Genomic DNA, 72089 nt, shown 5'->3' on the forward strand with positions numbered 1-72089 from the left:
CCCCGAAAAGCTCTGACCGTGGCGGGGACGCCAGGACCACTCTCAGGGTCCTCCCAGGCCCAGGAGCTGCACCGGCCATCCCACCTCCCCTTCTGTGGCAGCGATCGTACATAACGAGTCACGTCCTTCCCAAAACCAAGAAGGAAGGTAATGGAGACCTCTCAGAAGCCTCGGATTATCGCCTACCGTAAAGAACTCAATCAAAACTCACCTCTGACCACACAATCGACACCCTAGTTGACCCAATCAACATCCGCCTCAGGCCGAATAGGCGGGGCCTAGTTAGCCAATGGCATCTCTTTGCCTTTCCTGGCTCCTCATTGGAAGTGGTGCTGGTCGGGAGGCGGGACTTCCTGTGCAGCCCGGATTGACTTCCCTCGTGTTCTGTCTCCTCCCTCAGATCCACTCGGGGAAGTCGGTGTCCGCTTTACCTGTTGGCCGGCAGTGAGGCTAGTTAAGGTTTGAGGGCCTCGTGGGGTCAGGACGCTGATCACCAGAGTTTTGACTCTGTCGCCTCTTATTTCCTGCCTGAGGATGGCGACGTACACCTGCATCACCTGCCGGGTGGCGTTCGATGACCCGGAGATGCAGCGGGCCCACTACAAGACGGACTGGCACCGCTACAACTTGAAGCGAAAAGTGGCCGACATGGCCCCGGTCACTGCCGAGGGCTTCCAGGAGCGCGTGCGGGCCCAGCGGGCCGTGGCAGAGCAGGAGAGCAAGGGCACGGCCACCTACTGCACTGTCTGCAGTAAGAAGTTCGCCTGTTTGAACGCCTACGAAAACCACCTCAAGTCCCGGCGGCATGTGGAGCTGGAGAGGAAGGCGGTGAATCGGAAGGTGGAGATGATGAATGAAAAGAACTTGGAGAAAGGGTTGGGCTTGGACAGTGTGGACAAGGATGCCATGAACGCGGCCATCCAGCAGGCCATCAAGGCTCAGCCGTCTCCCAAGAAGGGCCTCTCAGCCCCTCATAAGGAGTCCGGGAGTCCCTTGACGGCGACCGATGGAGGACGTGTGACTAATGACCGAGACCCGGCTGAGAAACCTCCCCGGTGGCAGTGGTTTGAACGGCAGGCGAAGAAGCTGGCGAAGCAGCAGGGGGAAGAGGAGAGTGAGGAGGAAGACCTGGATGGAGACGGTAAGGACCCTGGCGGAGAGGGGAGGGATGTGGGAAATTGGCCCCCCTTTGGTGTCCAGATTGATACTGGGGGTTGAAGGAGGGAAGGATCCGTTTTTAAGTGGCAGTAGTAAGGGCGGTGTCGCTGCGTTCTGAGGTCGCCTGTCTGTCCAGCATCCCCGCGGGGCATTTGTCTGTTTCGTTCACTGTTGTAGATTCAGGGCCTGAAAACTTTCCTAGAGGAAAATACGTCCTTAATAAACACTTGTAGAGTGACTTGATGCCGTCTCTGGTTTGAATGAGGCTTTCTTAACATATGCCTAGAAGGGCGTGCATTCTCTGTTCTCTTGGGTTTCTAGTTATGATGGGTTTGCACCTAATTTAGTTGACTGAAACAATAAAAGGAGGGGTTCAGAGTCAGCCAGCTAACCTGCAATGAGCCGGAGCAAACAGCCTGGCCTCCTTGACTTTTGAGTTATTTATTCCTTCTTTCCCACATCACACGTCCTTGTTAACACTGATGGTATGTGTAGATATTGACACAGGAAGGAGGCAAAGACTCCTTCAAGGAGCTTACTCTGGGCTGGGAAAGAAAGATTAAGGTATCTCTTAGCCAAACAAATTCGTTTGTGGTAAAGGAATAGTTAAAATTGAGATCTTGAAAGAGAGGGGTTGCCCTGGGAGGTGAATCAGCGCTCTCTCCAAGTGCTGGACACCACCACCTTGTGTTTGCGTGTCTGTGTGGGTTCTTGATTGCGATGACCGCTTTTCTTAGACTAACCTTGTTTTTTAAATCCCTGGCTTGAAGATTGGGAAGATATTGATTCTGATGAAGAACTGGAAGGTGAAGATGCTGAATCCATGGACGAGTTGGAGGAGCAGGATGCGGAGGAGAAAGAGGCTGGGGGAAGTGCCCAGCCCGGTGCCATCTCTATAAAGGACTGCTTATTTTGTCCCCATCATTCAAGCTCCCTCATGAAGAATGTGGCTCACATGACTAAAGTCCATAGCTTCTTTATTCCTGACATAGAATATCTTTCCGATCTTAAGGGACTGATTCAGTATTTGGGTAAGTACAGTAGCATTTCTTTTAATGAGGAAATAGCACATTATCGGGGGGCAGGTCTTAAGGAAACAGTTTTATGCTTCCCATCAATCTTTGACTTAATTACATATTTATTTTGTGCAGGTAGAAACTTGATGTAGCTTTTTTGAATTGTGCAGATATACGGTGAGATTTAATCTGGCCACAACGACTTTTTTCATATTTTTTTCCACAAATTATTTTTCCAGGCGAGAAAGTTGGTGTTGGGAAGATTTGCTTGTGGTGCAATGAGAAAGGGAAGTCCTTCTACTCCACAGAAGCTGTCCAAGCGCACATGAATGACAAAAGCCACTGTAAGCTCTTCACAGATGGTGATGCTGCTTTGGAATTTGCAGACTTCTATGACTTTAGGTAAGTCTGTGGTCGATAATGGGAAGCGAAGTGAAGTCATCATCTTTGCGCTGAAGTGATATTAGATGTGCCAGTGCCTGATATGTGCCTGGCGATGTACAGTATATTCTTTATAACTCTTACAGCACTTCTGCATGGGTGGTTATTCCCTCTCGTTTTGTAGGTAAGAAACTGAGTGTAAGGGAGTTAGACACAGACATGATAAAGAGATCTGATAAGGAGAAGATCTCTCAGGACCCACACTGAAAGTTGTCTGACTTGAAAACTTGGGGGCTTTTTGAAGTTACAATGGCCAGGAATCCAGTTTTGCCAGGTAGCCTTATGAAAAACACAGGCACAGGGATTAGGTTTTGGTTTCTGTGAGAGCCCTTGAAGCACAAGCTGTCTGCTAAGGGAGTTGAGGTGGTTGCTGAACCAGGCTGGTCCCAGTCATTTGATGGTGAGATTATCCCACAGGCGGGTCGCTTTTGTCCTAGAAACTTGCATAATTGATATATTGTGCACTGAATCTACGTTTGGCTCTCTTAAACAGCTGATTGCTAGTGTCAGGATGCCGCTGTCCTAGCACAGGTGTGCTACACAAGGTGCATATAATTACCATGCCAGGTGTGCATAATTCATATGATACGCGTGTTCAGAAAAGTCCTCGTCTTTTCGGTTGTCCTTTTGCATCTTCGTCCTTATTTCTCTTGTAGTGAGGGAGAGTTTTTCATTTTTGTTACTTTGGTGGCTGTGCAGTGGCATCCCATTGTGCTCTTAATTTGCATTTCCCTGATGGCCACTGTAGTTGAGAACCTTTTGTATATTAGCCATTTAGATGTCTCTTGTGATGTGTTTGATCAAGTCTTTTGTCTGTTTTTCATTTGGGTTATCTGTCTATAGTTAACATTTTATGTGCATCTCTCCAATTATTTTCTATGTATTTGTGAACATTTCAAGAACATAGAGATTCTTCTAGAACTGCACTGTCCAATATGGTAATTACTAGCTGTGCCCATGTGGCTATTTAATCAGAAATTAAATTATAAATTTAAAAATTTAGTTCTTCAGTTGCACAACTACATGTTAAAGCTCAGTGCTTAAAAGCACATAGATTAGTAGCTACCATTTCAGACACACATAGATGATTTCTATAACAGAGTTCTATTGGGTAGCACCATTCTAGAACCTTAAACATTTTTTTTTAATTTTTTCAGTTACTGTTGATGTACAGTATTAAGTTAGTTTCAGCTGTACAACATAGTGATTAGACATATATATATATAACTTACAAAGTGGTCACCCTAGTAAGCCTAGTAACCGTCTGACACCATACATAGTTACCATATCATTGACTGTATTCCCCATGCTGTACTGTACATTTCCTTGACTTTTTTCCTCCATTTCCGCCTTCTCCCCAGCCCTGCTCCCATCCGGCAACCATCAGTTTACAGAGCTTATTATTATAATGGGTAAATTGACAAAAGCTGCATCTCCAGCTTTGCATTTTCTTCCTTTCTGGCCACTTTCCTAGGGAGAAACAAATAGGTAAAAAAAATTCAATTTTAGGTTACTTGCTTATTCTTTTTGAGTACAATTTTAGGTTCATAGCAAAATTGAGCAACAGCCACAGAGATTTTTCATGTACCGCCTGCCCCCACCCACGCATGTTTGACCTCCCCTGTTATCAGCATCTTCCACTAGTTGTGTATTTGTTACAGTTGATGAACCTGCACTGACTCATCATCATCTAAGTCCATAGTTTGCATTAGAGTTCACTCTCGGTGTTTTTCATTGGACAGATGTGCAGTGATGTGTGTCCACCATTATAGTGTCATGCAGAGTAGTTTCACTGCCCTACAAATCCTGTATGTTCCATAACTTCATGTAGTTTGAATCAAACAGTATGTGGCCTCCTCAGACTGGCTTCTTTCACTTAGTAATATGCATATAAATTTCCTCCATGGCTTAATGGCTTGACAACTCATTTCTTTTTGGTCAGAATAGTATTCCATTGTCTGGATGTACCACCATTTATCCATTCACCTAGTGAAGAACATTTTGGTTTCTTCCAAGTTTTAGCAATTATGAATAAAGCTGCTATAAATATCTGTGTGCAGGTCTTTGTGTTGATAGTAGTTCATAGCTCCTTCAGGGATATATGAAGCAGCAAGATTTCTAGACCATATGGTAAAAGAATGACCATATGTCATTAGTTTTGTAAAAAACTGCTAAACTGTCATCCTAAGTGGATATACCATACCATTTTTCATTCCTACCAGCAACAAATGAGACTTGCTTTCGCTCTACATTCTCACCAGCATCATTATTAGTCTTCTGGATTTTGGCCTAATTTAAACATTTCATTATTTTATTTGCATTTCTCTGATGATATGATATGCAGCATCTTTTTACATGCTTATTTGCTAGCTGTCTTCTTAGGTCTTTGGCCCATTTTTTACTTGGGTGTTTGTTTTCTCATTGTTGAGTTTTTAAGATTTTTAAAATATTTTTCATAACTGTATTAGATGTGTCTTCTGAAAATATTTTGTCTGTGGCTAATATTTTAATAGTCTTGACACTGCTTTCCAGGAGTAGACGTTTTTAATTTTAACATAGTCCAGTTTATCAGTTGTTTTCTTTTTCATGGATCATGCGTTTGTTGTGGTACCTACTAAGTCATTACCAAACCACAAATCATCTAGATTTTTCCTATGTTATCTTCCAGGAGTTTTTATAGTTTTGTGTTTTTCATTTAGTTCTGTTGATCTATTTTGACTTAATAAGTCATTTACACACTTTTGCTTCAGAGAAAATGCAAAAAAGTTGTTTGCTCTCAAACCTTTCAGCTTGCAGACCCTGCAACTCTGTATTACGCCTTTAGGGTAGCTAGTGGGTTTGCCACATTTGCAAATACAATTTCAGTTAAATTTGAGATGTCAGCCTATTTATTAATGCCTTTTACTGTGTTCCAGGAGTAGCTACCCAGGTCACAAGGAAGGGGAAGCTCCTGATGAGGCTGAGGAGTTGCCCTCAGAAAAGACCGTGGATTATGATGATGAGACCATGGAGCTGATTCTACCTTCTGGTATGTGCATCTGTCAAAAATAAATACATTAATGCCAGTGAGACTACGGGAGAGACATGTTTCCATCCGGTCTTTTCCATACTGAGGGAAAAAGAACAGAAAACTTAAAAAATATGTTTATGTTCTCAGGTATGTGATACCCTCTCAAGGTTGCCCTTTAGCTGTGTGTTGGCTGTTTTGTTTAAATTGGATGACTAGTTTTGCTTTCAAATATGTAGACCTGTTCTATTCCATATGTCAATTATTTGTACCTCATTTATGCTTTTCTTGTTAATCTTGACATTACTTTTATTCTTGGAACTGGTTCCTGTTTCCTTGTATTGCTCAGACTTCCAAATTGGTAGTGGGACATGGGGTGACCTGGTAGACAGTATCCAGGTTGCCTGTTTCTGATTCTAGGGGGGAGGGTTAGGGTTTGAGTTCTGTCTTGTTCTGTGGGGAACAGTATCCCTAATGCTGGGAATTTAGCCGAGGTATGTAAAGATGATGGAAAGCAATCAATACAAGAAGCACCTACTACTGTTTCAGTGTTATGATTAGATGATGAGACTAGAAGAGACTACTGGAGACACATGTGAGAAGGAAAAAGGATGGAATGATAGAACAAGAGGCTAAAAATACTGGTATTTCCTGAGCAGTTAGCATGTTCAGGCAGATATATTATTTTATTTTTACAACAAGCCTGAGGGACTTGGACCATAGTTACCTGCAGTTCCAGGAACAGATTGTTTTGCCTCCTTATCATTAGGTAGTGAAAGAAAGGGGCAGGGGGTGAGCTGAAAGTCCAATATCCCTGGTTTTTAAAGCCTGGGTTTCCTTGCTCACAGCGGCAGGTCACCTTCTGGGTCATGTTATTTTAAAGCATTGGCTATTAAGCCTCAGGACAGCTCCGTGATGTAGACTTAGAAGGGGTGATGTTAACTGGCTTGGTGTTAAGAGTGCTGCAAAATATTATACTTTTAGACAGACATAGGAAAGACCTAACTAATAGCCATGTACTACCTTATCCCAAAGGTTCTTAACTAGGCCATACGTGTATTTTTTATATTCTCCCCTCGTGGCATGGATTTAGCATGAAGTTTATTTGAGAAGGATTCTAATGTGAAGAGCTTAGTGCTGTTTTATCCATCACACTTCATAGATGTGGCTTTAATCTGGCTTCAAAAACATTAGTTGTGATACCGTAAATCTCAGCTTTCAAATTGAGTAGCTGATCCCAGAACCAGTGACAAATAGCATCCAGTAGAGGGCACTGCGGGCATTATTTTGAAAACTGATCTGGCTCAGTTACTTGAATTCTTTGCTCTTCAGTTCCTGTGGAGTAAGTTGGTATGAAAAACACATCTTGTTAGCTGCTGACTGGCCAGAAGAAACTGTTGGATCCACAAGAGATATATAGGTAATCTTAGGAAAATTACAGTTGGAGATAGTTTTCTTTTCCACTATCTAATGTCATGGATCGTTAGGCTATTTGTTAAGTAGGAGTGGACAGTTCTGTAAGTGGTTATTGCTGTGGTGACAGATAGGTGGACAGGTTGTGACTTCATCATAACTCAGACAGTGACTATAACCCATCTGTTACACACTGGGCAGGTACAGTGTATTCTAAAAATAATTTTCCTTGATGAGGCCTTCAAGTTGAGCTGTTCTCAGCACATTACACTTGGTGCTTAATGTCAGGTGCTCGCTGTCATTGACACAGGGCTGGGTGGCTCTAAATAACTGCGTGTTTTCATTTCTCATGCTGGTTGTTGGACACCTTGGCCTTGAATAATGAAACCTTTTCAAGGGTGTTTTAAAAAGTCACACTTCAATAAGTATGTATTTCCAAATGCTGCTTAAGAATAAAAATATATTGATGTATGATGTACTAATGACCAGCATTATCATTTAATGATTTTGAGGTAGTCAGCATTACAAACCGCCAAGCATTCTGACCTAACATTATAGATAGAACAGCGCTGGGGTTTCCTGCCAGAGTCTTCACTGAAGTTGGGTCTTTATCTGTCAGGTGTGTCTCACTTGTTTCTTGTGGTCGAGGAGTTTTGTTAACTCTTAAGCTGCCAGAAGAGTCAGGATCAGGGAAACATGTTTTCATCCATATTGGTGTCCAAAGGCCATATCATCTTCCATTTGGGTGTTTCTTTTAGTCATCCCGTGAGTCTGATGACAAAACAATCAAGTGGAAGTAACTACTTTTCCACACCTGTATAACAAATAAGCTGTTTTCAGATAGCTTGCCAGGTAGAAGCACTTAAAACAAAATAACCTGCCCAAGAGAATGTTTTTTCATGTAAATTAAAGGTGTAGATCATAAAAGCAAATATAGCCGTCTGCCATATTTATAGTATCCTGCTCATGGTCTTTCTACATAGAAGATTCTGAAAGAAATAGTTTTATATGTGCAAATATCAAACTTTTATATATGTAAATATCATACTTTCCTAGAAGCTGTCCACCTATGGCTAGGCTAGCCATATTTTCTTTATTCATTTTCAGTGGAAATAGCTATTTTATGCCTTGTGTGTATGCTGTTGTTAAATTTCTACATGTTTATGTCTGTCTGGAAAGTCGTTTGATCGCTTATTTCCTGATTAATATTCTTGTGAAAACACAGCTTGTGTTGAGCAAGCTCTCAGGTGATGCTGACACCGTTGGCCCGGGATCACGATTTGAGAGCCACCACTCTGGTGGAGCCTGGAGTTAGTCCTCACAGACGCCGGCCCTCGCCCTTTCACCTGTTGTGAAGCTAAAAGAAGGGTCGGCACACTGTTCCTCTAAAGAATCAGATAGTCAATAGAAATTCACTTCTGAAAGCATGGTTGACTTGCATAGTTTTACCAGATCCTTCTAAATAAGCAAAACTTGTAGAGAGAATTCAACTTAATCATCTTTTAAAATCTTAGTTCACCTGGTAATTTCTATAATTTAGAAAGCAGTAGGGCAGTGTTCCTCAACCCAGACATTTTGGACCAGATAACTCTTTGATATAGAAGGCTATTCAGTGTATTGCAGGATATTTAGCTATATCCGTGACCTCTGTCCATTAGATGCCTTGTCTGCCCTCCAGCTATAACAACTAGAAATTTCTCCAATCATTGCCAAGTGCCCTCAGGGTAAAATCACCCCTGTTTGAGAACCACTGCTATAGAGGATTTAAGAAAGGAAAGATGGATCGATTTCTGTTCTATACCCAGGCTGTGGCTTATAAGCCTAAACATCAAGACTGTCCCTGTACTTAACCTTCTTTCTATTAAAAAGACAAACATTAACATCCCTTACCTCCTAGGTCCTATTATCTGTGTCAGTGGGTGTTGCTGTGTGAGTTTATAGGGAAATGTAGATAAGTATGAGATGCTGAGTTTTTCACTTAAAAGTGACTTGCCATTCTCTTTTTTAAAAACCTAGGGTTTTTTGTTTGTTTCTTTTGTTTTTTAATAAGCTGCTTCATCTTTTTTTCAGCAGACAGGGCAAGTTTTACTCTGGCATCTCCATTTTTCAGCTTCATACCCTGTAAAGTCTGATTTGGAAAGCCCTTGCCTTATAGCTGTGTCGTGGAAAACTATCTAATTCAGTGGTTAAACATTGTTTGTTTGAAAAACAGGCGCAAGAGTGGGTCATCGCTCCTTGATGAGATACTACAAACAGCGATTTGGCTTGTCCAGAGCTGTGACAGTTGCCAAGAATCAGAAGGCCGTGGGCCGGGTCCTCCAGCAGTACAGAGCCCTGGGATGGACTGGCAGCGCAGGTATGTCGGCGTGGGCAGCCACAGAGCAGCCCACGAACTCCTTTGACAGCAAGGGGCTGGAGTGAAGGTGCCTCCATTTATGTTGCCTTTGGGGAGCTTAACCTCTTGGCCCTTTGGCTTCCTTTACCACTTGATATGTTTATGGCGGTAAGCCCAAAGTTCGGTGACTTAAAAAGTTTATAGTCCTGTTACAGTAACTTCCTAAAACTGTATATACACCATTAACTTTTTCAGAAGATAACGATTCCCAGAAAAAGTATTTAGTAATCATCAAAGGTTGAAACTGTCCTGGAGAGTACACAGAAGAATTAAATAGTATCCTTGTGGCAAATAGCTTGAGCTGTGAAGTGAAACACAACCTATCTTATGTACTTGGAAGTTCTTAAATGATGAGCATGAATAATTTAATTCACTCACACCTCTTTTTCCTCATTTATAAAATGGTATAATAATAATAAGATCTACCTCATAGAGTTGGGCAGGTTGAATATTACAATGTATGTGTGATACAGTGTGTGCATGTACAGCTAGCTATCACTCCCTTCTTGTAACTTTCCTATAGAAGACTTAGTAAGAGCCAGAGGAATAAAGCAGGCCACTGAAATTGTTAGTCTTTGACATGCCGTCTTCATGAAATTATTTAAAGTTATTCTCACGTGTCTGGTGTGATGTGTCTCTGTCCTTAGCTCTTCTGGGAAAGCATCAGTCCATTAGAGGACTGTGGAGACAATAAGAAGAGAGCTCTTTTTTAATAGCCTGGAAAGCCATGTCCAGCTAAAATCCATTTTCACTGCCACTGTGTTTAAACACACTTGATTTCCTTCACTGTGGCTACCTGTGAGCTTTTACTATTAGGTCAGAACAAGTGAAGCACAGGGAGAAGTAGCAGCAAAAAGCCTCTGTCATGTAATGTGGCTTCCTCTGGTCCTCAGGCAAGGAGGGCGCCTGTGCAGGAGACGATGAACAATCTGCAGCAGAGCCTTAAACGTCATTTGGGCCCTAAAGTGCATCTGCTTAGTGGCCTTTTGACGTGGGGCCACTTAAATGTAGGAAGCACTGACTTTAATCTTATACTTCTTGATTGTGTAAGTCAATTTATAGTCTCTGCTTTTCTCTGTCTCCTTAGATCAATAGGACTTTACCTTTGGGCTTATAGACTCTTCCCAGATGATGAAAAATAAAGAGGGTCATTCCACAGGAAAGTATATGTAGAGAGTTCTGGTCTGCAGTTCCGGGGTACACATAAGCCCCTGCCCATTGCATGAAGATCCTAAGTCAGCAACTTTCCTTTAAATACTAGAACCCTCAACTCAGTTTGAGATTCTCAGCAAAGACTGAGTTTTCTTTGATCACAAATAACAGACATTTGCCTCATTCCTTATCTCCTTTCCTACCACAGGAGCAGCTCTTACGAACAGGCGGGACATGCAGTATGTCCAAAGGATGAAGTCAAAATGGTTGCTGAAGACGGCAATGAAGAACAATGCCACCAAGCAGATGCACTTCAGGCCCCAAGTGATGTACTAATAAGGGGCTGCCGCTGATCGGGTCACCTCCTGCACAGGCGCCCTCCTTGCCTGAAGACCAGTGGGAGCTTTGCTGCTGCACTTCTCCCTGTACTTCCTCTCTTCTGACCTAATAATAAAAGGCAGAATCATACTGGCTTTCAGATGTCATTTCTATACAGGGTTTAAAGGTTGTCTTTTCACAGAGTGAACGGTGTGTCTACCTGACTCAGCGTGCACTACTGCTACGTAGTGCCTTTATTGTCTCAGCTTACCTGATTTATGGCTGTCAGCTAATACGGGGACTCAAGAGTGACTTGTTCATTCCAAAGTTTAACTTTCAGAAGAGTAACATACCAGATCATGACACTGGCACCTATGAAAGGGGACTCATTTGAGTGTCATTCATTTGAATGTATAGTGGCTTGAGGTGGTGAAAGGCTATGGGCATGTTCATTAAATCCCAGCAGTTAAAGAGCATGTCAGTGGCTTGCTGTAAGGCTTGTTATTTCTCCATGTAACAGGGATGCGCTCACTCAGCTTCCTGTGCTGCCTTTACTTGAGCAGTTAGTTCAGGAAGGAAACAAATGTGAAATGTTTAGACCTCATTGTAAAAAGAAATTGCCTCAGGGTGAAATCTCTGAAGAGATTCTCGGTTTAGGTGGTTGAGAGGAAACAGTGACATACTGGAAATGAAGTTAAACATGAAGTTCAAATCCATTGAACTGCCTTTGTGACGGGGGAAAACTGACTTGGTTTCTTCAGCGTGTAAAATGAGGTGTTTACTACCTCACAGGTTGTGGGACTAAATAAATCTGCTAGGGGAGCCGCCACTCTCAGTCCCTCACCTGTGGTAAGTGCTCAAGTTCTCCCCGACTGACCACACCGGTGCCGCACTGGACGGTCGGCAGTGTTGTGCCTGAGGCGGGGCGTAAGGATGCCAGGGGACTGTGGTTGTCCTTAGCACGCGTTCACCATGCCTCATTTGCTAATACGTGCCTTTTCTTTCAACTTGGGATGCAGAGTTGAGTTAATTCTATTTCCTCCGTACACTGGTCCATTATCATCCACAGTGGAGGGTTCCCTGGCTTTAATTTTGCTCCTTCATCTTGTTTTCAAACATCCTCCTTGTACAAGTGCCTAGTCTTGTGTTTGACACATTTTAAACCTGTATCCTGGGAAAATGAGGTAGTGCTTTCCACGAGATATGTTTTCAATTTATAGTTAACTGAACATACACCACACTGTGCTGGGGACATTCGTCAGTTCGCTTTCTATTCACTCAATGTGATAAGTCTGGTTCGTTTCTTCTGACTGCTGCAATGTGTCCAGAGGATGTGTCCCCAACGTGGTACTTGCCTCTCCCTGGATCTGATGGCCTACTTGTCTCTCCCGAGCGTTAACCACACCAGCCCCGCAGTAGAATGTACCTTGTTTGTATCCATACCCTTTTAATCTTAAGCATTTTTACCTGTAGGGGCAATGAGGGTGTTTGCTGACCTGTAAAGTACTCCTGCCATTTTTTAAATTTCTACTACAGGCTTCAGGAGACACCTCCTTAATTCTGATTCTGGGTTTGCGAAACCCACTATCTCACCTCTATCTACATCACAGTTTTAGAAAATTTAGAAAATTCTACTGGACTGCAAAGAAAAGAGATTTAAGTATCATCCCCTTGTAGTTGAAACCAGACAAGAAACATGACAAAGGTAATTATATTGGGGGGACTTCTTTGTGGACTAGGAAAGTATGGGATTGTCTGACTGTTGCCTGGTCCTCCTCCCCTCGGATGTTTGTCTGTTTTTCTTTCCCCAGGTACACTGTTTCCCATTCTGTCTTTCATACTTAGGATCCCTTGGGCTTCCTGGCCCATTCCCACAGTGATTTGCTACCAGTTCACCCTGTTTTGTTCCTCTCACAGCCACATGTTCTTTTCCTGATACCTCTTGCCTATCACATTGGAGAAGCAGCTGGAACCTGCCAAACAAAGTTATAAGCTTAAGTCCCAGGGAATGCTGGTATCCTTAACTTCACGCTTGATCATTTTAAATTTCCCCACTGACAATGTATTGTTTCTCCTAATTTTTATTATTCATAATTCTTTTTGATTGTATCTTAAATTAATCCAAATTAAACCAAAAGTAATTGTTTTCACTAGATAAAAATTTGTAATCCGATCCCTATGGATATTTCTATCCGTTGCCTGTGGACTTTAAGACAGCTAGGTGTCTACCTTTGCAGTGGGTACCAGGGTAATGGTACAAGAGGTTCTTCATCAGCACTAAGTTGGCAGCTGGCTGCTCAGCTGGCTGGCCGTGGTTTTTGTGGACTCTTTTCCTGAGGGTAACATCAGGACCACATGGCCCTTGCATGTTCATGTGTCTAGCTTCAGACACCAAGACTGGGATTAAATTGATTGCAGTGATGGTAGCATAACTCTGAATATTCTAAGAGCCAATGAATTGTGCATTCTAAATGAAGTGTATGGTATGTGAACTACATTGCAATAAAGTCTTCTTTGTTACTGTTTTTCAAAGATGGGTTAAAGGTGAGAGAACATAACCTATTCCCTCTCCATGCATGTGACCGAAGCCTCCTGCGGCTGTGCTGGCTGTTGGGACGGCAAGTCTACAGACTGGGTGGAGGCTTAATCTACTCTTCCTGTAGCACTAGGCGGGAATTTGTGTTAAGTGAGTATAAAGGGCTTTCAGCACCTTTTTTCCTTCGCTGTGTGGTGTAGAAAACATTCTGATTTTATAGATGAGGAAATACTAAGGAACGTCAGTAACTTTTGTAAAGTCTTGAAGCCAGAGGTGGTGATTTCTGGTCCAACGTTCAAAATATTGGAATGCACTTGTTTGAATCCTGGGCATCAGCTCCTCCTAAGGCTCACTCAGTGGCTGGAAACATTTACTCTAGTCCATGAAATTTGCAGCAGCTCTGAAAGAATTTTGTTCTAATTCTAGAAATACACTTTAATGTTTACATTAATGTTAACATTCATTATACACACATGAGTAACATGTTACACACATGAAAGAGAATATCACCTTTTCTTGCCTAGAATGTGAATGAATTTTGCCCCCTACCAATCTGGGTTATTTGTGGATTCACAAGTATTAAGCTGCCTTCCTCCACCTTACTGATATTTATCAACTCTTAGAAGATCTCATTGGGCATTATTAATTTGGAATTCATAATAATTCACATGCAGGAGTTCAGCTGTGTTGCCAACTCAATGTGCAGACTTTTTTGCAAGATAATTTCTGTAAGTCTAGAGAAATTCATAAGTGCTTTGAAGAATACGCATTTCATTTAGCCTTATTTGTAATCAGAACGTTATGATGTTAAAATTGATGGAGGTTAAGATTTGGTTAGCTTGTTAATAGTGCTGCAAACATTTGAATGTTCACATAATAATTTATTGATCATTTGTGGGCTGGACCTGGGTGCTCAGGATTGTATGATGTGACTCTGTGGCATATACATCGGTAACTAACGGGCTAGGAAAAACCTATTTCTCCTCCTAGCAGTACATGTTAGTCACAACTCCTCTGCAAAGTCAAACTTTCAACTTCATAAAACCTTTTAGAATAAATTATTTGCTGAGTAAATATGATGCATTCCTTTTGAGGAAGGAATCCCGTTCTATTTAGCATATACCTTAAACTATAGGAACAGCATTAAAACTATACTAAAAACATCAAATCTGTTTCCTAAATCTTTAATGTTGATTTCATTGAATATGATCTTTAAATCCTGAATTCAAGGCATTTGTTATATAACTCCTTTATCTTTTATTATTAATGACCACATTTGGTTTTCTATCCTTGAGTACCATTTTCATCTGGGGTAATGGGTCTCAGACATGTTGCCCTACCCAAGCTTACCTGTTTTCTAAAGCAGCCACTGCAAACGTGAAAAATGAGACTCTACTTAAAAAGGTGAGGGATTTGGGTCTTTTTTTATTTTAATCCTCACCTGAGGATATATTCATTGATTTGAGAGAGAGAGGGAGAGGAGAAAGAAACATTGAAGTGAGAGAAACAGTGATTGGTTGCCTCCCACATGCGCCCCACCTGGGGATCCCACCTGCAACCCAGGAATGTGCCCTGCCGGGGGATGGAACCCACACCCTTCTGGTGTGCAGGACAGTAATGCTCCAAACAATCCGGCCACAGGGCCAGGGCTTGAGTTTTTTCTGAAGAAGTTTTTATAATGTTTAGTGCCAGATAATAAGAATGTTAAATTGGCAGTAAATGAAAACCGTATTGAGAAGAATGGATTGATTTTACAGTTTCGCAGTTATCTTTCACATCCAGCTTCACAAAAGACAACTGGGTTGTCATTCTCTGCTTCCTCAGACATGACGCATGCCATACAGATACTGGAAATACCACTGTAACTTAATGGGAGGGAAAACAAGGCTGAAAAGTGCAGACACCATCTTAATATTATTACAAAAATAGCTTTGACTTGTCCCCCATTCCCCCCCCCAACACCCCCCGCCTCAGAAATGGCTTCTGGATACCCAGGGGTTCCCAGATCACACTCTGAGAACTACTGCATTACACTTAACTGCCCTTCAGTACACAGGGTATAAGTGTCTTGGCTGAGTACTTAAAAAATAGTGTTTCCTCAAGTAAATCCCAGCCTGGCATGTAGAAGGAGCAGCGGCTGTGTGACTGAAGACTGGGGTACCATCTTCCTTCCACCCTAATAGTCCTTTTCCTTTGCTAAGTTTGTTTCCCTCTGTCTCAGATTCTTCCTCTATGACGGGGCTAGTTACAAATCCCTTGCAGAGACATCGTAGGAATTCCACAAAATATGAGACAAGGTGCCCAACAGGCACCGACCCCCAGAGGACAGGGTGTCTGACCAAGGGTAGCTATTGGTCTAGATTGGCCAATGATGGCCAGGGAAGGAAGGAGAGGGGTCATATTTGGCAAAAAGTGAAGGAAAAGAGAGCCACCAAGGTCAACCCACAAACTCTGACCTGAGGACTAGATAGATGTTGAAAGTTAGATGTGTTCAGAGGTACATAAATTTGGGGTTTTAAAAAGTTAATGCTGTGCCTATGCTGTATATAACATTAGACCTCCACGAGTCTTAGAGAGCCAGCTGATAATCAAACATGTTACTCTTTCTGGGCAGGAACATATTCCACTCACACCAAGGCCTAGAAGTTGCCTTGGGTCTGTTTGGGCCAGGTTTGGATACCAAATGATTTACAAACCATCTTTCAGTGTTCAAGGCTTGGGGGGTTTTTGAATTGTGGGTAAGGGATTGTAGGTCTTATCAAATGCTGCTGTGACACCAAGAGAGAAATGTGCCCATGCAATTTCATTTACTTCTCTCAACTCCATGGGCAAGAAACAGGCATCTCAGGATCCAGTAACATCTTGGCTAGCTTTCGTCTTTCAACCAGCTTTATAGGATCCCAGGGTTAGAACGGTGGCCTCTGACTTCCTTTCTCTGGCTGTTGCCTACAAATTAAAGTCCAAACATTTATTATATATGGGTGGGGAGAGGGAGTTAGACATGTGGAGTGTGTGTATGTGTTTCAAAATGAACGCAATAACAAATGTCTTTTTTCCCTTTCTTTTTAAACAAACATCTTAATGAATGCGTAAAAAAATTGTCTTCAGTTTTTTGAAAGGCCATCTAGACAGGGGCCTACTTTTCTGAAGAATTTAAGATAGGTGAGATGATATATTTTAGATACCAATAAAATCCATTTCCTGCCACATTCACAGGGATGGAAATTGAATACATTTAAAAATCTGTAAATAAGGGCCCACACTCAACGTTTCATGCTCATAATCTCCATTTTACAGAATTTCAAGGGAAAATATACCCTGAATTTGTTTGAAGACAAAAGTCTTGCTATGAATTAATGTTGAATAACGTGAAAGGATTACAGGTCCCTGTAAGTAAACTTTTGAAGAATTCATCAGAATTTGAAGTGACACAAGATTATGACAAGACTTGTGAATCTTAAGAAACCACTTCAGCTACTGGTTTTTGTGGATTTAAAATAATTTGCAGCTACAAAGATAAAATAATTTTAAATGATTTTTTTCTGCCTCTACCTAACACTATTATTCTGGGTTTACGGGGAATGTAAGTTACATTTATTTGGACACCTGTACATGCCTCACTCATTACTAAGCACTTTATTTGTTGATTCCAACTTAAATACATATGTATTTTTAATTATAGTTTGCCCCTTTAATTCAGCATCATGGTATTAAAATGTTCCTCCTCTGCCATGACAAAAAGCAACAAACATTTGTTAAAAGGCAATGAAATAGAAAGAGGAACTTTCTATAATATGGATCTTTAGTCAAATAGAAATGGCTGCTGCAGTAAGTTGGGGAGACTTGGCTTTTATCCTTTGATATTCTTGTTTCCTTTCTTCTTTCCTCCCTACCTCTTCCTACTTCCCTCTCTTGCATGTTTTCTTTCTCTTTCCCTCCCTCCCTTGCCCCCCATCTCTCCCTCCTTTTTTTCTCTACATTTTCCTTCCTCCCTCCCTCCTTTTCTTCCTTCCTTTCCTTTTTTTCTTTCTTTTTATTTTACTTGTCAAAAGAGAATTTTAATGTCTCTATATAATAAACCACTATTACTTCACTGCCTTATTATCTGGAATTCCTTTAGGAATAACAATTATTGTACAATCACAATTAGCTGAACCCAGGTCTTTACTGAGATCCTAATAACTAGGGGAGGACATTAAAAATCAGGCTCACAGATACCTATCTGATCTCCTTACCATGGATACATGAACTCAGTGTCTCAACATGTACCTGTATCTCCTCCAGGACAAAGGCCCTCATTCCCCCAGCTGGCAAGGGTGCTGGCCTTTGATGTCTCACATATGAGTCCCTCCCTAGGAATGGCCCAAGAAGAAGGAAGCCCCTGCCCAAGGCCATGCCCCCCTCTGCAGGGACAGCCTGTGTTCAGTGGCTGCCCCCTCACCTTGATTAGGCCAACTCTGAAGACTTTCTCTGAGCCAGAACTCTCCATGGGATTGCCTAAGGCCTTTAGGGCAACTGGATCATTGTGCAACTCTCAATGTGGAATTATTTTTCTCTTCATTATAGGCTTTAACCCTGAAGGTACTCCACAGTAAAAGTCCAGCTTATAGATCTCTGCCTCCGTTTTTCTGTGGAGCAGAACAAAACCATTGGTGCCAGGAATGGTACAAGGAAGGAGGCTCGTACATGAGGTCTGGACCTGGGTCACCACCTGGCCCGTGGTCAATGAGGACACTGTCATGCAGCGTGGGTAGAATACCGGTGGCCTTGGGAAGGCTGTAGCCCTGCACTTGTTATAACTTTCACCTTGGTGAGACAGCTGGGAGGGAGTGCTTTGGTGGGTGCAGGCTCTGGCTATTTGAGAGGTTCAAGAAAAGTGGTAAGTTTAAGTACAATAAGTCCTCAATGTCATCAACAGTTTCTTGGAAACTGCAACTTTAAGCAAAACAACATATAATGAAACTGATTTTACCATAGGCTAATTGACATAAACTAGAGTCTTATGGTCACACAAACCACCAAAATTCCAAATAAAGACCCAGAACCTTTCTAATACTAAACAACAAAATAAATGTGTGCTAGATGTACATTTAAAAAAGATTAATAGAAACAAGACAATGATTTGTCAGCCTGCCGACTCCAGTTCGGGCCTGCCACCCTTAACACCCACGGAACCGCGAGGGTGGTGGTCCTCATCCTGTCCCCATTCAGTTCACCGTTCTGCCCCCTTCAAACAGGGATTCCGACCACTGAGAGCAGACCGCCATAAAGTCCACACATTACCTAGAGTATGTATTGCTGCTACTGACTATCCAAGCTGCCAGCCACAGAAACTGACACCGAGGCTCCAGTACAGCCTCCTTCCCTGAAGAGACCAACCAGTCACGTGTTAGCAACTTGATTACATTACATCTCTTTCAATCTGGAAGTGGCAATGATGTATCTTAACTGGAATTGGCACATATTCAAGCAGTGTCTTTACTTTTCCTGCCTACAGGGGCTTAGCCACCACCATCATCTATGAACTTCTGTGTAATTTATAAAGTGACATGGGATTCCATGTGATGTGCCCCTGGACCGACAGTCCCATTATAATAGCAAAGGAAGAGCAACAATGGGCATTTATGACCATGAGACCCACTGGGTTCCACCCATGCCATACCACACATCCCGAATCTGCCTGCCCAATAGAGCCTTTTGGAAAACAGCTCAGGGGATGATGCCCTGTGACAATGAGGTGGCGTTAAATCAATGTCCATCATGCAATGCTGTGCTTCCAGTAGGTGAAGTTGATGGGTCCATACAACAAGAATTGGAAGTTGGCCTGGCCCCATTTACCATCACTCTCAATGACGTGCTCCCTCTTTACTGCACATTGAGTCTCTTGGGTCCTGGTCCCCAGAGAGAGAATGTTCTATGAGGGTATACAGTAAGGATTCCATTAAACTTTAAGGTACAACTGCTGCCTAGTCACAGCCGCATCTACCCAGGAGGTTCACTGGGTTGTTCCTGGTACTCCCCTGCCAATGTTTAATGGTGAACAAGCAGGTACAGTAGCAATGGCTTGAATTTGGCCATTTACCACCACAGCCATGTCTTCATGGGGACCTAGGGCTTGGAGCATGCAGGATGAGAATCTGGGTCACCCCAAAACACAAGCAACCCAGACTAGTAGTAGAGCTCTCTGAGGGTGTTGGGCACCTGGAAAGGCTGGTAGAAGAGGGAGATAATGATATCAGCTATAGTGCAAAGACTGTAATTTATTTCTTTCTCTTACAAGCTTTCCCAGAAAAGGAGATCAGAATCGCAGGGAGTTAGTTTCAGATGAGATGAAAGTAGATGAAGGTATTAGATTGAGAGCCTCAAGGGGCGGACTGTCATGGTGTGGAGTTTGGTCCCTCATTTCCGACGCAGTCAGAAGGGCTGGCTCTGACTCCTACACAGGGACTTGTCAGTGAGTCCCGCTCAGGAGTGGCCCAAGATTAGAGTCCATTACAGTGGCAACCAGAGATGGGCTTATGTCAATGTGGGAAGACTTGGCACCCTTGCCTCCGTGAGGAAAATTCTGAAAGCGCCATTTCCATTTCCCTGTGGTACTGGCCAAGAACTCTGCGACCGCATCACATCTCAGCATCTGCATCACATCTCAGCATCTGCCTGTGTGCGTCCTGCTTCGCTCTCCTGCACAGGTGCGTTTCTAAGAGCACTTCCCAACAAAGACCCTGCGTGTGACTTTCCATCTCACAAGTCTGGTTCCCAGGAACCCAACCTAAGAGTGTACTCTGGGTTAGGCATCTTATAAATGCCTTTATTGTTCCAGTTGTTGTGATTCTGGGGTTAGAAACAGACTAGTGATTAAGAGCAAATAAGTTTTCCCTAACCAATTAAAAATTAAAATATTCAGTAGTTTTATTCCGCAGAAAACATTTTGCTGAACACAAAGGGCTTTGTTTCTATGGGAAGGTGTCTCCACATAGCATCTTTTCTTCTTCAGTGAGCTTTTGATGTTTCAATTATTTATTTTTCAATCAAGTTCTAATCCATTGTTTAGATAGATGTTTCAGAAGTATTTTGAAAATGTAGCGTGTTTTTAAAATTAGATCCCCAGCTGTCACTGTACGGAATGCGCGTGGGCACATGGTGAATGAGCTTCTTTTTAACCCCTGAGTGCTGCTGGCTTCCTTCCCTTTTTCCCTGGAAAAGCAGAGACGTTACGTGCTCTGTTTCTCTCCCCACTCACGGCTGTGTTTCACTTTGTTGCCCACAGCACCTTAACCTCTTTAAAGATCAAGACAATCGATCTGCAGAACTTATGTTCTCTTTCTGCCTCCAAATTATTTCTTTGTGACAGGAAAGACATATTCATTGAGCATATCCTAGATCTTTTAATTCACTGAAGTTCTTTCTTAAATGGATAGTTTTCATGCTTTCTGTTTAAATTAGCAGTGGTGTTGGGTACCAAAAGAACACAGAAGATGATTTATCTTTTTTTTTCAATCATCAATTTCAAAACTAGTCAGATAACATGTGCAGTGTTCCATTTCAAATACAGATAAGAAATCAGGAAAAAACATATGGAGCAGGTTTTTCGGACAGTTTTTTCTCATATTATTTATGGACTATTCTCAAACCACAAAGGCAGGCAGACTAGTAGAATGAATCTTCAGGTACCCATCCCTCAGCTTCAACAGTTATCAGCGCTTCGCATATCTTTTTTCATGCACCCATCTCTGCCTCCTGCCCCTTCCCATCTCTCTCACACGCACATACACACGCACACGTGCGCACACACATTTTCCTGAAGTGTTAGAATACCACACATCATGCCATTTTTTCTGATAAAGTACTTCATATGCATTTAAGCAGTAAGACTTTTAAAAAAATAAACCACCAAGGTATTATCATACCCAACAAATTATATCTGAAAATTCTAATACCCAATGCATATTCAAATGTCCCCAATTGTCTCAAATTTGTTATCTTACAGTTGGTTACTCAAATAATAAAAACCAGTGAAACCCATAGGCTGCATGGCCACCACATCTCTTTAGTATTGGAGTCTGCACAGTTCCTCCTCCCTGTTGTGCCGCTGAATTTGTTGGAGAAATCAGACTATTTGTCCTTTGTCTCCCATATTGTAGAATTACACCATGTTCTCTCTATTTCCTAGAAACACAGATCTGAGGCTTGATTCAAGTTCAAATGCTTTTTTAGGAATATCTTAGCCCGTGAACTTCCTGTTGAATCATATCAGGAGCTCCTGCTGCCTGGTTGCTCATTTTCAGAAACGTCAGTAAGTAGTTTGGATGACATCAGGGTGCTCGGTCCTCAGCGAGTTTCCTGTAAACGTTTCGCCAAGGGCAGTAGCCTTCACTGACAGCCATGGCTAAACCCAGGGTCTCACTGAGGACTGATGTGGCAACTTCCTCATTGTCATTCCTTCTGCCTCAGTTAGCCGTAGCTCTTCTATAAGGACGGATTTATCCTCGACAATAATTAGGCTGCCCTGAAGTACAATTTGTGTAGCAAAGGCAGAGAAAATTCTTGATTCTTTCCATATATTTATCAATTTTCAGCATAATGAGCTGGTAACTTAATAACCTACCAGTTTTTTAAAAAGTGTCATTATGAACTCATGAGTTTTTATATATTTAAGATTTTAATTGAGTCTGATTATTTGTTTTTGATAGTCATACTATGCCATTTGACTGGTGGGATTTCTTTAAAGTTGGCTGTCCTTTTACATGATATATTTAGTCTTTAATAGTTCCTCGGTTATCTGCACTTCAAAATGTCCCAGACTTACAGCATATGTTTCAGAATCCATATAGATTCCCAAAAATGATTTACTCCATCAAAAAGAATGACTTTTTTTAAGGTGGTTGAACCTAGTGGGGAGATCATGGGTTTTGGAGGAGGTTTATGGCCCTAGCTCTAGGGCCTTAGAAAAAGATTTATGTCAAATGTGAGGATAAGGAAAAGGACATTATAATAATACAGGCAATTATTTTATTATATTGTTAGGTGGAAAAACAAGATTCACAATTGTATAAAAATGCATAGAGAAATGATTGTGAGCAAATATGCGAACAGGTTAATAATTATATCTTTTGGTGGTGGGACTCACAGGTCATATTTCTCTTCTTTGTGATTCATACTGTATTTTTCCACATGACCTAGAATGGAAAGAAATAAGATAACTGTATTAAAAGAAAAATAAGCCACCATCACCAATACTATAGTGTTGATTAAAATTCATTTGGGATATGATTCATCGCATACTCTCTTTGCATCTCTCATGGTCAATTTAATCCTCTTGTAACAGAATTTAATGCAAATTATGCAATAAAGAAAAATATTGATGTAACTATACTCCACCACCTGCTTCCTTTCTCTACACCATGTCATATTGATTTCAATAGACCAGGTCAAAGCTGAGCGTTTCCTGCTTTCAAGGATGACCTCTAAAGGCCCCAGACTATTCTGCCTCCTTGCTCTCAGGGGAGAGCCCCTACATTCTGGCTTGACAGCTGAAGGCAGAATGGTAAAAGTAGGAAGTAAAAGAAAATCTCCATTTGACATGCTTATAAATCAGTTTTCCCAGGGGACGGAATTGTTGGTGTTGGTGCTCATTGAAAATAACCTTATTGACCAGAAAACTAAACCAATTGGTTCTTTATTCACAGAAAGAGTCAGATGACTTGTCAAAGATGAATTAATCTTATAATCCTGTAATCCTTTAATCCTTGCAAATGATAAAAACTTTTGTGAAAGATGTCTGCAGAGGTTTCTAACCTAGGATTTAGTCTGATTTCCAGGAATGATGTTTTGATCCTGGATTTGCGGGCCATAATTTCCTCTTTTAAACTGGGGAATGAAATTTTACAGACATCTGGAGCCTAATGGAGGGTGATAATCACCGATAACATTTTTCTTTATACTTTATTCTATTTAAATATATTTTATTTCAAAAGAGAACTGTTGATTTTAATTTTAAAACAGTGCAGGCTAAGCCTCACATTGTGGAACTTCACTACTGTGGCCTGCTTAATTAATTGTGAACAATGACTTGCCTTCCACAGGTCTTTAGGAGGCTGTGTAAGATGAAACTTGTAAAATCGAAAACAGCTGGTGAGGGTTGTTTTTTCTCTTCTTTCCCTTTCTCTTCCTCCTCTTTGATGAGCTAATTTGGATGCTGATCTGTAGATTAACCAAACTCAAGCATTTAGTGTCAGGACTGTTGTCACTGAAAGCATTGCTTCATTCAGCATTGCCTCTTTTGTGGGCTCTTGTTCCTGGTGTAGGTTCTCTGTTGGAGGCTGGCAACACGTGAATGATGGAGGCATAGTGCCTGTTTACAAAGACCTCGAAGCATAGCTCACTGGACTGGGCATACACATGCTGATAAATGAAAGATTAGCAGAGGCTACCCCGAGAGTGCTGTGAGACATGTGGTGACAGGAGCCATCCTTGTGACAGTGTATTTGTCAGGGTTCACCATACAAACAGAACCAGTGCATCTCTTTATCTACCATCTATCATCTCTCTCACTCTCTCTCTCTCTCTCCGTATTTTAAGGAATTGGTTGATGCAATTGTAGGAAGCTGGTAAGTCTGAAGTTGGCAGCAGAGGCAGGCAGGGTGAGGCCCAGGGAAGAGCTGATGTTGCAGTCTCGAGTCTAGACGCTGTCCTGAGACAGAATTCCCTCTTTTTTGGGGTGGGGTGAGGGGCGGGCAGGGGGCAGAATCTCAATCTTTTTCTCGTAAAGCCTTCAGCTGATTGAATGAGGCCCACCTTCAAGTGGTTGAATGAGACCCAACTAATTCATTCCTATGGCTTAAGTTTAATATTTAAAAAGGTATTTACAGAGGGAAAATAAATATTTCTCTCACTCCTGACCTCAAGCCACCTTAAGTCCTTATTCAGAGGCCATAACTATTACCAAATTGTTGATTCCCTTGTAAAGATATTCTATGCATACATGAGCAAATGAGTGTATGAGCTTCTAAAAATATACCAGTAACATCCTGCCTTTTTTCAGTTAACAAAATTCCTTGGAAATTGTCCCTTTTAAACTTAGTTAAAGCTGCCTTTATTTTTTATAGTTATATAATATTCCACTGTACAAAAATACCATAATTTGTTTAGTCAGTTTCCCAATTAGATCGTTTTCAGCCTTATGTTAGTCTGGACATAATGGCCATGAATATTCTTGTACACACATTTCTGTCTCCCCACCCCCCCATTCTTTAGGATACATCCCTAAACATAGAATTACTAGGTCAATGGATATGGACATTTGAAATTTGACATATTAACAAATTATCCTACATAAAGGACTGCCAGTTAACACCCCTACAATTGGTTACTTTCAGCTCCAATTTACAGATGTACAAACACGACATCACAGGTGTTATTTTCAAGGATGATAATGGATTTGGGCTGATCTCCCCCTTTTTTTTTTCATTTTCCTCATGCCCCTGGTGACCAACCACCAGCATTTGCGAGTCAGCTGCCTACGTGTGTTATGAGCAAAGGGAACATGGTGAAGGGAGGTCCCCCATGGAGACCGCTATCCCAGAGCTTTACCATATTACTATGGGGCTCTGACCAAGCACCAACCTACCTGAGATACTGCGGGTTCGATTCCAAACAACTGCATTAAAGCAGGTCATTATCTTTTTGCTGGTGGAAGGTCTTGCTTAATTTGTAAAAAAAAGCAACATCTGTGAAGTGCAGTAAGGCAAAGTGCAGTAAAACGAGTTATGCCCGAACAAGAACATGGTCTCTGCTTGGTGACTTTCCCAAGGTCACACAGCTCTTAGGTTTCAGGAGCAGACTTGAACTCATACTCAAGTTTTTGTCTGTTCTTGGAACCCTCAGAGTTGAAGATTTGTGACCATGCCTAAATGAGCATAAACTTATCTGCGTCTTGTATGAGCTAGCTCATGCTCGTCCGTTCAGAGCTAATTCGTGTGTGTCATTTACGAGCTGGTTCACATGCATGTTTAGGACAGTGCCTGGTACAGAGTAAGCACTCAGTGGACATAGTTATCACCGTTCTTCTTGTTCTGTAGGAGGTTGGTGTGGATGGGGTGGGGGGGACTGGAGGGGACCGGGAGGGGTCCGGACACTGTGGGGCTTGGGGCTGGGGGCTGAGGTCCAGTGTCAGCTACAGTGACCTCCCGGTCCTTCCAGCTGTGTGATCCGCACGGCTCTAGCTTGGGAGCAGAGTTTGAGTCATGGGGGCAGATGAGCATTTTTCTTAATTGAGCAGGAGCTAATGGGAGCTTTTTGTCTTGGAATCTGCCTGTTGGATGAGAGCAAACATTAATTACCTCTGGGCTGGAAAGGGCAGATACAATTCACCAAACGAGACGACATCTTCCCCCGTCAGTTATAAAACAGTATGCAGGGCACTGGTGCGCGCTTTCCCACAGCGGAAGTTCATCACCGGCTGTGGTGTTAAATACAGACTGAAGGCCCCATAAACCAGCGTCCACATGTGAAGCGATGAAATGTGGCACTGCCCCCTCAGCAACACTCCAGCAGCTGCCCTTTCAGTCTCTTCAAGGCTCAGCAACTTGTAGGATGACAGAAGAATAATAGTGCATTGGTTTTCTTTGGGGACACAAAGAAGGCCAAAGTGGGAGCTGGCCTCTCCTCGTTAAAGCAAGATTCAAAAGGCATTGGTCACCCAGGTCCCCATGGAGGGGCGGGGCTGGCTTTCTCCTGGTGGCACCTCCTGCCAGTGCCCTCAGCCAGAACGTTCTCTGTGGGCTGCCGATGGCCACAACGAGGCACATTTGCCACAGCTGGTGGGAAGCCCAGCCTGCAGGGGAAGGAACCGTGATTTGGCCTCTTCTTTTTAATAGTAAGTGCAACCTACCACTTCACATTTTACGTCTTTCATTCCACCCAGTGCCCACTTTCCCACTCCAGTCTGGGAGCCCAGAGAGTATTTTTCTGGTTTAAGTGCAGCTGGTGGTTATTCTGAGCATGTTTTGGACATGAGGCAGTTAGTTCAGTTTATAATAACTACTAAAGAGTCTCCAGTGGATGCCAGTCCAGGGGGCAAACCTGAACCCAAGTTATCCTGCACTTATGGGAAACACCTGTCAAGGAAACCTAGCCCACCAATCGCAGTCCTTCAACCCAGCCCCAGGGGGCTCACCTTGCCTTAGGAAATGGGACCTGTCAGGCTCATAAGGAAGTCGCTGACCTCCCAGCCAATGCTGCCCCGTTTCCATGTTGCCTCTTCTAACACTTTATTAAACTCACTGTTGCCCCAAATCCCTCAGGTAGTGTCTCCGCAAATTATGAGGCACTGTGCTGCCCGCCCATGGATTATTCTCCCTTGAATAAAGGACATTAAACTCGCTACTAAATTATATTAGTTTTGGCATTTGACAGAATAAAGGAGAGTACTATATGGGGTCTCTTTTTTCTTCTTCTTGACCTTTTTGTTCAAGAGCTGGGAGCCTGAGTGAGTCCCATTGACACAAACACACATGTCTTCAGAGCATGCTATGACAGGAAATTGCCAGGAGGCATTCACACAAGGGAACTCAAATTGAAGTCGGGTGGCCATAAAGAAGTTTGCCTATGTATGTCCCACCCATGAACTCTTGAACTTTTAATAAGTTCACCATGGCAACCAGATCACCTGTCTTCTTCACTCTGAAAGAAGTCAATCAATTACACCAGCCAACATCCTTCATTTAAATAAAGGACCTAACCAATCTCTGTTAACCTAGCGAACAACCTTCATTTTCATGAAGAATCTAAGTAGGGACAGTATGTGGGTACAGTAAGTGGGGATAATGTTTGCCCTTATAAATCCTGCCTTCTATGTTTCCTTTGGAGCCTATTTTTAGATTGTTATCCTAATCTGTGAATCCCTAGTTGAAATCCCTCCTTTGCTCAAATAAATGTGTGTGGGTGTGTTTTTTAATTCTTTATTACAGCCTGAAGCTTTATCTTTGCTTGACAGCACCCAGGAACCTGCTCGGTCCTGGGTGTGAGGTATGCGTATGTCTGAGCGTGTCTGGCTATGGGGCACCTTCCCAGCTCACCCCGTCTGCTCTGCCCTCCTGGCCAAGTGGCCGCTGCCGTCCCTGCTCAAAGGCTTCTGCCACATGCCGCTCCACTTCACTTCCCTGGGATTCTGGGAAGATTGGGGCAAGCTGTCTTATGTTACCCAGGCCCCAGGAACGTTGGCACCAGTGTAACCGAAGCAGGGTTGCTCAGTGGTTAAGAGTTTGACCACCTCTGTTAGAATCCTGGCTCCGCCTCTTGCTGTGTGTTTTTGGGGGAACCGTTTACGTTCTATGTGATTCAATTTCTTTATCTGCAAAACATAGATAATAATAATACCTATCTCATAGGTTAGTTGCAAAATGAAATGAGATCCTGTATGTAAAGTAGTTAGAATGGTGCCTTCTCTGTTAGGAGCCCACAGTCCCTGAGCACATCAACTTCATGCTTTAACTGAAGACTTCTCTCTCTCTCTCTCTCTCTCTCTCTCTCACACACACACACACACACACACACACACACACACAATAATTGATGGACAGATGTTAATCTGTTGATTATTTTCTTTCCAGTTGAACTGAGGTTCTAGTGTAGGGATAAAAATGTGGGCTATGGGAATCCTCGTATTTGGCCTGGAAGCACTCACTGGCAATGTGTGCCTGAGGAATCTATTGTACTTGGTCACTCTGAGACCTAGTTTCCTCATCTTTAAAAAGAAGACTCCTTATTCTATAAGGTCACTTTCTGTCCTGTATCCCATAATCCCACAACTCTGGATTCAGAAGAGCTACACTTTATACTGGCGATTAATACACAAGCAAGGAAGGCCAAGTGCTTATTTGCATACAAATAGGATGCTAATCATGAGTGCAGATAAAGCTCCTCAGAATCGAGATAGCTGTCAGGACCCCATCCTTCTGGAGTTGCCCAGACAGAGCAAGCTGAGGCAGGAGAAATTAAATTAAACAGGAGCAGTAGAGTGCTATCAGTTATTGATGTCCCCAGGCACACTGAACGGCGCCTGGCTTCAAGTGCTTAGCTTGGGGGAGGCCTTATCGCTCCAGTCCTGGAATTTGGAACCATTATCTACCAGAGCAGAGGGATTAAAAATAATGTTGGCACTGATGGGCAGTGACTAGTAGTCAACCGCATGGTGACATTTATTGTTCACAGAAAAGGGTTTTGGCAAAGAGGAAGTCCGGAGGTCAAGGTGGATGATGTAGGACCGCTAGCAGGTTACCAGGGTCACCTCGGGAAAGTTCACTCAATTTCTCTGCAACTGAGGTTTAGGTTTCATTTTGTAGTTACTTGGTTCCTCTCACTCACAAAGAATACAACTTCTTCCTATATAAGTGTGCTGTTATATGATATATATTTCACTTATTTGAGTATTATCTTGATAATATATTTTAGCTAATATTATATAAGCACATTCCCATGTCTTGAAAAACTATTCCTAGACAGAATTGAAGTGTGCATGTCATTATACAAGGGTTGGCAAAAGGAGGTTTACAGTCATGAGTACACAAAATTGTTTATCATTATTTATTAATTACTGCATTATTTTCCAAACAACTGTAAACCTATTTTTGCCCCACCCTGTACTGAAAGAAATTACTATAATCTACTTAACCCGTGTTTTGGCATTTAGTTTCCTTCCATAATAATCTTAAAAGAAACATCTTTGTCTATAATTTGTACCATGTCTTAAAAGTAGACTTATTGTGTAAAAAAGTATATGTAGGTTTTTATTTTTAAAATTTTAATGCAAATTTTCAAGTATATATAAAAGTAGGAAGAATGGTCCTACGAACCCAGCATAGCCACCGCCAGTTTCAACAGGTATCAACACCCAGCCAATCTTGTTCTAATTATTCCCTATCCCACAATTATTTTGAAGCAAGTGCCAGATGTTATTTCCTATGTATATTTTCAGTATGAATTTTCCGAACTTATTAATAGTGTCAAATACCCTGTCAGTTTATACTTCCTTGATTGTTTTTTTGTATTTGAATCAGTATCCGAATAAGTTCCACACACTGTGATGAACAGGTTTTTTCAGAGCTCTTTATATTTGTAGGTTCTCTCTCTTCTGTTTTCTTCTGGGAAACTAGGTCATTTTTTCCTATAGAGTCTCACAGTTGCTAATTGCATCCCCAAGTAGTTAATACGTTCTTTTCTTTCTCATGTTTCTTATAGATTGATAATTAGTTCTAGAAACGTGATCATATTCCAATCCTCCCAGGTTGAAGTCTTCCCTGTTCTCCACTCAAGTTGGAAAATTCATTCTGCTTGAACAAAACAAAGTTAGATATTCACATTGACTAATTCAAACTAGGTGACCAAAAAAATGAAATTATTCTGATTGGTTTGCAGGGGAAGGGGCACTGCTAACCCTTCAGCAAACCATCAGGACTGCTAGTGATGTGCTGCAGGGGCAGCGAGGTCCTCAAAAAAATGGGGCCTTTTATTTTTTATTTTTTTGTTTTTATTTTTAATTATATTTTATTGATTATGCTAGGACAGTTGTCCTGATTGTTCCCCTTTAGCCCCCTCCACCCAGAACCTCCCACTTCCTCAGGCAATCCCCTTACCATTGCTCATGTCCATGGGTCATGCATGTAAGTTCTTTGGCTACTCTATTTCCAGTACTGTATCTTACATCCCCATGGCTTTTCTGTAGCTACCTATTTGTGCTTCTTAATCCCCTCATCTCTTCACCCATTCTCCCACACCCTCTTCCCATCTGGCAACCATCAAAATACTCTCTGTATCCATGATTTTGTCTCTGTTCTTCTTGTTTGCCTAGTATGTTTTTTAGATTCAGTTGTTGATAGATATGTATTTATTGTCATTTTATTGTTCATAGTGTTAATCTTACTTTTCTTAAAAAAAGTCCCTTTAACATTTCATTTAATAATGGTTTAGTGATGATGAACTCCTTTAGTTTTCTATTTGTTTGTTTGTTTATTTGTCTGGGAAGTCCTTTATCTACCCTTTGATTCTAAATTATAGCTTTGCTGAGTAGAGCAGTCTTGGCTGTAGGTCCCTGCTTTTCATGACATTGAATATTTCTTGTCAACCCCTTCTTGCCTCTTTTGAGAAACTAGCTGACACTCTTTATGGGAACTCCTCTGTACGTAACTAACTGCTTTTCTTTTGCAGCTTTTAAGATTCTCTCTTTATCTTTAACCTTTGGCATTTTAATCATGTTGTGTCTTGGTGTGGGCCTCTTTGCATCCATCTTGTTTGGGACGCTCTGTGCTTCCTGGACTTGCATGTCTATTTCTTTACCAAATTAGGGAAGTTTTCTTTCATTATTTTTCAAGTACATTTCCAATTTCTTGCACTTTCTCTTCTTCTTCTGGTACCCCTATGATGCAAATGTTGGACCTCTTGAAGTTGTCCCAGAGGGTTTTTATACCGTCATTTTTTTAATCCTTTTTTCTTCTTCTTGTTCTGATTGGTTGTTTTTTGCTTCCTTATGCTCCAAATCATTAATTTGATTCTTGACTTCATCCACTCCACTGTTGCTTCCTTGTAAATTATTTCAATTAGGGTATCCTTCGATTCTGACTGGGTCTCTTTTATGCTATTGAGGGCCTCACTAAGTTTCTTAAGCACCCTTATAACCAGTATTTTGAACTCTGTGTCTGATAGATTGTTTATCTCCAATTCGTTTAGTTCTTTTTCTGGAGTTTTGATCTGTTCCTTCATTTGGGCTATATATTTTTTTCTCATTTTGGCAGCCTCCCTGTGTTTATTTATATGTATTAGGCAGAGCTGCTTTGACTCCATGTCTTGGTAGTGTGGTCTAATATAGTAGGTGTCCTGTACAGTCCAGTGGCACAGCCTCCCCTATCACCCAAGCTGGGTGTTCAAGGTGTACCCTTCGTGTGGGCTGCGTATACCCTCCTCTTGTAGTTGAGCCTTGGTTGCTGTTGATAGATCAATGGATGGGATTTACCCAGGCAAGTCAGCTGCAAGGATTGGCTGTGACCACTCACCACCAACCTCTGCCTTCCGTGAAGGATCAGCTGTGCAGGGGCAAGGTGGTGGTGCACCAACGTGGTCTGTAGCTGTCCACTGGGTGTGCTGGCCCTGGCATTTCCTGGGTGGTACAGGCCAAAGTCATCCCCCACCAGTGTTTTGCCTGGGTCCACCCTGCCTGACCGATAAAGCAGTCTGAGATGGCTGCTACTTACGCTGGGCTTGGAGGTTCCCAGGTGAAGCCAAGATGTGAATCTAGGCTGGCTGCTCTTAATGCCTGGCCTAAGGCTCACTGAGGCCAGCTGTTGCTTGTTTGAGAGGAATTAGGAGTTGTGAAGCATGAGCCAAGACCAGCCGTTTACATGGAAAAGAAGCTTTGACAAGGGCCAAAAGCTGGGTGTGGAGAATCTCGGGATCTTTAAGGTGGGTCAAATAGTGTTAGCCAGGTTGATGGAGTCTCAGCTATGTCACCAGCTTGCCAGCTCTGTAGGGGGAGGGTTAAGAAAAAGGACAATGGCCTCTGCTCGCCTTGGTGTCATATTCTTCAGTTCCTCTCTTTATGCCAGTGGTGCTTTTCAAGCTGCTACCCCAGTGCTGGAGCTCAGAGGGAGTGAATCTGAGTAAACAAGTCCGTGTGTGGGTCTTTAAGAGGAACTGCTTGGAGCTCCAGGAGTTTCTTCCACCAACTCAATCCCTGCTAGTTTTTGCAACCAAAAGTTGTGGGGACTTATCTTCCTGTCACTGGAACCCTGGGCTGGGGAGTCTAGTGTGGTGCTGTGACTCCTCACTCCCGAGATATCCCTCCTGAATTTTTATCAACCACATGTGGGTGAGGACCAGCCCATTCTGCATCTGCATCCCTCTTCCCAGTCTGGATGGATATGGTTTCTTCAATTCTGTAGTTGTCAGACTTTCATTCAACTTGATTTCTGATGATTCTGAATGATGGTTGTTCTATATTTTAGTTGTAAGTTTGATGTGGTTTTGCAAAGAGGAGACCCATTTCTGCCTATGCTGCCATCTTGACCACAAGTCCAAAAATTGGAGCTTTTAAATAGAGACTATTAAATAGAGTATGAATGGGGGCTGTGATGGTTAATTTTATGTGTCTACTTGACTGGGCTAAGTGATGCCCAGATAGCTCGTAAAAATTATTTCTGGGTGTGTCTGTGAACGTATTTCTGGAAGAGGTTAGCATTTGAATTAGTAGACTGAGTAGAAAAGATGGCTTTTACCAAAGCAGTTGGACATGATCCAATCCACTGAGGGCCCAAATAGTACAAAAAGGCCAAGGTTGGAAAATTCCTTCTCTGTTCTGAGCTAGCACATCTACTCTCTTGCATTTGGACATCAGAGCTTCAGGTTCCCCGGCCTTTGGACTGAGATTGAGTTATACATTCAGCTATCTTGGTTCTTCAGTTGTAGACTGCAGATCATGGAACTTTCTTGTTTCCAAAGCTGTGTGAGCCAAGTCCTATAATAAATCTCCTCATCATATTGGTTCTGGTTCTCTGGAGAACCCTGATTAACGCAGATGCTAAAATGCCAAAACCAACAAATGCTTGCTGTACTTACCTTGTGGTCCAAAGCATAAATCTCTGGTATCTGAGGTGTCAGCCAAACACCAAAGAACATACCCATTTCTGATGCAGGGAAGATGTGAGTCACATAATCTAGAAGGGACTTCAAGAGTCTTTTGGCCAAATCTTCTAGAGAGCCAAGGACACTGGACTTTCATGGAGGCTAATCAACGTACTCAAGATCATACTCCTAGTCACTTGTTGGCCTGGAATGTGGATTTTTGATTCTCAGCCAGGGTTCCTTCCTCTGATTACAATGATAAATCTTGTCTTAAGATAAATAAGGGATCATCAAAAAATGAGAAAAGTCTAGACCAGGAACTTACAATGTTCCCAGTGCCGTATTTCTTACTAATAATTTAGTCTACTAAGTAACCCTGTCTCTGCAAGAAAATCATAGGTAATTAAAAAAAAAAAAGCAAAGCATGTATGTTTGTGTGTGTATTTAAGGGTAGTTTTTAGTTGATTTATTCAATAGCTTTCTACACATATCTCCTAACAACTCAAATATAATTTACCTTCATACCCCCTTCTTCCTTTCACCCCCAACATGATAAAGAGTCCATCGTACATTTTCATTTCAGTTCCATTTTCCTTCAAGAGGACACACATACCTTCCAAATTATTTCTTTACAAAAAAGTTCACCTTGCTGCTAATGGAGCCCCTGGCCGGTCACCAACTGATGGAAAAACAGGCAGGACTCATTCCATCTGGCTGATTGATGCCATGAGTTGCGTTAATGAAAAATTCGACATCTCCATCTCATGTTCATTCTTTTCTCCTTTTGTTCTTTGTTTATTCTTCAGTATCACCCAGAATTTTTCACTGATATGAGCACAAGGCAGACAAATCTCTCGGTGTCTGAGTGGGGTGGGCTGCAGTAGATAAGGACAAGGAGGTGAGAGAGATTTTGCGGGGAAGATATTTCCCATGAATGTTTATTCAACTTATGCACTGAAGCACCTGAATGTACTGATAAACTCTGAGGGTGTAGGTGTTGATTTACAGACTCGTCTCAAAGGTAAAACACACCTTTTTAAGGGAGGTGAGAACATAAAAAGCCCCTGACAACCAGATGCTGACCCTGTTGTCGTTCTCTCTGCTGATCTTCTCTGTAAATAAGTTCACAGAACACAACCTCAGACAGTATCACTCTGAGACTGTGATGAAGTGAGACCAAACAAGGGCACTGTGTGGCCCATGAAGTACCAAATATCCTGTGTCTCAGCTAAAATGAGTGACTGCTGCTTCTTTACCAATTATAGCTTTATCTTTGCTCTAGTCTGCTCTCCTTATAGATAAGTTTTCTTAATATACTCAGCTGCAGACTTTCCCCCACTTTCTGACAGCACCCAGTCTAGACCAAAGCCCTGCTTCCTTAGAACTGGCTTCCCTTCCCTCTCTACCTCCTCCATCTGCCAATTACCCAACCAAAGCCCAAACCCTAGAATAAGCTCCGTCTAACCCCCTCTTACTGAGGTACTTTATAATTCCTATTGACAAGTGTACTCCCTACCTGTGAGAATAATAAACTCAACTTGTTTGATGATGGTGTGTTCCTGATGGTCTTTGGCTGGAGGGCATTGACAGAGGGTAAATGTATAAAACTTATACATTTACTTGTCATTAAATCATTGACCAGTGATGTTGAAAGGAGGATTTGAGACCATCCCTTCCAGCATTTTGTTGTTGTTGTTTTGCTTTGCTTCATTTTATTATCAAGCACAGAGCTCTTTATTTAGACAAATATCTTTGGTGGGGTCCTAATATACAATATAAAACATGCCAAAGGGAGCTTCTCTGGCCTGAACAGAGTGGCTCCTGAACCCCAACAGCTTGAGTCCCCCACACCTGCTCCCAGAGTAGGCTTAAGTTACTTTCACCTGTGGACAGACCGCTGCAGAAAACCACTTGTCTAGTCTAAATTATTCCTGTTGCAAATTAAGCATCCAGGTGAGTTCCCTAAAGTCTCAGTCCTTCTTACGGATGCATGTTGGACCAAGATCTTCGTTTCCTGCCTCCTCGGCCAGAGCCAGAAGTCCATGGTGGTTCTTTTTTGTTCATGAGAGTTTAGTCCTGGCTTACTTGAGCTAGTGATCTGTCCTGGGGCTGTTCATGTGGACATTGTGGTCTGACTTCCTCCCCAAAGACACCCACTCAACAGGATTCTGACCCCCAGACAATGTTCAATACCTCTGCTCTTTCTCTTTTTACTTTCTTGACCAAAAACCACAGTAATTATCATGGTGACCCATGATTGGAATATAAAGATTCCCTTTAATGTACATTTTCTGGGAAGAGCTGTACCCATTGGGAATGAGAATACCAATGAAAAGTGTTTGGTCCTTTTTGCTAAAGATTCAACTGAACTCTAAGTGCTCGGATCTTTGAGGCAAAGTAGCAGTGAGGAGAGAAAGATGAACTTGGAAGATTATTGAAAAGAAGACCAAGTATCATTGTCTCAGTGAATCCTTGGACTGGCTCAATGTGGATCGATTAAAATCAGGTATAAGCTTGCTTTATGCGGTATCCTCATTTATAAAGTAGAAGGAACAAAGCCTGTTCTTGGCTAATGCATGGGGATGTTCTAAAGATAAGTAGGTTTAGGAAAATAACTTAAATTCCATAAATGAAAAGGGCTACAGAACTCTAGGGGCATCATAGGGAGAAATATTTTTGATGATTGTCACAATACCAACATATTCAGGAGGACATCTGTTGTGGGTGGCTGCAATACAATATGAAGTGAGAATCTTTTCTGTATGTTCCAGCTCAGGCAGGGCAAGGAGTCAGCTCCAACGAGGCAGGTGGAACTCAGAGAAGAAAAGGACCGTAATGAACTTGCTCTGTGTTTAAGGCAAGGATTGGGATGGAGATTGATGAGCTGGCCAAACCTCACCCACCTAACTTTAGGCTGCTTCCATAACCACAGGTCATATATCTTTCTGGGTGAGGCTGTGGCACAACTTAGGCTATTTTCATCACATTCTGACCTGTTCATCATTTACGATGTGAAGGTCCAAAAACACTAGCAAAGGCATCTGTGGATAGATTTTCTTACCAGACCAATTAGGAAATAAACTCCAAAATATTTGTTGTAAAAATATCAGTAATGAATGCACTGCTGCCTTTAGACTCTGTAAAAAGCTGTCACTGAGCACTTACCAAATACCAGGGAATTGCAACTGGGGCTGGGACCAGGTGAGATGATTAGGGCACTCACCTTGGGCACAAAATGTAACAAACTTTTGACAAATTCATTAATCAAGATTAAATAATATATACATGTACTATTTTAAAAATTTAAATCAGAAAACTGTCCCTCTTGCTATTGCCAGTAAAACCTAGCATCTGACTGATACCTGTAAGTGCTTTCCACAATCAATGATTTTTATTCTATTCAGTTTCCATGCATAACTCATTGTCTTGGTCAGCTCAGGCTCCCATACCAAAGGCCCACAGACTGGCGCCTTAAACAACAGACATTTATTTCTCTGAGTTTTGGAGGCTAGAAGTCCAAGGTCAAGGTTCCAGTATGGTCAGGATCTTATGAGGGCTTTTTTCCTGGCTTGCAGATGGCTTCCTTCTTGCTGTGTCCTTACATAGCAGAGAGAGAGAGAGAGAGAGATGAACTCTAGTCTTCTTATTAAGGATACTAATCCTATCATTGGGGACCTACCCTCATGAGGTCATCTAAACCTATTCACTACCCAGAGACCTCACCTTCAAATACCATCACATTGGGGGTTAAGGCTTTAATATATGAATTTTTGGAGGGATGCAAACGTTCAGTCCATAATGCTCATTTAATTCTCACATCACTCCAATGAGGTAGTTACTATAATCCTCTTTTTCTTTTCTCTGTCTTTGACCCTTTCTCTCTTGTGTGGTGATTAGAGCACAGAGATATTAAATAACTTGCTTAAGTTGGTGCAGTTGAACCAGGATTTAAACCCCACCCTGACTCCAGGAGTTTTATCCACTCTTGTCACACTGCCTCTAAAGCAATAGAATATTTTCTTAAGAGAAATCTTGTTTGAGCTGCAGACACAACAGAGTAATGATTTCAGGGACAGTAGGAATATTTCCATGTTTTAATTTCCTGCATGTGGACATCGAAACGCCCTGTAAAATGAAAACGTGAGAAAGGGAGAGGGTAGAAGGCATTTCTTGACACCAAGTTAACTAGTAGGACCTTAGCTTGAATCAGTTTCACAAGTAATGGTATGTAGGGGAGGTACGTTTTGATGAAATGCAAGTAGAGAAGAATCATAGCGGAGCTTACTGTCTCAAGAAAGTGCAATGCTTCAGGGGGGAAGGGGTGAGTTTGGTCAGCAGCTGGCGCCATTAAGCATGAGATACAGGAGTGCTGAGGGGCAGGGAGGGAGACGGACTAAGTGGGCGCATAAGGCGGGCTGGACAGGAGTAGGAAGCCCCCTTTTCCTCTACACAGGAGTGGCACCTCCATGAGAGTGTGTAGAATTGCCAAATGCTGTAGTCTTGCCCAATATTCACTTGTGTCAATGAGGGTTACAGTTCTAAGTTCATGCTGCCTGAATTTGCCAAGTGCCCTGTTTGGGAATGATCGGCGTTTCCTTCCCCTGCTGACTCAGAACATGCCACATGTTCTTTAAATGGTGTCCTAGTGGCCCTGCGCTGCCTGGAGTGCCTTATCCAAGGTTGTGCCATGATGCATGGCCAGGATTTGGACTCAAGCCCAGAATCTGACCTGTAAGCTCCTGCTTCAGCCATTACTTGCTGATGTTCTTCCTTGTTAATTCTCCTTAGCCACAAATTTTCAGGCTTCACAAGTTCTGGAGTGACATTAACATCCATGCATGGGCCTTTATCCACTTTCTTTCAGTTCAGCACCCCTGGAAGCCCTGGTGAGCCTCAGCTGTCATTCAGTGCACTTGGTGGGCTGTGCCCCCCATTACCAGGAGTTGAGCTGGAAGTCTAGGCACTGGAAGCCTCCTGTTTCTCCTCTTTGCACTTCGGCCTTACTATGTTCTGAATGTTTGTGCCCCCTAGGGCCTCCCCGCCCCCCATAATTCATCTATTGAAACCCTAGTCCTCAATATGATGGTGTTCGGAGATGGAGTCTTTGGAGGGTGATTAATTTATGAGGGCTGAGCCTGCACAAATGAGATTAGTGCCCTTGTAAGAAAAGACACAAGAGAGCTTGCTTTTTCTCTCTCTGCTCCCTGCCATGTGAGGACATAGCAAGAATCTGATTTTCTGCACATCTAGAAAAGGGCTCTAACCAGATCTTGGCCCAGCTGGCACCCTGAGCTGAGACTTCCCGGTCTCCAGAACCATGAGAAATAAATTTCAGTTTCTTAAGCCACTGAGTCTATGACATTTTTGTTATAGAAGCCTGAGGTGACTAAGACAGGCCTTTACAAAATGTGGGTTCTATGTAGTCTACGCACTTAAGAATATAACGTGTTTCAGGTTTCCCCTGGTGCCTAGAAAGATGCGAAATTCTTTTGACGTCCCTAAGTAGTGACCAAAAATGGCGATGCCTGAGTATTGGGACATTTTCCTCTAAGACATGCCTAGATACATGGAGATGGTAATTTCCAAAGTGGTACCCGGAGGGACCAGCCCACGATCAGGCAGGACAAATTCTTCTATTTTTCTGCTCATCCAGCTGCGAGCCCCCGGGACAGCCCGTGTTAACTGTTCACCGCATCGCCGTTCCAGCCCTGCCCCATCCCACGGCTTCACTTGTCCTGGCAGACCCAGCACCCCACCAAGGCGGGCACGTCCCAGGGGTGGTCCCGGGTTCTCTTGATGTCGGTCCTGGCTCACGGGACCTAAGAGGACAGGATGCTGTGTGCATGTGTATATGTAGCAGATCTGAAGGTGGGCTCCCTAAGGAAAAGGGACTCAGAGGAGGAGACGCTGATATTTTTCACTGGGTACTGTCATGTCTGCGGTCATGTCTGGACTGTGGCAGCTAAAGCTTACAGCCCCAAGGGCAGACATTACGACACTTTGAAGTACAGAGTACGAAGATGGAAAGGGCCTTGGATGGTGTACTTGAACTTTTGCGCCAATCTGGGGATCACCTTTCCTCTGCTCTTGTTTTATGAGATAGATGCCTTATTTTTGAACCACTTTTAATAGAATATTTAGGAGCCCACAGCTGAAAACATCCTGATACGCTCTTTACCCCAACTGCCCTTGCACATTCATCCTTGGAACTGTGCCCAAGGCACCTCCCTCCTTACAAACACTGACATTGTTCCTAGTTCCAGGCACATGCCTCTTAGCACCAGGCTTCAGACTGCGCACACTTGCAACCTTGGTTCACTTCCTCCTATTTCGGTGCATGTGATGTATTTTAAGTGCCCAGGGACCATTGATGAGAAGAACAAAATGGACGAATGTAAAGTGACAGTGGCAAGGACTGGCTCTGAGTCATAGCTGGGCCTGGGTAATGAATGAGATGCTCCACAGCTGTGTGGGCCGCCGTCTGTCGTTTTTGTTCAGAGATTGCTCATGCTTTTCCCGGGGCTCTTGCCAAGGGAACGGTTGCATTCCGTTGACTCAGCACTAGCAGGAAAATCCCAAACAGGCTGGATTTGCTTTTCAGGGCTAAAGATGCCCGAATAGTGGGCTCCTGATAAGGCATGAAAGGCATTTATAGTGGGGTCAAGAAAGAGAAACTGCTGTGTGGGATTTGCATGACTAATTAGAAGGACTGTTTGATGTGGTACAAAGGATGAGACCTTGGGAAAAAGGAGCCATGTGGTTTAGGAGTCAGAGCGCAGCATGGGACCACTAGATATGGTCAGATATGTTCCCTGGATGTGAGAAAATCAGGTGTCTAAGTCCCAGGGGAAAGAGTATCTAAGAGGCCACGGTTGTCTTGGCTTATGGGAAAGCCGGACTTGGGACAGTCAGCACAGAGGATGGGACAGTCCAGGAAGGGCAGTGCTAGGAGCAGGTGTGACACACTGTGACGGGGAGGAGAAGGACTCAGTCAACTCCAGAGGGAGGGGGACCACCGGAGTGGGCTGCTAGAACATACTGGTCACCAGGAAGTACAGCCACAGAGAGCAGGCATTGGTTCGGACCAATGCTCTTCACAAGGAAATAGAATCTGAATGGGGTTCCAGGCTGATAAGACAAAAGAATTATTAAATGGAGAGATTTGTAAAAATGCATGCAGAGCCTCTGAGTCCCACCTGTTGGAGGTGGCCATGGAGAGGATGTGACCTCAGTTGACCCTTGAGCTGAACTGGAGATACTGGTGGCTCCTCACCTCCTCCCCTGTCCCTGGAAGGGTATACTCTGCCCACCATTCCCATAGCCGGAGCCATTTCATGGGCACAGCCTTGAGAGAGCAAAGTGTTGTTGAGACCATCTGGATGGTACATGTGACTAAACCCCATCAGGACCTCTATATAAACTCTTAAGATTCTGGTGGGCAGTGTGGAGATGTACTTGACTTGCAGCCACCGAAGACAACTCTAGTAGGTACGTTCCTTGCTTGTTAAACCCACCACCTACCAATCAGGATAGTGTCTGCTTCTTTTTTGGGTCTCTGCTTGTCTTCCGATGTGAGGGCCCATTTACGAACCAACATTACCCTACTTCCACGCCTGGAGTTCTAATTCAGTCATTTCAGAAAATCTAATCTAATTGGTCCCTGGAATTTATATTCTGAGAAAGATTTCCTGGTTATTGTGATAGTCAGTCGACTTTGGGACCTTCAGGAATTGGCAGTAATAGTGTTGACATGAAGGTCTGGAGCAGACGGTGGATGCACTGAGTGAGCAGGCTGTCAGGCCTCACAGTCAGGGGTCAAGGGTATAAACTCCCTGCCCCTGAGAAATTACAGAATTGCACACAGTGGTCTTGACATCACAATCCTGGGGAAAGTCCTCCGTGTGCCCGTTGTATGAGGTCTGTGCTCTGATGTCCCCATTTTATCCCTGGTGGAACTGAGGTTCAGAGAGAGTAATAGATTTGCCCGAGACACCCAGTCCAGGAAGGAGGTGGGAAATGGGTCAGGTTTTCCCTCCAGCCAGTGACTGTGGGAGACTGACTTCCAAAGCAGAGTGGGGAATGGGTCAGGTGCGCACAAAAGAAACAGAAACTGAAGAGGAAAAGAGGAAGGAGAAAGAAATATGCTGGGGTTGATTAGAATGAGAGCAAGGAAGGGGGAGGAAAGAAAGGCATTCAAAATGAGAGAAAGACCTCTTATTTTCTGAATTTGGCTTTATTTTTTTGTACTATCATTGGGTTGGTGAAAAAGCTTGTTTAGATTTTTCCATAAAATAAAAGATGCATTTTTCATTTTCACCAATAACTTTATTGCTTTGGATATTCTGAGTATGCTGGCTATCTGCTGCATGGTATAATGTTGATTGTTCTCAATTCATGTCTCAACTGGATTGCTGTCAACTTCAACTGGTCTACCCAGACTGTGGAACATCATCCAGCAAGAGATTTCCAGCATGAACCTTTGCAAACCACTTTTGACATGTTTGATCAGTCACAGCACCTTCTCTATACACTGCATAAATCTTTCTTTGTGTGTTTCAGTTGTGTTTTTACCTTTCTTGAAATAATAAAGTGTCGTATGCTGGAAATGTTGCATATTTTTTCCATCTTCAATATTAAAATGGCTGCACAGAAATTCACCAATTTTGATAAGTGTTCTTTAAATGCAGTCTGACACAACAGCAGTCGCAATACATTCTAACAAAATTGTTTTGGATGAAGTTGAAGACAACTAAGTGCTGCTAGAGACACTTTACAGAAAAACCCCACCAAACTTTTTGGCCAACACAGTTTCCATCATTATAGCTTACTTCCTTAACTCTGAGTTCTAGCTTCCCAGTTTTATGAAATTGTTCCCTTGTCCCAAAACCCTGAGTGGTTTTTCTTTTTATGCCCTTTTACAACCATCTTCTAGTTGCTTGGCTGGAAGTCATGTGATAGAGCAGCTCCTCAGCCTTTTCTTCACACAAGCTTCTTTTCTACCTGATCCCTCCAGGCATGGAGGAAGGGGAGGAAGGAGTGGCCTGCCTGTCCACTTCTACAAGTTCTGGGTCATTCTGTGGGGAATTTTCTTCTGTTTTGTAAATAATGCCTTCTTAGCAGCCAAATATAGGAATGACCCACTTATCTGAAATTAGGCAAAGCAAACCCTTAACTAATTCGTTTTTAGGCTTCTTTTTGGATCTCCTAATACTTTGTACGAAGAACCACGGAAACAGTTAGGGCTCTGATAGAAGAAGATTCAACATATCAATATATATTTACAAGAGCCAATGCATCATCTGAAGCACCTGCCTTTTTGACCCTGAGTAATGAGGACACCAGGTCACCTGGGCTCACTGAGCCTTCCGAGGAAGGGTGAAATGCCATTTGCTTTGGATAGTTCAGGGAGGCCTTTACACTCCTCTGTCATTTCTTTGGAAGCATAGGGAAAATAAGCTGTGGCTAGTTTTCTGTCTAGGTTTTTCCAGACAATGGTAAAAACTATGTTTTCAGTTTTTGCAATAGACATTTTGGACAACAATGCATTCAGTTAAATTAACATAACAATTAAAATATTATGCAAAGTATTTCCTTATTTATAACATACCAGTTTATTGTAAAGCAGTTTACTTTCTTCTATGGTTGAATTTAATGAGTTTCTTTCAAAAGAACCATAAAAGGCATGTGTGGAGAAAGGAGGCAGTTTTGTTTTTTTAATAAGCAATGTAGCTGTCACAGATGTTTTGAAGATTGATTACTGATGCATTTTTAATGCAGATAATTTATTAGGTAATAGGGTATTTTCTCCTCTAAATTTCCAGTAGGAGGCAATTATTGAGTTTTTCCGTTTTAAATTAAAGGCTTTCTACAATTGCTTTTTCACTAAGCCTTAAAATGGATGGTCAAATTCAATTATGCAGCAACACACTTAAGGTGAAGCCCGCTGATGATGCCTTTTATATCTGCTTGAATCCCTACAAACCTCTGGAAAGCAAGAGCCAAATACGATCCATACACTAACCAACGTGCCTAGCAAAGTGCTATTAATACACAGCAAGTGCTTCATAATTGTTTGTTGGATGAATAAATGTCATACGCTGTTGTTTTATTGGAAACACTATTTCAAAGATTCCCTGCTGAGTACCGTCTGTCCTAATCTTGTTTATCAGTGATGGATTGTTATACAGGATTCATACTTCTTTGTGTCTCTCTCTGTCGCCTCCCAGTGGCCAGGAAGGGAGCAGGGCGCAGAGCCCATCTTGGACTAAGGTCTCTGTGCTCAGCAGACTAGGTTAAGTCCTTTGCCTACTTGGGTGACTACTTAATAAGCCCAACTGTGTCCTTGTTTTCTTTGCTAAAGGAAGTTGACAGTGTTCTGTCCTAACAGTACCAAGTGGTCAGGCCGCGGTGCAGCGTCACTGAAACAGCCAGTTTCCGATCCAGGGGCACCAAGAGCTCAAGGTGACCAAGGCAGGGCTCCCGCAGCAATTTTTCTTCACCTCTTATACCTAATGGCACAGAAATGTAAATTGAAGAATTACCATCTCTGGGAGAGGCTGGGGCACACAGCCCAAAAAGGTGCGTGGAAAGAAAAACTTTTCCTTATAGGCTTGTCTATTTTAAAAGTGTGTGCAGGTTTACATTGTGAGCCACAATATACCTGCTTGTTATAATAAAATAAAGTAAAGTAAACAAAGCACAATTTGTCTTTGGTTAATATGGAGTTTAGAATAATTTCTGAAAAAGTAGCCCACTTTGGAAAGAACTGACAGGGTAATCACGGAGCACAGACATTTGTTCGATATTCAGCCACAGAGCTCTCCTGAGGCCACATTTTTAGCCAGTTTGTGAAACCTTGGGTAAGTGTCCCTTACAGAGAGGTTATGCCACTTGGATCATGTGATGGTTAATTTTCTGTGTTAACTTGGCTAGGCCCCAGTACTCAGGTATTTCATCAAACATTTGTTTTAGATGTTTCTGTGAAGTTACTTTTTAGAAGAGATTAATATTTTAATCAGTAGGCTTTAAGTAAAGCCAGTTACCCTCCAAAATGTGAATGGGTAGGCCTCATCCAATCAGCTGAAAGCCTCCTCCCTGTGGGAAGGAGAAATCCTCCCCGAAAACAGCCTTCAGACTCAAACTGCAACGACTCTTTCCTGAGTCTCCCACCTACCAGCCTACCCTGCAGATTTTGGACATGCCAGTCTCCACAATCACAAAAGCCAATTCCTTAATCGCTCCCTCTCTAGTTCCACATGTCCTACTGGCTCTGTTTCTCGGGAGAACCCTGGTTCATATAGATGTACTGAAAAGGTAACTGAGTCATTGGTTGGTTATCAGTCAAGGGAATAGTCACCAAAATTTTTTTCAGAGAAAAAAATGACCCACAATGCTGTTCTCTACTAATGCTAGAAGTGCAACCCATGTTTGTGAACTCGGTCACAAAGCCCCATCACCTCCCCCACGATGAACTCCGTGTCAACTTTCAAACCACACATTCACTGTGGCAACTTCATCATAGGTGCTATGACACAGTTCTGGCTTGGTAAGATGTTTGAGAGAAGCCATTCTAGATGGTTGACTGAGAAAGCTAATGAATGAGCACTGAATTCACTTAACGAACCAGTTGTTTACCTTTTGTAAAGATACCTTTTATTTTTTACTTCAAGAGGAAAAAGTTATCAATTCCACCTTCTCACTTTATTTTTTTTAGTTGGCATGCCATTAATAATGTCTTACTTTTTTTCTGTGACTGAATAATAAGAAATGAAAAGGACCACTTCTTTATTCAAGCAGCACACTGTGAGCTCCTGCCCCCGGAGAAGCCAGGCAGGCAGATCCCGCTTCTGGGCGGGCCAGCCCCAGCCCGTGTCCCGGGCACGTTTGCACGATCGACTCCCTCTCCAGGATGGCTCCCAAAGCAACGATGATCTCACTGGTAATGCAAAGGAACCAGATTACCCAATCACTCTCAGTACATTGACATTTTTTATTCCAGCCTCACAAGAATCATAGTGTATTTTCCAAAATGGGAAAAAGGATTCTTCGTGTTTCATTTGACATGTTTCTCAAAACATACCTCAGAATGCGTAAATGTAGAGCCACAGAAGTGTCTATTGAGGTTGGGGATACATTTCCACCATCAAGACAAGACTGGGTAGCGAATGGGGTTTGAGAGTAAAGGAGAAGGAGGAATCTAGTTATGACTGCAATGTTATTAGCAATGATAGTTATTAAAGGGTGGGGGCAGGGAGTTGATTGGCAATTTGGGAAATGTACATGGAGGGCTTCAATGGTATGACAACACCTTTTGAGGGCAAAAATTTCAGTTTTTCCTTAAATAGTTGACAAAATCAATGTCCCTGAAAATGTGTGGTCAACTTAGGGAGGTTGGGGAAGCATTAGGGTTGTTCTCAAGGACAGCAGCTTTTGCTGTCTATTCCGCTATCCTCAAGATTAGGGATGGAATGAAACAAAATAACTTTTGAACTATGATTCAAAAATGACTGTATGTGTGGCTAAGATTTATAAAGTGGGTATATGTAGCCCATTAGTGGGTCCAGTTGATTAAGGGGCTAGAGGCTAGAGAAAAAATACAGGACTAACAATTTTGACTATCTCTGTAAACATAAGAAAGATTTCAAATAGTCATGATTGCAACCAATGGACTCAACTGCGTGGACTGTAGACTACATTCTTGTTTACACTTCATTGTAGCCCCTCAGCTTCTCACCCAGTGCCCTGCGTAAGGAGATGATCAATAATAACGGTTGACCTACTGCCAGCAGCTTTAATTTGTACAAATTAATGAAAAGAAATGTGAGGGAACATTTTCTCTGTGTGTGCTGTATGTACCTGAGAGAATGAGGCTAGTATGATATCAACACCCTGGAAATGCATTTACACAAACACAGAAGTTACCTCACTGCTCAAGCTGTTCTTTTACAAAAATAAAACCATAGTGAAGATTTATTCAATTAGAAAAATGTGAATAAGAGAAACTTAGCCTGTGAAGAGGATGAATGCAATAATTTGGAAGAGATAAAGGAAGATCAAAATACAGTCATGGATCACATAATGATGTTTCAGTCAATTATGGACCACATATAAATGGAGATCCCATAAGGCTATATACATAGGACAGATATGCAGTAGAGTATACCATCCAGGTTTATGCAGTGCACTCTATGATGTTCACACAATGACATACTCAGTCAACAATGCCTTTCTCAGAAGTCTAATATAATAGCAAGGTTGTAAGCAATTATATCAGTGATCATAGTCTGGTAGTGTAGAATTGGGAGGCAATTTGAAAAATGTATATAGAGGGCTTCTAAGATTCAGAGATATCCTTTTTGTTTAGCTGAATCTTGACTGTTTATTATAGTATTTTTCTTTAAGTAATAAATATAATATATAGTATTATATACACACTTGATGTGATATATTTTGTAATTATAATATATTTTAAGATTCCATGTGGAAATATTCATTCCAAGATTAATTTATTTACAATATATTGTGAGCACATTTAATGTGAAAGGCACTGGGTTTAGTATATAGAAAATAATCATTTTATTTGAGGAGCTCAAAACTTAGGGACAAAATTCTTGCTACTAGGATTCTGGGATGTGCTTGGTAAAATAGGATTTTTTTTTTTTAGGATAGAATGGCATCCAAATCTATGTATTGTTTGTAGTTCCCAGAACTGAACGTGGGCCCAGACGAAAGCTTCCCTTGGTTCGCTGTGATCACCTACAGTGCTGCCTGGCATTGCCTGCTGTCTAGTAGGTGCTCAACAATATTTGTTAAAGGAAGGGAGTGAGGAGGGAGGTAGGAGGGTGGGCAGCACCTATAGAGACTGCAGAAGCACTTGGGCGTCAGCAAGATAGCCCTGTAGGTCCACGTTCCCTGTAGTAGCTGGGTCTCCTCGGTCCTCCGCACTTCATTTCTTTTGCCTTTTTATCTCTCCACCCTTGTGATGTCAATGAGAGCCTCTTTCTTCCCTCACAGCTCTGCCCACACCTGCAGAAACGCCAGTGACCTTCTCAGAGGCCAAGAAGCACTGAGCCAGTTTCTCCTTTCCTCCTCTTTACCCTCAGGCAATGTTTTCTGTTCAGAATCCTTTGCTATCCTCCATACTCCAGTGCACTTAAGTTTGCTCAGTGGACAGAGACCCTTTTTTCGTTCTTAGAGTTTTAATTGATAAATAAAATTAGAAGTCAGCCAAAGAGTGCAAATGTTTGGCAAATAACAGGCATGGGCTTCATTTCAGTTGTAACCTGAGCCCAAATGTCAGTTTGAAATTTTAGGTCCGTTTTTGAATTTGTTTAATTCAAGTATTCAAAATGTTCTTGAGGTTATGTTGTTGAATTAAGGAATGGATGTCTGCTTTGTATATAAAGGTGACCCAGTGACTATGCTGGTATTAAAATACAGATTAGGTCACATGTCCTTGAATGAACAGTCTGGTGATGACACAATTCTGATGTAAAAACAGGATTAAAAATATTGAAGCTTTTCCAGCCATTTGGAAAATATGCTTACGTTCCAGCAAGCTCTTGGATCTTACGTTCCCATGAGCTTGTTTTCACTTGTATCTGTAGCCAAGTAAGGAGTGACGTAAGCAAGAAAATAAAGGCATGTTCTTATCCATAAAGAACTGCACCCTGACTCAGAAAGGGGCAGTTGTAAATAGCCTAAATGCATTTTACCTGTTTTAAGTACTTGATTTATTTGAAAACACATTTTAACACTTAAAAATCCTTTCCTTTCTCCCTTTCTTAAATGGACAACAATCTACCACTTTGGTCTGTTCAAATAGTGAAATTAGCAGAACACATTTATATGCATGAAATACAGTCGCTCTACTGGTGGGACTTACTACTTGGCTGCCTTCAAAAAAAAAAGTTTCCATGTTATCTACACTGAAAATATCACTGCTGTTTTTTCTTTTTGGTAGTTTTACTACCAAAGTATGTGTTTTCTTGAATTAATAATAAAAATATTTATTGAGTATTTACTACATGTCAGATACGATATGAGGTGTTATATTTTAATTTCAATATAATAAATTCTCACTTAACATTGTCAGTAGGTTCTGTGACTTTAAGCAAAATAACATAACAAAACCGATTTTACCCTAGGCTAACTGATATAATAAAGAAGAGTTAAGTTCCTACGACATCTCATTGACATTTAACAACATTGAATGAAAAGTTATTTGAGGACCTGCTGTATTTTATTTGTATATTTTTATTTAATCCCCACAAACATTCTGCAATGTGTTGTTTACCTGGTTTTACAGCAGATGAAACAGGAACTCAGAGAGTTGGAGTAACTTGCACAAAGTCATGATGCTATTAAGTGTCAAAACTGGTATTCAAGTGTTGCCTCTGAATTCACAGATTCCATTCATTCTTCATCATGCTGGTGCCCAATCAACTGTTTCCTTATGCATTTAGCTTAGTTCCTGGCTTGATCTCAAAACAAATCAATCCTGAATCATACGATTTAGCCAAGTAAGCAGATATAGGCTATGCCTATTAAAAGAAAGGGCTAGCAACATCTGAGCTTCTGTATGTACTGAGCACTGTGCAATGCATTTACAGTTATGCACTGCTTCACAAGAGGGATATGTTCTGAGAAATGCATCCTTAGGCCATTTCGTGGTTGTGCAAGCATCACAGAGTGTACTAACACAAACCTAAGTGGTAGAGCCTACTACATACCTTGGCTATATGGTAGAGCCTATTGCTCCTTGTCTATAAGCTTGTACAGCATGTTACTCTATTGAATACTGTGATGCAGTTGAAACACAATGGTAAATATCTGTGCATCTAAACATAGAAAAGTTTGAGTAAAAATATAGCATAAAAGTTATAAAATAATGCAGCTCTTCAGGACAATTGCTATGAACGGAGCTTGCAGGACTGGAAGTTGCTCTGCCTGAGTCAGTGAGCGAGTAGAGAGTGAGTGTGGAGGCCTAGGACTTGACTGTACGCTGCCGTACACCTCACAAACACGGTCCGCTTAGGCTATACTACATTTATAAAATAACACTGGATTAAATCAAGCACAACAGGATGTAAGGCGATCAAGGGACACGATAAACTCGAGACATACAAGGCTGCCGCCAGTGTAACACCACACACTGCTTCACAGAAACCTTTTTTCTTTAAATAAGTAGAAAGAATACAGTCTAAAATAACAATAAAAAGTATAATAAATACATCAACAGATAACACAGTTTATTATTATTATTATGTTTTATGTCCTGAGCATAACTGCGCGTGCTATACTTTGATGTGACTGGCAGCACAGTATATGGGTTTACACTAGCAGCACCACAGACACGTGAGTAACACGTTGTGTTGCCACACGTCATCATGGCTATTGTATCACTGGGTGACAGGAATGTTTCAGCTTCATTATTACCTTATGGGACTGCTGTTGCCTATACAGTCCCTTGTGGACTGAGGAGTCCTTACACAGTGCATAACTGTACATAAACCTTCGCAAGTGGGTGCGCATATGTGGGAGGGCTGGGGAAAAAGAACAATAAGTCAAAGAAGTTTCTGTATCTATTAAGACAAATATTTAAGTGTTAGTAGATTGACAATAAAACTTTTGAAAATTGTCAAACCACATTTTCTCTGCATTTCTGAACACAGGGCATCGCAAGGAAGGGCATCGTTCTGAGCAGGACACATTTAGTTCAGTGTCGTTGGTACATGGCACCACCCACAACAACCATGGGACTCTGGCGGTTTATGTCAGAGATCCAATAAAGATCTTTAAACAAGAACCCGTTGCCGCTCTGGAATATTCATTTTCTTCCTGACCACTTTCAGTTAATAGAGTGAAAGTTAAAAGCATCAAACTCATACAAAAGCTTTTATGAAAATGAATGTATCAAACAAATGGATCTTTTAAAGAATCTGAGAGTTGATGCACACTAATAATATTACCTTCAATTATATTTAGCCTTTTTCACATACAGCCCTTGCAAATAGATAAGAGAGGACGGCTTCCATTTCCGATCCTCCCCCCACCCTTTCCTAAGCTGCATGACTCACGGCCGCGTCTGAGGCCCACACAGAAATAAAGGGTCAACAAACGAACGAGTGGAGGATGGTGCCTCTCCTCTTTTCCTCTTTAAGTGCTGACACAAAAGTCTCCCAAGAGAGACTGAAATTGGTCAGGATGCTGAATTCTCTCTAGCTGGCACATTGCTTTCCTTTATCCTTATTGTCTTCCTCTCCCAGTTGTCATTCTCTGCGATTAGGTAAAAATAAATGTTAGCACCATTAGGAGGCTGAGATAATTCCACAGCACATGCTAATTCACCCTTGTCTGTCTGCGGTGTGTTTTCAAATGCCAAGCCCAGCTCATTTTGCCCTGGATCTTTAGAAAACACTATTTATAAGGTGAGTTGTCACCCCACTGGAGACATTTTCTAGAAGTAATAATAAACCTTGTGGCATTTGTACAAGAGGATATGTCTCAGTAAATGACAGCTGTCCCTTTGTATATCATTATTGTTATCAAGCCAGCCCCAAATACCTGCAGATTGGGTGGGAGAAGGAAAAATAGATGGCAGATGCCTGAAAACTAACTAATCATAGAGGCTTCATAATTTTTGTTTTTCCTAGAATGAATCACTTGTCAGAAGAAATTATGTTAATAACTTCCATGCAGTTACATGGCTAACAAATTAACACTTCCAGTCACTGTATGCATGACTTTGTGGAGATGTAAGTCCACTTTCCTGCTGTTCCTTAATATCCATCTGGGTAATAACAATTTCCATCACTGAGCAGAAACAATGAGGAGGCCTCTCTCACCCATCTGGAAGCTGACACTTTTATTTCCCTGTTTTCCATTTCTATGCCCGTCCTGAGATTGTTGGTTGCAGGATGTCATGGCAGTTTATGACACTACTGATTACAGCGTAAGGAATCCCCATTGATTAAATGTGGTTTACCTGAGGTTGGCCTAGGTAGACCAGGAGGTTTGCAAAAAGAAATTGTAACTGCTAATGAATGGTAGGCCTACCATTACCTATCCGGAAGGCAAAGGCAGGATACAGAGTAGCAATTTAAATCCAACACATGGGGCTAGCTTATTCATTTTCTAAAATGAATTAGCAGTCAGTTCTGTGAAACAACTGGTTTGATGAATTTTAAAGTTCACATCAGCTAATCTAATCAGCTGAGTCTGCAAATCATCAAGCGTATTCTTTATGTAAGCATAAGCCCAAGAATGTTCTTCCAGGGATGTCTTTATCATTCTGGTTTTATGTACACATCAAAATGACGGTTACTTTGACAGTGTTAAACTCAATTAACAGCTTGGCAAAGAAACCCTGTTTTTCGTTCTATTCATAAATCTACCATTGGCACTCAGCTAGTAATTATATGTACACAAAAGCGACTGTACTCAGAATATTCCTAGCTAACAGTTTAACTCTACCCCTACCCCTTCTGGCTATGACTCGCTGATACAGGATGAAGGCAAGCTTAAAAATATTTTTTAGACTCTTATACTTGAAATAACTCATGATACGAAATGTTACTTGGGCCAATTTAATATTACATTAACTAACCCGGAGGGGAGAAAAAGGTTTTGTTTTTGATCAAAGTTTGGTATATGTCTAATGAATTAACATATTAAGTTAAACTAAGTTACAGAAAATAACTCACAGACTAAGGAGTTGGTGCAGTTCCTGGAAGAGGATATTTTGTAAATGTATGCTGCAGTCCTCTTGGTCGTTGAGGTGGTTTATGAGCAAGGACAGGTAATGAGACAAAGAATGTCCAAGAATTCAATGATCTGTTGCAATAAATATGGAATATATGTTCATTTATTTGGTCAAGAGGTTGGGTTAAAGTTTATCTTCATCTATTAATCACAAGATATTTGACTACGATGTGGAACAACATGAAACTACCTAAGTTGTCAAAATTAGAAAACATTTAAAATTGCTCATTATATCCAAATACAATTGACTCTTTTTAAAAAAAATTTAATGTTTGTTTTTTTCCATTACCATTTAGTCCCATTAAACCCCCTCCCCCAAGCAATCACTACACCACTGTCCGTGTCTGTGAGTCCCTTATCCTTTGTGCTCAGTCCTTCCGTCCCCTCACCTCGTGCTGCCCCACCGCTGTCATCCTGCTCTCCGCCTGTAAGTCTACCTCTGATTTGCTTATTAGTTCAGTTTGTTCATTAGGTTCCACAGATGAGTACAATCATATGGTGTTTGCCTTTCTCTGACTGGCTTATTTCACTTAACATAACGTTTTCCAGGTCCATCCACACTGTTGCAAATGGGAAAATTTTCTTTTTTACGGCCCAGTAGAATTCCATTGTGTAAATGTCCTATAGATGTTTTACTGTTCATCTATTGATGCACACTTGGGCTGCTTCTGTGTCTTGGAGATTGTAAATAATGCTGCAGTGAACATAGGGTGCTTATGTTCTTTTGAATTAGTGTTTTGGGTTTCTTTGGATATATTCCCAGAAGCAGGATTGCTGGGTAAAAAGGCAGATCCATTTTAATTTTTTTGAGATATCTCCATACTGCTTTCCACAGTGGCTGCACCAGTCTGCATTCCCACCAACAATGCAAAAGGGTTTCCCTTTCTCCACATCCTCACCAGCGCTTGTTATTTGTTGCAGTTGACTCTTGAATAAGACAGGTTTGAACTGTGAGGGTCCACTTACATGGACTTTTTTCAATAAACACAGTCAGCCCTCTGCATCTGTGGGCTTTGTATCTGTGGGTTCAAGCAACTGCTGATAGAAAATAATATTTTTAATTAGAGATTGGAAGTCTGTGGAAGCAGAGTCCTGACTGTATACATTGTTTTACATTTACTTACTTACTTATTTATTTTAATATAATTTACTGATTATGCTATTACAACTGTCCCAGTTTTTCTCCCTTTGCTCCCCTCTCTACCTGGGACCCCCATTCACTCCATAATTCCCACCCACCCCTTAGTTCATGTCCATGGGTCATTCATATAAGTTCTTTGGCAACTCCATTTCCTATACTGTTCTTAACATCCCCCTGTCTATTCTGTACCTACCAATTGGTACTTCTTAATCCCTGCACCTTTTCCCCCATTCTTCTCCTTCCCCTTTCCAAATGGTAATCCTCCGAATGATCTCCATATCTATCATTGTGTTTCTGTTCTGCTTGTTCACTTAGTTTGTTTTTTAGAGTCAATTGTCGATAGTTGTGAATTTATCACCATTTTAATGTTCATAGTTTTGATCTTTTTTTCTTAAATAAGTCCCTTTAACATTTCATATAATAATAGCTTGGTGATGATGAACTCCTTTAGCTTTACCTTGTCTGGGAAACACTTTACCTGCCCTTTGATTCTAAATGATAGCTTTGCTGGGTAAAGTAATCTGGGTTTTGTAGGTCCTTTCTTTTCATCACTTTGAATACTTCTTATCAGTCCCTTCTAGTCTGCAGAGTCTCTTTTGAGAACTCAGCTGAAAGTCTTATGGGAACTCCTTTGTAGGTAACTATTTGCTTTTCTCTTGCTGCTTTTAAGAGTCTCTCTTTATCTTTAACCTTTGGCATTTTAATTATAATGTGTCATGGTGTGGTCCTCTCTTGGTTCATCTTGTTTTGGATTACCTGTGCTTACTGGATTTATATGTCTAATCCCGTCACCAAATTAGAGAAGTTTTCTTTCATTACTTTTTCAAATAAATGTTAAATTTCTTGCTCTTTTTCTCCTCCTTCTGGCACCCCTATGGTTCATATGTTGGTACGTCATAAGAACTTGTCCCAAAGGCTCCTTAGCCTATCCTTGTTTTTTTGGTTCTTTTTCTTCTTGCTGTTATGATTGAGTGTTTTTTCTTCCTTATGTTCAAAATCATTGATTTAATTCTCGACTTCATCCACTCTATTGTTGGTTCCCTGTAAATTTTTCTGTTATACTTAGTGTAACCTTCATTTCTGCCTGGCTCTTTTTTGTGCCGTTGAAGTACCCAATTAGTTCCTTGAGCATCCTAATAACCAGTGTGTTGAACTCTGCATCTGATAAATTGCTTATTTCCATTTTGTTTAGTTCTTTTTCTAGAGTTTGTTCTTTTCTTTCCTTTGGGCCATACTTCTTTGTCTCCTCATTTTGGCAGCCTCCCTGTGTTTGTTTCAATGTATTAAGTACAGCTGCTTTGAATCCCTGTCTTAGTAGCGTGGCCTATTGTAGAAAAGCACACCAGTAAATTGGATGGGGCAGAGCCTTAGGTAATCACCAGAGTGGGGCAATCCACGTGAACCAGATTGGTGGAGTCTCTGTTATGGTGGCGTCGCTCTGTGGCTCCATGTGGAGGAGGGCTCAGAAAGGGGACAATACTGCTGCCTGTCCTCTGGAATTTTGTCTGGGAGGAAGCTGTCCTCTGGCACTTGTCCTGATGCCAGAAACTTTTTTTCTCCCTGTATGCCACTTGTGCCCTTCCAGCTGCTGCCCTGGTGTTGGAGCCCAGAGGGAGTGAGTCTGCATAAGTCCTAAGTCCACTTTGTGCCCTTTAAGAGGAGAGGCCTGAGAATCCCACAATTTCTTCCCCTGCCCCAACCCCCACTGGTTTTTATAGCCAGAGTTATGGGGACTTACCTTCCTGGCACTGGAACTGTGGGCTGAGTGGTCTCATGTGGGGCTGGGATCCCTCACTCCGGAGATATCCCTCCCAATTTTCATTCACCACATGTGGGTGTGGAACTGCCTGTTCTGCATCTTTGTGTCTCCACCCCTTTACCTATCTGGATGAATGTGACTTCTTTAATTCCTTGGTTGTTGGACTTCTATACATCTTGATTTTCTGACAAGTTTGGGTGATAGTTGTTTTGTAGTTTAGTTGTAATTTTCACTGTGGTTGCACAAGGAGGTGAGCTGTGTTTACCTATACCACCATCTTGACTGGCTTATACCATTTTAATAAGAGACTCGAGCATTTTCAAATTTTGGTATCCAAGAGGCATCCTGGAACCAATCCTCTGAAGATACAGAGGACCAACTATAGTTAAGTTTTGGGGGAGTCAAGAGTTATATGCAGATTTTCAATTCTGTGGGGGTTGGTGTCCCTAACCCCTGTGTTGTTCAAAGGTTAACTTCACTTCATATGTTCTAATTATATGTGACTCTTAAGTAGTTATTAAAGCAAAGTCACTTGGACTCCCACTAACCTATATTTTGTTGGTCTATTTCAAGTTCCTGCATGTCCCTGACACATAGAAAATGAGTGTCTGAAGCCTTCTGAAATCCAAATTTTCTATTTTCCCTATTAATGTATATTATTAAATTTTATCTTAATAATTCTCCTCTGGTCCAGCACTGGAGCAGAGCTCAGCACATCTGTTTTAGGGGAACTTCTGTGGAGTTCTGGCTTCCACTGCACATAGTCTTTCTACAGGACCAGAGGAAGAGTTATGGAGGCATTTCCTTCCAAGGTCGCCTCGCCGAGTGACCCCTTCACCATCATCATAGAAGTTTCCAGTTTTTCTAGGAACACCTTAGACTGTCTGCTTCTCTGTTATTCCTACATATTAATACTAAAATGACTCTACCAAACATGCTTATTTATCATCATAGCATAACTTGCATTAAATTTCTGAAGTCATCACCAGGTGCTCAATGTATCTGTCTTGTCTTCACTCCCTGCCCCATCCAGGCAAATTTACTGGCTGCTCTCCTTGTTTCTTTTCTGCCTCTTCCTGAACCATGATTTATTCCAGCTGTCTCTACCTCCCACTGAAACAGTCTCTTCTGACAGTGCTTAAAAATTTGTATGCAGCTCCCTCAGTACCACTGCAAGTAAAGAGGTTAAGGCAGCTAAAGAGGGGATCATCTCATTTATGTGCCTGACATACAATAGCATAAATCCCCCTTGATGAGGCTAAATGAATTCTTTCATTCCTCAAATGACAGTTTTTCCATGTGCTGATAAAAAACTACACATGGCTGCCACTCATAATAGAAAATGACACTGTCTTACAAATTTGCAAACAAATTTTAGGGTGAGCCATCCATAGTTAATATTTATTTTTTATTTTCTTAAATGTTTATTTTATTTTATTTTCATTGTTGTTCAATTATAGTTGTCCCCATTTCTCCCCCATTGTTCTCCCCTGCCCTGCCCATCCCTCTCCCACATTTAATCTTCCCCCTGTTGTCCTTGTCCATTGGTCCTTTATACATGTTCCTAGACTTGACCCTTCCCCTTCTTTCCCACATGATCCACCTCCTTCCTCCCCTCTGGTCACTGTCAATTTGCTCTTTATTTCCATGTCCCTGGTTCTATTTTGCTCACTTGTTTGTTTTGTTGATTAGGTAAAATTTTTATTTTAAAATTAGAGTTGACATACAATATATTAGTTTCAGGTGTACAATGCCATAATTAGACACTTATATAACTTACTAAGTGATCACCCTGGTAAATTTAGTACTCATCTGATCCCATATATAGTTATTAAAATATTATTGACTATATTCCTTATTCTGTACTTTACATCCTCATAGTTAATATTTAAATCAAATCCAAAATTATGGTCAGAACAACATTCTATTCTCATTGAGAAAATCTTGATTTTTTTAAATAATTAAAATAGACAGTAACTGCATTGACTGAGTAGCAACCAGGCTTTGCTCTTAGTGCCAAGACAGATAGTAAGTGGTCAGGAAATGTTGGTCAATATTATGACTTTACATTATTTTATTTTATCATCACAGCTACCCTATGATGTGGATGCAATACCATTCAGCTTAGCAGATGCATTGGTTTCCTAGGGCTCCCACAACAAAATACAATGGATGAGGTGGCTTAATCAACAGAAATTTATTTTTACACAGTTCTGGAGGTTGGAAGACCAACGTCAATGAGTCAGTTGGGTTGGTTTCTTCTGAAGCCCTTCTCTTTGGCTTGTAGATGGCTGCCTGCCTGCTGTGTCTTCACATGGCCTTCCCTCTGCAAATGCTTGTGTCCTTATCTAGTCCTCTTACAAGGACAAGCCATATTGGATTAGGGCCTACATATATTATCTCGTTTAACTCTAGCTACCTTTGTAAATACCTTATTTGCAAATAGAGCCACATTCTGAGGTACTGGGGGTGAGGACTTCAACATATGAATTTTGAGGGCATATGATTCAGCTCATAATAGCAAGTGAGGAAACTGAGTCATCTGCAGAGCCAAGCCAGGGTTCCAGGCAACCAGGCTCTGGGGCTGTGCTTTTCACTACTACACTGTGGCATATTGGATGAAATGTACAGGTAAGTGCTTTCAGACCCCAAACTGCGGATAGCTAAATATTTTAATTTCTATGCAGTTGGTATTGATTAAAATCATCAGGATATTAGATGCCTGAGTTCATTTTTTCCTAGTTCATTAAGTATTAAGCATAATTTTTTTTGGCTTCATATTTGTTTAAAAATCTTCTAGGCTACAAGTCTCTTTTCTTCCTTCTCTACAGACCACAACAATGGCTGCAATCTTATTTTGTGATGAGGACTTTATGATTTGTGAACAAGGTGATTTTTCTGAGTATAACTTTGAATTCACAGACACTGCTGCAGAAAGTGGGAGAGACTGAACCAACCCCAGGACATAACGTTTTCTTGTCATTACCTCTTTATCACAGGATGAATGTGTGGTTGATTGAGGCTGTTGGTAGGTTAATCCTAATTTGAGGATTTGAGTTATATCTTAAAAAAAAAAACTTTTTAAAGATTTGGTTTTACGAATGATTGCACATTTTTCTTGATGACATTTTCTTTCGCCAAAAAAAAAAAAAAAAAAAAAAAAAAGAATTCCCATTCTCCCAGGAAACAACTAGTTATTCTGTAGCCACAGCAAAATGTAGCCACTCAGATGATTTTAATATTGCTTTTTATTTGAAAAGAAAGATAATTCTGCCATGGAGTCATCAGAACTAGTTTTAAACCCATTTCATCAACCAACAACTCATCCCAGTGAAGTGCTTCTGAAAACCAATTAATCAGTGCTGGCCTTTTGCTTTGGAAAGTCAGCCAACAGGGACTATTGCACTTGCTCCAGCGAACAGGCTTCTGAGAGTGAACTCATCGACACATCTCCCCTGAGTAACTGTCCTCTCCAGCTGACGTCCCCCGACTCCTGCTGCTGAGAGCCCACCTGTCCCTGAGGTCCACCCAGATGGCCTCTGTCAGGTCAGTTACCCACCTGGCATAATCCTGCCTTCCTTAAAAAAGGAATGAATTCAGTTTTGTAGTTTGTTGTCATTGTGTATTCATTTAAGACACTGAGCAATGGTTTCACCTATCCTTTGACACTTTATTGCTTTCTAATAATACAAAATTATTGACTTGTCTCAAGTCCATCTGGCTTCCTTTAGATCCCCTTGTGGTAGACCATGTGGAACAAATGAAAACTTGGCCTTCTTAACTCCTTTATTCCAACTTTCTTCTTTCTCATCACGAAAGAAGATGATCATGTTTGGATCATCTCAAACATGAAGCATAAATAAATGACTTTTCTACTTTGTGGCATGATACAAAACTATTGCTCTAACTTCCAACTACTGCAAGTGGTGGTTTAGATATTCAGAGACACCTCTCCCAGTACAGCACACCTAGAAACGCTGTAGAAAAATTCAACCTCTCACAGCTTTTATAATGTGTGGTTGAGCTCAGAGAAAGTAAAGCAGTTTTTCAGGGTTTTTCTAAAAGCCTCATGGAAGTACAAATCCAAAAGGGCAAGGTGTGCTGGGTCCAGCATTTGCCCTGGGGTTTCTGGTAAAACTTCGTGCCTGTTGCCTGGGTGTTAGTAGGCCAAATGCACAGGGACAGGAGACAAAGCCTGGGCCTCAAACTGGGAAAGGGGGTCAAGTCAGAGTTCCTGAATACATCTAGCACCTCCTAAGTGGACAAATAGCAAAAACTTGCCCTGCTGATGGAGGTGTTGGAGACACATACTGAGGATGCATCCTGTCTCATGCTTCGCTCTCAGTGAGCAGAAGGAAATTTCTACATATAATTTCTAATCACAAGCTTGCAATCACAAAGGTTTGGGATCACATTTCCCTTGCCTGTTTGGTTGTAGTAATTTTAGTTTAGAGTAGTCCTGGGTTGGTAGTGCCCCCAGGAGACTGGCGAAGGCTGATGCAAACACTCCTTAGAGAAACAAAATTTAAATGCTGGCCTCAAAGGATTCCCATAGATAAACTTCCAAGAACGTGAGTTTTTAACATTAAAAAGATTAAGCAAAAACAAACCATTATAAACAAAAGTCGGCAGTAAAACGTGAAGCACAGACTTGAGCTAAGAGCTACTTGCAAAGCTAGTAGATATGAAAATAACCAGAAACAGAACGTAAAGTATGTGTTACATATATTTTAATAAGGAAAGTATGAGGAAAAAGAAGAGATCAAAAATTACTATGTAGGTATGAAAGAACCAAATAGAACTTTGTGATATAAAAAATACAACCGGACAGCAGGAATGCCACGCTCAGAGAAGGTATGGAGGGCACCTCTCTACATGAAAGTGTACCAGGCCTTCCAGTGTGCATTTATGCAGCTGGCTCTTCCCCAGGTGGAACAGGGAAATCAGGGAAGCCCATATGAAAGTTAGGTCCTGATGCTTCATTCACACTGAAAGCCAAAAATCAATGGCAATCCATAACTGTCCTGTGGTTTCGTTTTTGTTGTCAGGCAGTCATTCCTTCCTCTTATTGTGTGATCCATCAGGAGCTTAGGTGGTCACAACTGGGCCTTTCCTCGCAGGGATGTAACCCAGCCAGCTGGGCGCGCTGTAGGGGAAGTGCCCTGTCTCTCGGATATCCTGTGTCTTGCCCTTGGAATACAGGTCCATAGAATAATTTCCTTTACCTAACTTTACCTTACTATCTTCTACTTTACTACTAGAAAAGATGCCTGTTGTCTTTTGTTGGATGTCCCCAAAGCTGGATACACTAATAATCGACAAGTATGTTTTTTAATCTCTCACCCGATTGCTATTGTCATTGCTCTGGTCCTCATCACCCCATTTGTATTTTCAGCATGGGTTTTCTAATTGGTCCAGTTCTCTGTAGCCTTGTTTTGCTCAAATTCGTCCTATGTAAAAGCACTCGGATGATCTACCGAAAATGCAAATGTGACCATGCCCTTCTTTGTCTGTGATCTAAGAGACCCACCTCTTTAAATGTGTGGCTCTCCACAAGTGGCTCTGCCTGCTTCTCCAATTCCCGGTCCCACAAATTCCCGACACTCCCAACCTCATTCTCTTACACACTCCTGACATTTCCCACCTTTGTATCTTTTCTCCTGCTGTCTTCTCTGGACTGAATTCCTCATTAATCGTTAGATGGGATCGTTCTATTCTTTAAGACTAATGTTAGTCCACTTCTTCCAGGACGCTTTTTCTGACATTTACCCTGTGCCCCACTTGGTTAATAAGCCCCTTTAATCCAACTATGTATCATGCACACATTCCTAATAGCACACTCATCATATCATACTATAGTTATATATTCACATGCTTGAGGTAAAGAAGAAAGGTACTGCAGGGCTCACCATTGGCAACAGATGGAAGATTTAGATAGTCTGTGGACACATGAGAGTTTTCACTTTAGAGACAGTTTGTGGAATGAGTTAGAAACGTATATTAAGGAAAATCAAGTCAAAGCCACGCTGAACCCAAGGATGAATGTAAACCTTCCCCCATTTCTATTCTAAATTGTCATCAACCATGATGTCTAATTCCATTCATTCTGGTCTCTCCAGTTGAGAGATTCTGAGATGAAATTAAAGGACAACATTAATAACAAAGTATAATAATATAGTACAACAACATAGATATCCAAATTTGATATTGAAAGCTTCCCCTATTATAAATTTTCCAGCAGGAAATTAGAGTCTAAAGATTAAATCTTCTTGCTGGTTGAAGTTCAAATATATGTAGGAATTAATGCCTGAAAGTAAGTTTTGTTTTCTGTGTGAGTTAAATATTCAAAGATCTTACAATCCCTTCATCCCTCAATTTCTTATTCTGGCTGTTTTAGCAAGAGAGTTCTCATGGTCTAGGCCAGTAGTTTGCAAACTTTTCACCTCAGTACACTGTTAAACTCTGAACAGTTGTTGAGAACCCAAAGTACTTACTAATGTTTATAATATTAGAAATTAAAATGGAAACATTTAAAAATACTTATCAATTTACTTAAACATAACAAAATAAACTCATTACAACTTAACATAGATAACATTTATTAAAACATGATATATTCTAAAACAAAAATATAGTGAAAAAGAGTAGTCTTATTCCCTATATGTTTGCAATTTTTTTCACATTTCGTTTAAGAGAAAACTTATAGATACTCATATCCACTGCTGCATTCAACATGTTGCAATATGTTCTTTTGGTTGAAGAATCTGAAGAAACTCCAGCTTCATACAGATATTCAGTTGAAGAAAGGAAGTGGACTTTCACACCGGTCTCAGATAATTGTGGACTTTCTTCTTTGATATTACATGAATACTCAAAAAGTGCTAGTTTCTCGAAGGTTCGTTTCCATGTGGAATCTGAGAGCCTACCCTACCAGTGTATCCTACTAGTGCACTGTTACATTAAAATCATTGAGATAAATTACATTTTGAAAAGATCTTTTACCCATGCATAATTTTGTCAATATTTTGTTCCACATTTTGGTCTTTTGGGAAATATAGTTTCACTGAGCTAGGCAGATTTCCTGAATGGTGACATATTTTACTACACAATGTCAAAATATCACATTTATTAATATTGCCACCCGTCTCATCAAGAAGCCTTTAAGACTAGGAAACTATCAAGCTCATGGTAGTAGATACACATTTTTTAAAATCCTAATTTTGGTTTGAAAGCTTGAACTTTATCATCGGTGACAATTATAGTCTGCTGTTTTGCTTGAAATGACATGCTCTTTGTTCATTTTTTAGCAAACAGTTCCCAAATACCCAAGTTTAAATAACCATAGTGGCTCCTTTAAGTAAAAAAGATGTTCATTTTTAAAAAGATAAAAAGGCTAGTTAGGTCAGAACTCAAACCGCCGCGCGGGGCCGGCCCTCGGGCCGACCTTCACGCTGCGGCACAGAGGATACGGGTTCCGCGTGGGCTTCTCATTTCATCCCATGGAATATTAAAAGAACTTGTATTCAAGGGGTAAGGTTTAATTACATTAATACTTTTTATAGTTTTGTCAAGGACGTTTTGAAGGGAAAGTGTATTTAAAAAATTATTTTTGAGTGTGTGGTGGCAAAGAATTCAGGGAATCCTAGTACAGGTATTGTCGTGCTGCTAAGATGCCAGCAGTGTACGGATCTTTGCTCTTGCACCATCAGCGCATGCCAACAAACGGAAAGACCTGTATGATCTTACTCTTATTAATTAACTAGTTTTGACCTGGCAGAGGCCCTGAGAGGATTGTGGGCCATCCTTTGAGGCCTGTGGTCCGGTCCTACCTAGAGTGGGCACCACTCATTTGAGGATTCAGCAATGGCATTAGCTTAATGAAAAGTCCCTGAACACCTCTCCTTTTTTTGAAGAGTTGAAAGTGTTAATAAGACACACACAAGTATCATAGCTCTGACCCTATGCTCACCAAATAGAGGAAAGCAGCCAATCCCCAATGTCAAGGACAGCTCTTCCGGGCAAAACTAGCCGCTGGGACTCAGGAAGGTAGTGTGCCACCGGAAACAGCAGAGAACCAGGCAAGTGTGAGAGAAGGTTGGTGGAAACATCATTAGCTTCTGTCTTCTACAGACTATTCTAGTTGTCTGGGCTTCATGAGATTTGAACTTAAACTTTACTGAGAAAAAAATTCGCCTAGCGAAAACATGGACCCTGATGGGGTAAATCCACCCATGATTATCTCCACCCTCAGACAGCGCACTGCCGGCACTGCCGTCTTCTCACAAAGTTTAGGAATTTGAAATTATTTTGTAACCTTCATCACCAGTAGTTGATGCTTCTGTCTTTTCCATCCAGTAGATCCGTAAGCTATCAATCTGCATTTCCCATTTGCTTTGCCTGCTTGTGCCTGACACTAGCAGTTTAAATCTAGAACCTCACCCAGTGCTCTGTGGTGCAGATGAAATTCTCTATCACTGTCATTTAAGAACAGCACACATGACCTGCTCTTCCAATATCTATGATGCTCTTTTCTCTATGGTTGAATCATTGACTTAGCCATGTCCGTTTAAGAAAATCTGCACCTGTGTAGGTCAAGGACAAGCTGTAACACCTATCTGCAGATGCTGCCCTCCCCAGCTAATGGCCCACAGCTTTTCTGGGGCCTGCAGGGCCAGCGTTGACTTGCCAAGGTCCCACGAGTGTGAATTGTTTGTCTGAGGTGCCCTTGCTGCCACCATTGGGGCCCTTGTTAATCCCTGCACTGCCCTGTTTTTTTTTGTTTTTTTTTTTTTTGCTGAGGCCTATGGACCTTCTCAGCTTCCTTCTCAGCTGTGCAAGCAACCCTGACTGTCAGTAGCTTGTGGACAAAGCTGGCATAAGCAACAGTCACTTACCAAGGTCAAAATACTGTGAGTTTAAGGCATAAAGCTCTTGCCCAGCCTGCAGCACTTACATTCCAGGGCACAGTTGACTTTACCATTGTGTATACTAGCCTCTACAGAATTTTGAGGTCAAAATACCTGCTCATACACTAAAATCTGAGGCTCAAAGCTACTTACTGGGCTCAGTCCTCTACACAAAATTTACTCCTTGTCTTTCCCCTAAGGTTACTGACTTATTGTGCCAGTTATTGGTACAGTTGAGGTTATGCGCCCAATTACAACCCCACTTGCCTTAGGCCACAGGGACTGGGGCTACCTCTTAAAGATTAACAATGGGAAGGTGCAGCGCCCAGTGTTCTCTGCACAGGAGGGACGGAAGGGAAAGGGAGGAGAGAGAAGCAGAAAGCCTGTCCAGATTCTCCTTCCAAACGAAACCATCTCACTGAGATGCCCCATGTCCTCTGGGGAGGATGAAGCCAGGGGATAGAGCGAGGTCTGCAATGTTTCACTAATGGGGTTCCCTTCTCTTGGAAGAAAACGCCAGGACAGGGGCAGAAGTATTACCTTGCAAACATCTTAGCTTAGCTCCTTATTCACCATTTACTGCTTTAATTTCTATAAGGTACAGTTTTCTGATCTTTAAAATGGAGGGAGCAGTATCTACATGGAATGATCACAAGAAGGATTAGAGGTAGTGGACGTAAAGCTAGCAAAGGTATACACAGTTGGCCCAGAGGGCAAAGAAACATGAACTGGATATATTAAAAGACAGAGTGTGTGGTAAGTACTACAGCAAAGGAAAAAGTCAACTGTTCTAAATGCCCAGGTAAAGAAAAAATTAATTTTCACACAAGCTTGAATGGGTAGATAATTTCACAAGAGGGGCTGCCCTAGAGTTGAGTTTTAAGATTTCATAATCATCTACTGTCTTAGAGGCCCTAGGCTTCCAAACAAACATATAAAAGATAAGAGAATTCCTGAATGCATAGACCCAGCTGGAGAAACATCATACACATGCTTGTGCACACACAGCACAGACTGAAGAGGATTCAAAGTATGTATCTGCAAAGTCATGCAAAGCGTACATGCTTGGTTTGGGCAGAGAACGCAAGAGAGTTAAGTCCAGAAGTGCTCGTCTGAAATGCTGTCCTACAAGCTGAAAGCTTTATAATGAAGAATAAATCAGAAAGAGATGGGAGAATGGGAGAGATGTTTGGGAGCAAGATTAATTAAGAGCTCTGCACAAGGTGGAAAAGCAGTGAATGTAATCAGAGTAAGGAAGGCTTACGGGAGGAGGTTCCTTTGGAGGGGTTTGTTCTTAGGGAGATACCCAAGTAAGGTTGCAGAATTCATATGAGCATCAAAGGGTAGTAGGGAGCATGTGGTTTGAGAACCAACCATTTCCTAACTCTGGGGAGCCATGTTCTTCCCATGATGTATTCCTTTTTATATACAAAATCTTTAAGATCAAACTTTTATTACAATTTTTAAGTCTATTTAGTAAGTCTGCCAATGACCCAGGACCCATTTCACTTAAGGATAGAAAGAGACCGTGACATGATGTTCCCATAATATATAATTTATGTTTGAGTATGACCATGTTTTAAAGTAGGTAAAATGAAGCTGGAAGATCAACATTATTTCATAATCTACACTTCTCCTTATTGTGTATTTTAATTCATGTAGGAATAATTCAATGAAAGAAATAAGCAATTTCCTGGCCTACTTAATGGATGGAAATACATTTAATGGCCTCCAACATCTTGGCTTTAGTTAGGTTTCTTGTCTGAAGGAAAGTAAAGGCATGGTCTCAGCTCAGCAAAGAGCAGCCAGTGGCCTGTGCCATACAGAATGAAGCTGTTGACCAGGGGCTCGGCCATGGTGTGGGGAAAAATTTCTCTCACAGTGAGGGAGGAGCCTCTGCCCCAGCAGGCCGTGCCACCCAGCTGAGAGCTTGTATCACTGAAGAGAAATGTCAATTTATTCACCATCGTACACTTAAGTCTCACTGAAGCACAAATAAGTTAATTAATATCTTGAAAGTTTGTAACAGGTAAAAGAAGTAAGGTATAGCTGCAGAAACAGAAGACTGCTCTAAAGTACAGTGGTTTGGATAACGCAAGGGTTGAATCAGGTCTTCCCTTGCCCAGGTATGCCCCTCAAAGTCAGTATGCACCCTGCATGCAGACACCCATTCCAATGACCCACCAACATTTGGAAAGAAGGTAATTGGGAGATATTATTGCTACTTTTTAAAATAATTCCTTTATGCAATGGAAATGGTCATGTACAGAGAGTTGACTGGGGTGTGGGTTGCCTCCTGTGGCCTCAGGACAGAGGAGAGCGAAGGGCCCCCCTACGGCCTGGTCTTGTCCCATTGGCCTTACTGGCCCAGCACAATGACTAGTCCCGTAGATTCCAGGGTGGGCTCATCAGGCAGCTAAACCAGACTCACTGCAGTTTGTTCCTCCAGAGCAGTATGCATATATGCCTGGGAGTGTTTCATTACTGAGCTCCACTCCCAATACCTCCAAATTGGTACTGTGTGTTTTATAAAGATGGTATTAAAACTAGCAGACTTTTTTCTCTCCCACTAGAGAGTAGGTTTCTATTCAATGTTCTAAATGCTACCTGATTAGCTTGGTAGGTTTGTGGCAACCTCCATAGGTGTTCTACTGAAACCCAGGGCATCCTAGAAAATGTACATTTCTCTCTTCCTCTCTCTCTCTTTTTTTTTTATGAAATGATGCGTAAGGACAAGTTCATCATAATCCTGATTTGATAGAAAATTTGTCTCTATAATTAATTATCTTCTCTTTATCCCTGTTTCCCCATCCCAGTTCCTGCACCCTCCTCCTTCCATCAAATGGCAAACATTCTGCCCTAAGACAGAAAACAAGTTAGTAAGAATGTGGCTAATTGCGTGTCTGAGGCAGGCTGATTTTTATACACCAATTTCCCTCACTTAAGAAGTGATACCATGAAGCAAAGTGGCTTGTAGCTGACACTGCAATGCTAGTTATTTCTGTTACACAGCCATGCAACCAGAGACCTCAAGGAGACAACCCACTTAGCTTGGTCCAATTCCTCCCTTTTGGGAAATTCTCCCCTGGTGATTTGAATAATGGAAAAGCTGAACTTTCAGAGACCTCCATCTCACAAGGCATCGGGCTGGGGAAGAACCGTAGGGACTGCCATACCATCCCTGCTAGGAGGTAGGTGTTCCCTACACTATGGGATGCACAGATTCTTCTACTAGTACAGTCGTCAACAGGTGCGGTCAGGAAGGCTTCCAAGCAAGATGGGTGGAATGTGAAAACTCAATGCCACTGATCCCGGCAAATCCCCATCTTCCTGGGTGCCTTCGTTGGATGCCATAAACCGCTGGCTCAGATCCCCGTGGGCAGAAGGCCAGAATGACAGATGGTGAGGCGGGCCGGCAGCTGCCCAGAGACAGAGACTGTGTCTGGAGGGTTGCACTGGGGAAGGGCAGGCTGGACTAAGCTGTTTTTCAGGCTGAGCTTTTCTGCAGAAGTTGGAGGAGGCACAGCTGAAGCAGCTGGTCACTCACCAAAGGCTGGAGGCATTCTGACACCATGGTTTGACCTGCTTAATTCCAAGAGGTGACAGGCAATACAGTCAAATGATTCTGATCTTCATTGTGATTCTTGTCTCCATTAGGAATGAGGGCAGGGTTCTAGGCAGGAGGACTGGACACAGAGGAAAAGGATGAGGGTGAATTAAAGCAAATTTCAAAACAGGTTGCCTGTCTTGGTGGATTAACTGAGACGGAGCGTCAGCCTGGCTTTCTGTCTGGTGTTGTCCTAGGGGAGAGGCTTGGGAAGCAGGGGCCAAGCGTAGGTGCACATCTCTGAGGCCAAGCATTGTGAAGTGGCTCTTGTCTGTATTTGAAGCCCAGCGCAGAGTAAGAGATGAAAGCTGACACGCGTGTTTCAGAAGCAGCCGTTGCTGTCAGGTTCGGTTTGCAGAGCTGAGAGGACTTGTACCAGGCTGCAGAGGAGCGCCTGGCCTGTGTCCAGGCCCTCCTGTGCCTGGCGTTGGAAAAGAGCCTCAGCCCTTCCTTGCATGTCTTGCATCCCTGTTTTAAGAATGTGGGGCCCTTGGCAATTACTGTTGTGCTCTTGGCCTTTGGGTCTTTGGCCAAAAGTCAGATGGAAAAGTTTTTGTTCTAATATTTGCTTGAATGTTTCCTCTGGAGCAAGGCAATGGGGGAGTGTGGTTAGGGAAAGGTGACACTAGGAATTCCTGTCACGTTAAAAAATAAGTACTAGGCATTTAACACATATGCAGGCGTATGCCAGGGGCTAAAACAGGGATTTTAAATATATGATAGTTAGCTAAACATTTAATTAATTACCCAAATATCTATTAGACACCTATGATGGGTCAGGCACTGTGCTGAGCATTGAGGGTACAGCAAGGAAAAAAAGTGAAAATTCTTGGAGCTTACATTATAGTGGGGGGAGGTTCAAAACAAACAAAGTAAATGGTTTAAGTAATGAAAGCATGCACTCTTCAGCCACACTGCACCACATGGAGTTCAAATCCAGGTCATCAAAACCACTTAGACATTGAATGATATTGGGCAAGCTACTCAATTTCTCTGCATCTCATCTGTAAAATGGGATCAATGGAGGACCCACCTTGCATTGTTGCCATGAGGGTTAAATGAGAGAGTATGTATGAAGCCCTTAGAACAAGACCAGCTTATGAGCCCTCTAGAAGGGCTTGCTGCTATGGTGTCATCGTTAGATGGTGGCAAGTTCCCTAGAGAAAAATGAAACTGAAAAGTTTCTGATAGAGCCATTCAGAAAGGTCTCACCGAGAAGAGGATATTGGAGAAACACCCGAGGAGGGGAAAGAGGGAGGTATGAAGCCACCTGAAGGACGGGTTCAGTAGGGAGAGAAAGCTGCAAGGCCAAAAGCTCTTGTTCAGAGGAAGTCAGGCACATTAAAAAAAAAAAAAAAAAAAAAAAAAAAAAAAAAGGCAAGAGGTTAATGTAGCTGGAGCAGCAACGGAGAGACTGTGACAGCAAAGGGGGTGGTCAAGACAGGTCATGCAGGGGACTGTAGGTCACTGTAAACATAAATATGGCTTTCTTAGCAAAGGTGACTTCCTGGAGGTGGCTGTTGACAATTGTGGGGTCTTACAGGGTCTGGCACAAATATCGCCCCTCTTCTATTACAAAATCTTTTATTACAAAATCATAAGCATGTAATTCTGTAATATAATAATATCACACTCAAGCACACCATATGACATTTTAACTGAAATGTTCAAATTGAAACTATAAATTCTTACACCAATATTGTTACCCTACCAACCGCACTTAAGCAGGCGTTACTTCTGCTGGGCCCTGTATATTCAGTGTCCCTGGGCTATAATTAAAAAATTTCTCTTCTGTGTGTTTAGTATTTGGTCTACTATTCTGTGATAGATGCATAAGTCCTTGAGTTTCCTATAGAGTCTATTCCTTTTTATGAACAAATAATAATTTAACATCAATAAAGGAAAAATGAAAAAAAAAAGACCCATGATTCTGTTGTCTTAGCAAAATAACTCGATTTTATCACATTTCATACTGGAAGCTTTTAAATATCTCTTCGCAATGTTGGTGATAAAAGAACAAATATTATTTGACTATGAATCGGGGGTGGGTCCTGGCAACAAAATCCCTTCCCAGAATCTACATGTTCAGAGCCTGGGGGCCCTCCTGTGGAAAGATGCACAATCAGATCCATGGCTGGGATTCAGGAGTAAATAGTGTGTTCTACGAGGAAGGTCTAGGTGCAGCCAGGTTGCTGGGAGGGAGGACAAGCCACTGAGGGGGAAAAGTCACTGTACAATAAAAGAAAATCAGGATTCCCCAGTTTATCAACAGGAGCAAACCAAGATTGTGAGTGTGATTTAAATACCCTTTCCTTTCACCCTTGTTTGTCGTCACCTCCACCAGATAACAGCAAGGGGGAGATTGCTGGGTGCCAGTGGGAGCTAATCGAAGGCCAGAGGCCTGAGAAGTGGAGTCAGCCTGCGCAGTGTGGTGTCCATGTGCCTCTGAGCCTCACAGCCACCAGAAGCCATCCCAACAGACCTGAGAGAGGTCCGGCTCTCACTGATCCACCCTGTGAAATCTTTGGGTGCAGAGAGTAAACCTTGCAAGGCACTAGAATGCCTGTGTAAGCCAGAGAGTCTTGTTTGAGGCTTATTTAGTTGACACTTGGGGATTTGAATTAAATAGTGACTAGAAATAATCCACACAATATGTGCCTGGCACACAAAAGATGCTCAATAAAATGGAAGCCATTATTTCTATGTTCTGCTTCTTATACATTTAAACATAAGCCAGTGCCATTGCTAAGACTCATAGGATATAAGTGAAAATTCACAGTAACAAGTTCTTACTGTGCACTAGCTGACCTCCCTAACAGGCCAGGGACTGACATTTAATTAGATTGATATCTAATTTGTGGGGATGCATAAAAGTGGTCCGTTATGAATAGAGTTGAAGGCTATGTTAAGTGACAAAAGGGCATGCTGTCATGAGTGGTCTAATCTGATTTCTCCTCAACATGCACTGGAAGGATTGGCATTGGAAACCTTTCCCACAATTCCAGTGGGAGTGTCGGGCTGCTCTGGTGATTCTTTGAAGCTTCTTTAAAAATACTTCATTTGTTGTTGAAAATGGCCATAGTGGTTTCTGTTGGTAGCGATTAAGAAGACTAACCAATATCTTATTCTACTGGAGTTACTAGCTTCTCAAGGGTACAAAACATATGTCTTTTTCATCCTTTATTGCTCCAGGGCCTGGTCCATGATGTGTTTACAATAAATGTTAAACCCATATGAACAAAGTTCAGTCTAATCTTCATGAACCCATAGAAACCATTTATAAGAACTTGTATATATCATATTCAGTCTTTTCCAATAATGCATAATACATCTTCTGTTTTATACTATGCCATTCTCTCATATAGGATATATTAATTAGATTGTCAACATAATATTTGTAGATATAGCTCTCCTTTCAAAGGTGCTGAAGAGAAACATCTTTAAAGTCTGATGTCATCTACCTCCCGACCATGCCAAGTTTTTCCTGGCGAGATGCACTGAATTTGATGCAAATATTGTCAGAGCCAAGTGCACACCCCCTGCATCTTCCTCATTAATTCCCTCTCCTACTCTCTCCATCTCACCTCTCCCTTTCCCTGCCCCTCCTTTTCCACTTGCTTTGACAGATTGCTGACTGCACAGAAACCAATGTGGAGTCCCAGACTCCTGGCTCCCTGAAGGCACCACATCCTGCTAGACTGCACACTCATTACAGGATGTGCTGAGTCTAGACATTCACCATCCCCATCAAGTCTTATGCCCACAAGACCCACAGTGCACATCATCTCAATGAAACATTCTTGGATCAGAAACAGGGGGAAGCAGGGAAAGTAAATGCATGACAGCCACTCCCTGCTCTTAAGTGTATTTCTGTGTCTACTAGATAATGCCCACCTCCTTTTCCTGTTTCTCCCTTCCTCCCACCTTTCCCCCACCAACCCCCAATCTCTTTTATTGTTCAGCTCCATTTCAGAATGGGGAAATAGCCACTGCATGATAGCAGAAAAGGAAAAGGGGAGGTGGGGGGAGATGGAGAGAGGAATGATGAAGAAAAGAATGACAAGAAGGAAATAAAGGTAGAGCGTACCCACCAGATTAATACTTTTTGACATTAAGGGAAAGGTCTGAAGTCTGCCAGGAGATGCAGTAAGCAGCAAGGGACCAACTAGCAGAATCTTCTCTCAGAGAATTCATTGATGAGCAGTGAAACCATGATTTCCATATTCCACTTGATTTTCTCCTCTTCTGCTTCCAGTTTTGAACAAGTGCTAGTAACCAGTGGATCCATTATTATGCTGGTAACCAGTTGAAATATACCCTTCTATTCTAAGCCTTGATCTTCCTCTAACACTAAGTGGAGATTTCTCAAATCCTCATTCAGAGCAGCAGCTGGATTACAGGGGAAAAGAATTTCCCCTACTCCTAAATCTTGATATAAAAATGACAAACTATCCAAACCGACAACCCATAAAATCATTTAAGTCAACCCTTCCCTTTACAGATGAGAGAGTGAACGAGAGAGAGAGAGAGAGAGAGAGAGAGAGAGAGAGACATTTGGTGCACCCAACCCTGTGACAGAAGAACTCAGAATAGAGAATTTTCCACTGAGTCATGAGAAGAGTGGCAAGGAGGATAAAGTCAAAGAGGAGGAGAAGATGATTAGGTTGGGGAAGCTTGTGTTAATAATTCATTCTGTATTTGTGTTGTTCAGAATTTGAGAATGCTTTTTGATCAATTATTCATGGTGGAAGAAGGTAAAGAAAACATCAGATGCCATAGGACATCTGATCTGACCCTTTTGAGAAGAACCATTTCCTGGGTCTAGTGCAGTGCAATGAAATTAGTCCATCAAGGGTCTTTGAATATATTC

At 41.8% G+C, this 72089-nt stretch overlaps 1 protein-coding gene across 1 annotated transcript; it reads left to right on the forward strand.

The window, feature by feature from the left end:
* Window positions 1–326: 326 nt before the first annotated feature.
* On the forward strand, window positions 327–11050 carry ZNF622 (zinc finger protein 622). Its single transcript, XM_054578314.1, has 6 exons — window positions 327–1141; window positions 1929–2189; window positions 2414–2576; window positions 5531–5643; window positions 9248–9391; window positions 10791–11050. The coding sequence occupies exons 1-6, from the start codon at window positions 535–537 to the stop codon at window positions 10916–10918; spliced, it is 1416 nt and encodes a 471-aa protein (XP_054434289.1). The 5' UTR covers window positions 327–534; the 3' UTR covers window positions 10919–11050.
* Window positions 11051–72089: the final 61039 nt, after the last annotated feature.

The sequence above is a fragment of the Pteronotus mesoamericanus genome, unplaced genomic scaffold (genome assembly GCF_021234165.1).
Source record: "Pteronotus mesoamericanus isolate MK-2021 breed Mesoamerican mustached bat unplaced genomic scaffold, CSHL_Meso_final contig_50, whole genome shotgun sequence".
In the NCBI taxonomy this organism is placed as follows: domain Eukaryota; kingdom Metazoa; phylum Chordata; class Mammalia; order Chiroptera; family Mormoopidae; genus Pteronotus; species Pteronotus mesoamericanus.

Bases quoted from the DNA above. Each gene is read 5' to 3' on its own strand.
- ZNF622 (XM_054578314.1), top strand. From the start codon at position 535: ATGGCGACGTACACCTGCATCACCTGCCGGGTGGCGTTCGATGACCCG. The intron at 2,190-2,413 runs GTAAGTACAGTA...TTATTTTTCCAG, and splicing joins GGGACTGATTCAGTATTTGG to GCGAGAAAGTTGGTGTTGGG. The intron at 2,577-5,530 runs GTAAGTCTGTGG...ACTGTGTTCCAG, and splicing joins GCAGACTTCTATGACTTTAG to GAGTAGCTACCCAGGTCACA.